Source organism: Nicotiana tomentosiformis, chromosome 6, assembly GCF_000390325.3.
Source record: "Nicotiana tomentosiformis chromosome 6, ASM39032v3, whole genome shotgun sequence".
Lineage (NCBI taxonomy): Eukaryota > Viridiplantae > Streptophyta > Magnoliopsida > Solanales > Solanaceae > Nicotiana > Nicotiana tomentosiformis.
In genome coordinates this window covers 72,625,334-72,697,422 of record NC_090817.1, presented here as the reverse complement: position 1 = coordinate 72,697,422, position 72,089 = coordinate 72,625,334, and the positions used below count along the sequence as shown (strand labels likewise).

The following is a 72,089-nucleotide window of genomic DNA, read 5'->3' as shown; positions in this document are numbered from 1 at the left end:
CCAATGGAGTTTTTTTGCTTTAAAAATGGGGGGACCACTGTTTAAAAGGAAGGGGGGGGGAGGGGGGGTCTAGTTTTATGGTCGGGGAAGATGGAGGCCCGCTTTTTTAAGTAAGTATAGCGCATATATAGGATGCGCTATACTATAGCGCGTCCTATATGTGCGCTATACCTCCAGCCCTTTTTGAGTTCAAATATAGCGCGATTATTTACTGCGTTATACCTTAACGGACAAACGTGCCGTTAAAGTACAGCGCGGTGAATAACTATATATAAAATGATACACAATTTTAATTTTTTTACCTATTTGTATCTTTTGAGTCCAAAAAAATTACACGTGGGTTCCGGTCTCTAAGAAGTGCATGCTGGTTAAAATATAATATAAACAAAACAAAATAATTGTACCTCTCGTACAATTGTACTGTTAAAATATGATGAACTTGTTAGTTCTCACCAAATCCAGATCTTTGTGTATCCTACTGTTGATAGCAAATCCTGGCCATTAATTTTATTTTATATTATACTACTATATATTGCAGAAGCTTGTATGTTGAGAGACTGAGACGGAGCCTACAGTCCTATCCATAGCTACTATACATGAGGTTGCAACTTATCACTTTATTTTACCTTCCACCACTCTCTTTACAGCTCAAAGAGATAGAGAAAAAGGAAAGGGACATCAAAAAGTCTACATCCCAATATGTAAATATTTATGTTAGCGTGACACAGTTTACAATTCAATTGCCTAGTCTATGACTATATGCTAGTATCATTTTCTCCCTATACTACTAATTAGTTACAAATTTGAAGTCGCAAAAGAGGATGCAATAAATTAACTCATGGCCTAAGAGCTTTATCTCTAGCTGATCATTTCCTTTTCTAGGACCTTCACTCAGCCTATTAGGTTACCTACTCCTAAATTCGCACTTAATATCATGCCTGCATGTTCTATCCTCTTTTACATGTATTTCACAAGTGTCGTAGGTTGTTTTAAATGTCATAGGAACTCTAGCACCAAAGAGGCTCTGATTCCTATAGCAAAAAGGAATCTCCTACATACTCAACAATCATGCAAGCATTTCCAAATTATTTTTTTCGTTTTAGTTTACTTAACATAGTTTAACTTAGTACGGAATTTAAAAAGAAAGTAAGATTTTTAAACCTTGTTGCATTAAATGTATTAGATGTTTGTCCTAATTTCTTACTATATTTGGTGTTTCAATTTTTTGAAAAAAGGACAACATATTTATCATAATTGATTTTACCTTTTACGAAAAGAAAATATAATTCTTTCATGTGTTGCTAGTCTTTTTCCTTGGAGGAAAAGATTTTTAACTTCTATAAACTAAGAATTCTTCCTTCTCATTCAGTAGCATTCGCAATATAGCCGTAAGGGATACTTTGAGAGTCTTGTTTAGGGGGGAAATTTTTGGGACAAGTGTTAGCCTGCCACTTGTATGTGCCTCTTTGTAAGGTTGTTCTTTCGATATTATGTACTCTCTTTTATATAGTGGATTGCTCATCTCCGCCTGTGAACATAGGTCAATTCACAGAACCACGTTAAATATTTGTGTTTCTTTTGGTATATTTCTCTTCTGTTGTTTGATATATCGTCGTTCAAGGTATGCTTTGTTAGATTTTGCATAACACCTGATTATTTTAATCATAATAAGTGGTATCAAAGTGAGGTTCAAGACAAGTTCATCTAGGTGGGTTTAGTTCTAGCTACAACCTATTTGGCGGTAATCATGATTTTTGTCTGAAAATTTTGACCGGAATGCTATTCACGTTGAGACAAACTTTGTAGTAGAGATTTGGAGATGCGACTTACAGAAGATTATGTGAATAAGTTGGATAAAGTTTATTTTGTCAGAAAATTCAGGCCAAGGAGGAGAATTTTTAGGTATTTGTCCTAATTTTCTTACCATATTTGGTGTCTCAATTCTTCGAAGAAAGGACAACATATTTACCATAGTTGATTTTACAATTTACGAAAAGAAAAATATAATTCTTTCATATGTTGTTAGTCCCTTTTTTTTGGAGGAAAAGATTTTTTACTTTTATAAATTAAGGATCATTCCTTCTCATTCAATAGCATTCACAATGTAGCCATAAGGGGTTTGAGAGTCTTGTTTAGGGGGAGAGTTTTTGGGACAAGTGTTAGCTTGCCACTTGTGTGTGCCTCTTTGTGAGGTTGTTCTTTCGATATTATATATTCTCTTTTATATAGTGGATTGCTCATCTCAGCATGTGGACGTAGGTCAATTTATAGAACCACGTTAAATATTTGTGTTTCTTTTGGTATATTTCTCTTCTACTGTCTGATTTATCGTCGTTCAAGGTATGCTTTGTTAGATTTTGCATAACACCATATTATTTCAATCATAACAAGTGGTATCAGAGCGAGGTGCAAGACAGGTTCATCAAGGCAGGTTTAGTTCTAGCTGCAACCTATTTGGTGGTAATCATGATTTTTGTCTGAAAATCTTGACCAGAGTGTTATTCACGTTGAGACAAACTTTGTAGTTGAGATTTGGAGATGTGACTTGCTGAAGATTATGGGAAGAAGTTGGATAAAATTTATTTTGTCAGAAAATTCAGGCCAAAGGGGAGAATTGTTAGGTATTTGTCCTAATTTTCTTACCATATTTGGTGTCTCAATTCTTCAAAGAAAGGATAACATATTTATCATAGTTGATTTTACCTCTTATAAAAAGAAAAATATAATTCTTTCATATGTTGCTAGTCCGTTTTTTTGGAGGAAAAGATTTTTAACTTTTATAAATTAAGGATCCTTCCTTTTCATTCAATAGTGTCACGGCCCAAAATCTGACCAGTCATGATGGCACCTAACATAACCCGTTAGGTAAGCCAATTAACTACCATCCAATTTAATTAGGTTTATCGAGAAAAATAAATTATAAAATAACTGAATCTTTCTACTTTTTCCAAGCACTGATAGTACAAATCATGAGCTTCTAAGATTTAGAATTTGCAAAACTGATATGAAATAAAATACATCATCTGTTTGAAATATATATGAACAGATTAATGATTCTAAAACTACCAAGAACAAGAGGCAGATATGACCGGATTGCGAAAACATCTTCAATACCAGCTCCCGCCATACACCGTAACATCAGCATCCAAAATCTACACACAAGGTGCAGAAGTGTAGTATGAGTACAACCGACCTCATGTACTCAGTAAGTATTTTGTCTAACCTCGTCGAAGTAGTGATGAGGATTTTTAGTGAAAGATACACATTGTTATAACCTGTGCAGTATACTAACAATAGAAACGATTATAGAACATAACAAATAAGGGTACAATGAAACAACTATGCGAGGCAGAAAAAGATTATTAGGAGAAATCACAATAGCAAATTCATAACTTTCCTGGTGTGAGAAATATATTCAAGATATCACATCAAATGGCACGGTAACACCTTCGTGCATTTATCTCATTAAATTCATGACTTTCCTGGTGTGAGGAATATATTCAAGATATCACATCGAATGACACGGTACCACCTTCGTGCATATATATATATATATATATATATATATATATATATATATATATATATATATATATATATATATCAAATCAATTGGCACGGCAATACCCTTCGTGCATTTATCTCTTTCTTACTGAGCATACATATAACAGTACCAACTAGGTGGGAGAAATGCCAATAACAATAAAAGAAATAAAGTGGGAGGTACACAGGAAGCAACAACGAACAAGGCAGTACATATGGACCACGGAAACATACTGGGGAAAAGGCATAGAAATTATGACAACAATTAGGAAGGAAGAATATAAATTTCACTAATTAGCATGGTAGAAGGCTCGTATACAAATATAACAAACAAGAAGAAAATCATAATATTTGCAAGTTAAACAGATAGAAGGCATGCATACACAACAACACTTGGGGTAGAGGACACAGAAAGAACAACGACTACAAGTCACATAGAAAAATAATATAGGTGCATAATAACAGCTCAAGGTAAAGGCATGAATGTATACACAATGAAAAGATATCACAGTATAATGTATGTCTCTTGTCCTCGCCTGCACGAAAATACCCTTCGTGCCATGAACATATGATAATATAAAAATAATGGTACGGCATCACCATTTGTGCTCTTACTCTCATCCTCACATGATAATGTAAATGAAATGGCACGGTATTATCCTTCGTGCATAATAATATATATGAATGGCACGGCATCACCATTCATGCTTTATACTTTTCCTCACATGATAATATATACGAAATGGCACGGCATCACCCTTCATGCTTTACACTCTCCCTCACATGATAATGTATATGAAATGGCACGGCATAACCCTTCGTGCTTTAAACTTTTTCTCACATGATAATATTATGAAATGGCACGGCATCACCCTTCTTGCCTTGCACTCTTTCTTACCAGGCACATGTATATCATTAACAAGCAAGGTAGGAAGCATAAATAACATTAAGGAGAGTGTTTGAACGAATGTTCCAAATTGAACACCAATCACGACTTTCAAGCCAATAACAATTCAATAAATCTTAAGTACTTTATTATTCAAGTATTTCAACAAGTCTCAAAAATGATCTTCCACTCAAGTATAGGATTCAAAATCTCAAGAATAACGGTCGTAGCGTCGTATTTGTGATCAAGTATAATAACGACCGAATTTAGTACATCAATTATTTCAGAAAAGTGCGTCAAGTTTTAATCAAATTATAATAAGCCAAATCATGGTTTCTAGCATTTAATATCATATTCATATAAATCTAGAAGTCAAAGAAGACATGAACCAAGAGTGTCACATAATTCTACGAAGCACAATAAGTCATATAATTTACCCCCGAGCATAGTTAATTCTGGCACATGCATATATGCTCGTCATCTCATATATGTATCACCCCCGCATGTAACAAATAATGACAATTAGTAGAAAAAATTTTCTCAACAAAGTTAGGCAAAACACTTACTTCAAACAAGCCAGTTCCAATGCCGAGTAAGATAAACAATACTCCGGAAATTTTATTCTGCACGTATCAACCTCCAAACGCCTTCTTATCTCCTCAATTCAAGCCAAACAATCCGTAACTATTCAAACAACGTGCAAATTAATCACAATGTACTCCAATGCTTACAATTTAACAATTTATAAAAAATTTCAACTCCGCTCGGAAAGTCGACAGTGGGGCCCATATCTCAAAATCCAATGAAACTCACAAAATCCAATAACCCATTCAATTATGAGTCCAACCATACTAATTTTACTTAAATCCGACTCCGAATCGATGTTCAAAACTCGAAAATTCATTTTATGGAATTGTAGAAAATTCTTCCGATTTTTCTTAAAAAATCAATAATCTAATGCCGAAAATGAAGATTAATTCATGGAATACAATCATAAGGGAGTCAAGAACACTTACCCCAAGTTGTGTGGTGAAATTTGCCTCGGAAAATCGCCCAAACCGAGCTCCCCAACTATGTTTTATCAAAAATGGCGAAATCCCCTGTTTATAGGGATTTAATGCTTGTAGCGCCACAGGTGGCATGGGGCGTTGCATGTGGCGTCGTTTCCAGAACCTCAAAATCCCAGCGCCAGGGCTAGCGCCTCACGCTACCCTGGGTATTGGTGACGAGATTGTTTTTCCATTTCGCCTAGGTCAAGGTTATTTCGGTAACTACTACTTTCACACAAGATTTATTCAAGAATTTACCCGAGGTACCAAACCTAAAAATCACGAATCATGCACTGATTCAAGCCTAAGAAACTTATGAACTTCCGAATTCCAAATTCTACATTCGATGCCGAAACCTATCAAATCAGGTCTGATTGACCTCAAATTTGGCACACAAGTCATAAATGACATAACACACCTATTAAAATTTTCAGAACTGGATTCCGACCCCGATATCAATAAAGTCAACCCCCAGTCATACTTCCAAACCTTTAATTTCCAACTTTCGCCATTTCAAGACAAAATCAACTACGAACTTTCAAATAATTATCCGGACACGCTCCTAAGTCCAAAATCACCATACAGAGCTAACGGGACCTTTAAAACTCCGATCCGAGGTCAAATACGCAAAAGTCCAACTTGGTCAACTATTCCAACTTAAAGCTTAAATCGTGAAGCTCATTCTTCCAAACAAATTCCGAAACACCTGAAAATCAAACCAACGATTCAAACGGTCACAATGCAGTATACGAAGCTACTCAACACTTCAAATAACTGTTCGGAGCGCAATTGCTCAAAACGACCAATCGGGTCGTTACAAATAGCATTCACAATGTAGCCATAAGGGGTTTGAGAGTCTTGTTTAGGGGGAGAGTTTTTGGGACAAGTGTTAGCTTGCCACTTGTGTGTGCCTCTTTGTGAGTTTGTTCTTTCGATATTACGTACTCTCTTTTATATCGTGGATTGCTTATCTCTCCCCCCGTGGACGTAAGTCAATTTACATAACCACGTTAAATATTTGTGTCTCTTTTGGTATATTTCTCTTTTGTTGGCTGATTTATTGTCGTTCAAGGTATGTTTTGTTAGCTTCCACATGACACTTGATTATTTCAATCCTAACGAAATGTGTCATAACATTTTGCGTTGTTATAAAAACTTCTCGTTAATGATAAAATGAGATGTTTAAAGTTAAATTATTTTCAAATATAAAAAGGTGTGATTCCTTTCAGAATGGAATAATAAAGAAATAATATTGCATAACTTGAAACTTAGAGAATATTATTTTTACTCATCAATAGTTAAATCATGCGTCATCTTAATTCTTAAATAGAAGAAATAACCAATTAGTATTAACAATTAAGAGTATGTCACAAAGAATGGAGTAAATTATCGACGTAGAACTAGAGAGCAACTAACACAAGATGTTAAAAGTAGTACGTAGATGTTGAATTCAAGATCTCTCATCGAATGACCCTAACAGATCACTAATCTTTTCTGCCTTTATCTTTTATTACATGACGAGCTGAATTGTACAGTGCTAATTTGTCACTCAATTTGATCATCTCAATTCTCACCTGAGCTACTAATCTTTATGCCGGACATTAAAGCGGAGGTTTCTCCTTTCCATATGTTTATTTAATTATTTCAGATCCATCCAACGGACTATGATCAGACTCTAAAAGACTAAAAGTACATAGCTCTATTGTTTTCGCGTTTTCACCGTATGAAATACGTAGATTTCGAAAACAAAATATTAAGAAAATATGACGAATTAGAGTTTCAAATCCTTTGTTATACGAAAGGGAAATCTTCTTTACCTTAATTTGGTGGAAGTAGTAAAATAATGACGATGACAGGCCTTTTCACTTCATTATGAGTGGGGGAAAAGGATAAAACTTGATTGTAGCATGACACTGTTAAAAACTTCTAGGGGAGCGGCTGTAACGCAGGCCTAATATTGTTTAGTCCGAATTTGGGCCTGAGTGGTGAATGAGGACGGGCTCAAGCATGTAAAAATTGCATGGGACGCCCTATTTGGTTGCCCATTTTTAACTTATACCTGTTTTATTTTTCCGTTTGCATTTATACCTATTTTTTTGTTAAAAGTATTTTAAAAAGATGATTTTGCCCTTCATTAATAAAAGACTATTGACAAACTACAGGACAAAAACTTAAGCATGTTTAAGCTGAAGTTTTAGCAAATAAACTAAAAAACTTCAGCTTGTTTAGATTGAAGTTTCGGATAAAACTCAGGACAAAACTGTAGACTGCGTTACAAAGTTTTAGCATATTTTGGTATGAAATTTTAGCAAATGAACTAAATAACTTCAGCATGCATTGGCAAAAACTCTTTAGAAAATTACATACTGCAAGCCAAAAACTTAAGCATGTTTAGTCTGAAGTTTTAGCAAATGAACTAAAAATCTTCAGCATGTTTAGTCTGAAATTTTAGCAAATGAACTAAACAACTTCAGCATGTTTTGTCTGAAATTTTAGCAAATGAACTAAATAACTTCAGCATGCATTAGCAAAAACTCATTAGAAAATTACATACTACAAGACAAAAACTTAAGCATGTTTAGTCTAAAGTTTTAGCAAATAAACTAAAAAATTTAAGCATGTTTAGTCTGAAATTTTAGCAAATGAACTAAATAACTTAAGCATGTTTACTCTGAAGTTTTAGCAAATAAATTAAATAACTTAAGCATGTTTATTCTGAAACTTTAGCAAATGAACTAAATAACTTAAGCATGTTTAGTCTGAAGTTTTAGCAAATGAACTAAATAACTTCAGCATATTTAGTCTGAAATTTTAGCAAATGAACTAAATAACTTCAGCATGTTTAGACTGAAATTTCGGATAAAATTCATGACAAAACTGTAGACTGCAGGATAAATAACTTCAGCATGCATTATCATGAAGTTTTAGCTTCAATGTGAAACAACTTTATGCTATATTAGCATGAAGTTTTAGCTTCAATATGACATAACTTCATGCTACATTAGCATGAAATTTAGCTTCAAGGTGAAACAATTTCATGCAAGTATGATTCTGAAGATGAATCTAGACAAGTTTCTCATTTTTTTTTATAAAGTTGCTGAGAGGAGATGATGAGATCGTTTTATATCTTTTTTTAGGGATGTAATTGTCATATTATTATGAATTTTTTGTGAGATGACTTCCAAATCAATAATTTAAAAAAAAATGATACATGTTAAAAGGTGCCACAAATATAGGGTACGGGTGCAAATCCCCCCTCAAGCATCCCCTAGGGCCCAGCCCGCTAATTAAAGAGGGGGTATAGGCCCTCCTTTAGTCTGAGCAACACCAACCACTACATCAACGCCAGGTCATGGCAATTTGTAGGAATAAGTAGGGGTGTCAATGGTTCGGTTTGACAGGTTATCTTATAAAATTTATACCATATCAATTTTTCTGTTATTCTATTATATATAACTAAAATTAGACTTTTCAAAAGCGTCTCAATATCATATCGGTATCTCTTCTGTATTAGTACAATTCGATTATTTTTTAATATTTTTTGAATATCATGTAAAAGTTACTAGTAAAATTAGGATGCAATAACATTCGTACTTTTATAAGACTTAGCAAAACTCTCTAGATATTTTTATTGTTTAAAGGGTGATGGATTGAGAAAACATGAAAGATGGTCAGAATATGGATCCATCAACTATTCTATAGTAGCGTAAAAGAAACTAAGCAAAGATAAAAAAATATATAAATCACACGAGTGAAAAGATATTAACCAAGTTGGGACTCGAGAATAAAGTTTATAGAAGATTAAATATTCAAAAAGATAAACCCAAATCATACGAAACGAAACATATTCAATACATTATAGTTTGTTACTCATAATCACTAGCTAGAATACTTTGTGTCTTGCAAGTAAATATGCTGGAAATAATTTAGTTTCAGTAGGAGTAGCATAATAGGTTTGAGAATTAGGATTTGAGTTTAATTACTTGTTGGCTTGTATCCGTTTTCATAATTCCAAGGCCCAAGAAAAATTTTAATACTTTATTATTTTTAAAATTAATATATAAATATATTTTTCACATATAAATTTATTCGGTACGGTTTGATATTTTTCGGTTTATTTTTATAAAATAAAAAACCTACTCTAATTATCGGTACGGTTATAGATTTATATAAAATCTACAGTTTTATTAAAAAAAACTTAAAATCGATTCGATGCAGTATGATTCGATCGATTTAATCGATTTTTGGATATCAATTGACACACCTAAGAAAAAGGCATAAAAACACACGTAAACTATCGAAATTGTCCATTAAACACTTATGCTTTGCGGGAGTACTATGACTCCCCGAACTATTTTAAGTATGAATTATTAACTCCCGCAAAGTATAAGTGTGTAACTAACAATTTCGATATAGTTGAGGTATGTTCTATGCCTTTTACCTAATTTGCACCTTAACGAATATATATTTCCTCCTCAAGGCTTGGTCAGAAATTAGAAGTTACAATTTAGATTGTTTTATCAGTATTTAACCTTTACCAAAGTTCATAATGATCAAGAACTGCTATATTTGATTCCTCCAAATTCTAGAATTTTTGTCCAACCGTGCAAGAGTAGAATTATTCTTCTCCTAGCCCTGGAAGAATATCCTTTGCTGCTTCTGATTCCCCTTGGATTAATTCTATTTTTGTCTTCCCCTTTTAATGGGTCTTCAATTATTTTTTCATATTAAGTAATTCTTCACCTTTGTTTTTTATGTGATTTTTTTTTTTTTTTTTTTTTTTTTGCATATTTGCTGGATTCTCATGTTTAGGCATTTGCCTTTACTTCGAGGTGAAAGTAAATCAATTGTAAAGACGAGATACAGTGAGGGAGCAGAGGAGACTTCATATCTCAGAAATGTATATGTCTTCAAATTGCGATGTAATTGTAGTGCAGGTATCCCCGAGGTTATTGTTTACTGGTTTTATTATGTTTATGTCTTGCGATAAACACTGGTGTTAGGATGTTTGGAGTTGCCCTTTAATGCAACATTCATTTAATTTAACAATTTTTATACCTTAATAAATTATAAATGCAATGAATTTTCATATTTTAATGCACAATTTTTATCCATTATGATGGAATATAATGGTTGTGCCATTTTGAGTGCATCCACGGGTTTTTGAAAGCGAAAGTTGCTCAAGAGGGGGAAAAGGAGCACTACTTTGACTGTAGCAGGTAGTTTTCTCACTTTGTTTCAGCATTATTAAACTATAAATGACTTCCCTTGCTATGTGTTTCTACGAATCATCATATGCTATGAAAAAAAAGTTAGAAAAATCCTACAATGTTAAACTAAAAATTATGAAGTATTGGAGATTTTGGGTGTTTGCCCCAGTTATCAACAATTTCGGGAATGAATGTGGGAGATTTGATGGATATTTAACAAGGAGAGTCTGAAGTAGTGCATTTAAGCCCACAAGATTGTCTTGAATTGTGATTTAAGCCCATAGTATCATCCTGCGTTGTGACATGGATTTTTCTGAAGGACTCCGACTGAACTCAAGATAGGTTCCTTATCTTTGCTGTTATACCAAATCCTTTTTTCTTTTTAAGTATTAATTAAGGTTATCTTTTTTTCCAAAAATAAAAGCAAGTGTAAAGAAACCATATAAATAAATTGAGAAAGAGAAGTAGTAATTTGAAGAGGAAATATTAACAATGTCAAAAGAACATTAGGATCTATCCTTTTTAGTAAGCAATTGAATTTTCAAGGTGATAATAAGATATCCACTCCGTATGTAAGAGAGAACCATCTCATGTATGTACCATATAGTCCATTTTTTTCTCCACCTATTAGAGTATCTATTGCAATGTGATGTTCTATTTGTGCTAAAAGAAATGTATTCTTACATCTCAAACATGTTTTTTTTTTTATCATAGAGTTTCTTTGCTGTGTGACTTAGTCCTCGTAATTTTTTTGTTTTTCTAATGATGCTTGGTGATATATATAGGTGTGGATCAATATTTCTTGCTTCACATATTTGGCTTTCTTAATATAAGTAGGTGTTGATACTATTGCATCAGCATAGTGGGTTTATCATCATATCATCATTCATCAGCAGGACTGGACAAAACAATTTGCTATTATATGTAGTCTTTGATTTTCCTTTCTAGGGGTGGCTCTTTCATGTATATTGACAGGATACAAATAAAGAATCATAGATATATAAATTTTCTTAACTTCATTATTGCAACTACCAACATGTTGATGATAGTCGCTTTAATTTCTACCAATGACCTTTTCTTAATCGGGGCTTCCGGTATTAAAAACAATGGTATCAGTTCACTACATTTTCGAGCAAACATAAGGCACCTTAAGATTTAACTTTTGCTTGACAGGTAGTTCTTCTTCTAATAAGACATGGAGCAAATGTGGATGTTGATAACAAGGAAGGATGCAGGGGTGCTTGTACAAGCTTCAGATGAGCCCAGTATTAGTTGATGTTGGTAAGACAATGTCTGGATGTAAAATCACCTGGTGCCATTAGTGAATCAATATATTCAAGGCAAACTCTTTAAATAGTTGACATGAAGTGTGCTATAATTTGTGAAATAATATGCTCCTGATGCTTCTTTGGTTACCCGGTAAAAAATATTGTATTTGAATCTATGTTTTTAGGGGGGAAATCTATATTTTAATTGTACAAAATATATTCTACTAGGTTGGTTAGCGTTAAACTCACTTTGAGATGAATGCCATGGTTTCCCTTTATGGAGAAGAGTTAGGTAGCTCTTTAGCTACCAAGTTTAACTTAGAACTTGGATTGAAGAATTAACTCAACGATATGACCTCCTAAGTCTGGTTAAGATATTCTTTGATATATCGGCAAAGATGATTCTTACTTCCTTTATAGCGCACATGTCCATCATTGCTGTCGTAGAAACAAAGTTTTATTTTTAGTAAGGTTTCAATTCTCCATTCTTTATATTTTACTAATACTAAACAACACAAACAAACAATAATGTCGGGCACAAGCCCATGCTTTTGCACGGGCAGAGGCCATCTAGTATAGTATAATAGAAGAGCTTTGGTTTCGACGTGTGTGCTTCCCGTCAATAAATTTCAATCAAGAGCAAATTAGTCATTATATTTATAAGGAGATACGTGGCATTTATTTCTACAGCCACCGCCATAGTTCTGTAACTCGTCCTCTTCTTTCTTTTGATCTTCTTCAGCCTTCTCAATGACACTTTTCCAAGTTCACTGGTTTGCTCCTGTTCCAAAGTAACAAAATTTTGTTCTTTTCCTCTTGATTTGTATGTATGATATTTTTTTCCTCATTGTATAATATTGTTCCATCTATCTTAAAGTGTTTGTTTTTTTAACGGATAATACATAATTATCGTCCTTGTCTCACTTTATCAGTTGTACCTTTATATTTTGCGGGAGTCATATGACCCCCTTGTCTTTATTTGGACTGTAATAAATATCATCTTTTCAGGTCATGTGCTGCAGAGAGTGAATAACTCACTTGAAGGAGAGTGAAAAGCAAAAAAAAAAAAAACATATTAAAACTTTAATTTTGAAGTATTTTTCTTATTCTTTCCTTCTATTCTTCATTTCACATTGTTCTCCTTCTTTGCATAGTACTTGCCAGAAAAGCTGTGATTCCGATAACTGAAGCAAATGTAACTTTACAATTATGCTTTTCCATTTCTATTTTACTTTTTTTTATTTCTTCTTTATTTTTCTTCTTTCTTTTCCCATTTTTCTTTCCTTATTACCCGAAAAAATAACGATTCCGGCGAGGCAATCTTCGGCCAACTCTATTTCACCATTAAAATCTTCCGGGGAAAAAATAAATGGGTGGGGGAAGGATGGAACGAAATAAGAAGAAGAAAGACATAGGGGAAATTGGAAATTAAAAAAATAAGAAGAATGAATTAATGGGGGAAGGGACGACTGGAGAAGAAGACTTTGTTGGGGGGGGGGGGGGGGGTCGAAGAAAAAAAGGAAAAAAGAAAAATAATTAAATAATGAATAAAAAGAAAATTATGTAGTATTAAAAAGGAAAAACACGTGTTAAAATATGGTTGGTGTGTGATATACTATTTCAGTTGAAACTGAGGATGGCCTAAAAAGGTGGTATTTATTACCGTTCAAACAAAGACAAGTGGTCATAGGACTGCAAAGTATAAGGGTAAAACTGGTACAATGAGACAACTTCAGAGAGGTAATTATGTATTATCCCTTTTTTTAATTTGATCTAAACTTTTTGGGTTTAAGGCATGAAGGAGAAGAGTGTAGGGCAGCAAGAAAGAGACAACTTGGAGCTCTTCATCGGAAACAAAGGTGAACTTTCTCTCATCTCTTAGTTTCGTGCATGTTCTGTGCTACCTCTTTTTCATCTCAAGAGTTGTCCTTCTCTCTGTTTAATTTAGATTGTGGAATATAGATATCTATGTTGATTCAGCAGATTTAACTTGGTCGGAATCTTTTGGTTGACTGCGCTACGCCAATTTCATCAGAAAATTCTAAATATCCAAACGCTAATTTCAAAATTTGACGTAGCTCTATAAATTTTTAGAAAATATGATGGATTCTGTACTTAGATAGAGCTATGATTTATTGATACAGATAATATTCTCACTATTAGATTTGGGTATTGTTCTCTCTTGTGTATGTTGGTTTCATTCAGTGTTATCAAAGGCGTGCTTAAAGCGCCTTAAGCCCTGAAACAAAGCTCAAAACATGTTGAGCGCCTCGCCCGCATACCAGGCGCTTCAGTATTGTCATCAAGGCTCTAAGGCATACTTTTCTTTGCCGATGAGTGTAATCCTGAAAACGCGACACTAAACAATTGATATTTTGATATTTCACTTTGTCATAAATTATCTTCAGTTTTTTTGTCGATATATTTGGTACTCATGCTTATAAATATTAGTCTTGGACTACACATACATATTTGTCGTTTTTCTCTGTTTGCACTTTTCTTTATTAAAGCTCATGCTTTATTTGCACTTTGCGCTTAAAGCCCCAACAGACCTTAGAGCATTTTTGCGCTTTTCGCCTTTAATAACACTGGTTCATAGCCGTAAGTAACAAGAACAGGAGTGTGCAGAACTTTCAGCACAACCTTTGGTAGTTCACTTTTCTACAAAATATTTGCTCTCGACATGGATGAACGGTGTTAATAAAGAAAAACTTAGATGTATAGCAAATGTGTGACTTTAAATACATGTAATTGATTCGTCGCTTGTGTGTCTATATACTTGCAGTTCAGTTTCGCTTTTCCAGTCTCCTAGTGGGTATATATCAAAAATCATAACGATTTACATTCTTACAAGTAAGTTTTCATATATTGTAACACTTTTAAGTCATACAATAACCTCTCTTGATTACTATTTTCTTATCATACCCACTTCTGTTAAGCCTTTATATACCTCCTTCTTTAGTCCTATGTAATTGAAATGCTATTTTTGGTATCTTTTTTATCGTTGTTTACAGAAAAATCGTTATTTAGATCATTAGTGAACAATTGATGTGGAAGTAAGAATTATTGGTAAAGTTACTTTTAAATTTCTGTTTTTACCTGGTGTTTTTATATTTTCTCGTGTCTACTGATTTATGCTTTTCTATACACTCCTTTCAGCCATAATATCATGGTGGTCAGAATTCCATATTATAATACTGAAAAGTTTCTCTGGAATTGCCTCTTATCCCCTACTGCTTTATGGGAAAATTGGAGTAAAAAGAAATAGTGTGAAGGAGGAAAAAGAGCTGAAAGCATCCTTTTTCAAAGTTTTCTTAAGTTATATTTCCTAGATATATCAGTTATAAAAGTAGTCAACAACCTTACTTGAGCAGGATCAGTCACACAATCATGACTGACAACAACTATTTTTTTATACAATTTTTGCCTGCTAAAGAGGCTTGTGTGTGAATAACCTTCAAAAGAAGGCCTAGCTCAAAGGGGGTGGATTTGTGTCTTAGGTCACAGGTTCAAGCCCCCACACCATGCAAAGCAAAGCCTGGTATTTAAGTGGAGAAGGGTAGAGGGGCGGGCCCATTATCCACCGAGTTTCGAAGGCTGCGGTTGGTCCAAAGGATCAGTCCCAGACGGATTTCTCGGTCATCAAAAAAAAAAGAAAGGTACCCAACATTGCAGCAAAGGGCCTCTCTGTAGAGATCATCACAAAGGTACTTAACCACCTCTCTCTACCCTACAAAACACATCAATGCTTTGATGTTGTTTCTCAGCACCTGAAATTAGTTTTGGTCATATCTTAACAACTCTTGAATTTTTTTCATGGCTGATACCATATGGAGGTTTGCCTTCAGCTACCTCTTTTTCTGTGTTTGGCATCTTTATGAGGGAGGTTTCTGGTTCTGAAATATTTATTGTGTGTCGCTTATCATTGCTGAAACATGATATAACATGTATGAAAAGGGTAGGTATCGTATAACTTTCTATGTAAACTGAGTCATTAACAAACTTTTACTAGATATAATGGTTAATATAAAATATGGATTTAAGATTGCATTGTGACACATGATGTAGCTTCAACACCAAGTTAGTGCTAAAAGTAGGGATGGTACGCGGGACTTGATTAGTTCTGTTAACAGAATTTTGTATCGTAGAAAAATGATGAAAAATCTTAAGGGTGTGATTTTTTCCCTTTAAATCATGCTCGAGATTTTAACATCAAATTCGCTGTTTGTAGGCTTATAAAGACAAACTTTTAACACTTCCAATCCTATCTTCATATATGATCCTTGTAACTTCTTGGACCAACAAAAAACTAGAGAAGTTGAGGGGTCGAATTTATAACATAGCTTCTTGTTCTTTGTAATAGTTGCTGCTTTGTCTATTTGGAACATTGAAAACTTGATAAATTTTATTTTTTATAGAAGGTTTAGTTAGTAACTTAGTATTGACAAGTTTAATTTGCATTTCTTTTGCTGTATGTTGAAATATATTACCTTTTTTTTGTTGATTTATGTTGAAATATATACTTAGCAACCTTAGCAGGCACCGTATAGAGACTATCATTTTGCTCTGCTACTTTCAAGTTTCATGGGATGTGGATTTGCTCTACTTGCATATACTCATGTGTATCAGTATATGCAATATCAACCTACAAGACAAGGCAATCTAATAACAAACTATTGAGAAACAACAGAGTTCGACGGAACGCTTACCATGACAGCTTTCCATTTAGTAGCAAGCTGAAAAAGACGTAGTAAATGAGGCTCTAGATTGGTTGTTGAAAGGCACCGTTCTTATGTCCTTTTTGCATATATTTTTGTACACATATGGTAAATAAATAAAAAATATGCTCATGTTGTATGGAAAACTTTTTTGATTATGATTATCTATTTCAATTTTAATGTGGGGCAACTGCGTTTGCTATCATCGCTGCAAATTGAAAAAGAATCTAATATATTGGACTTGTGCTGGCACGGGCTATCCCTACCTAGTAGGGCTGGCAAGTGGGCCGGTCCAAACGGTTCCGATCCCGGTCCTGGGCCGGTCCCAAATTAAACGGGTCAAACGGTCCTGGGCTAAACGGGCTTTTTGTAGGGACCGGTCTGGGACCGCGATCGTTTGGTCCCGGGCTAAACGGTCCCGGCCTGCTAGCTAAACGGGCTAAGTGGGCCCAACATATATATTTTTTTTTTAAAAAAATTAAATAGATATTAGAGACAAAAGGATGTTAAAAAAAATATCTAAGGCAATGCTTTGTAAATTTTATTATAGAATTGTGACCTAAATTTTATTTAACATCCTAAATTTTAATATTCAATATTTAATATCGAATATATATATATAAGATGTATTTAAAGTGTATATATATATATATATATATATATATATATATATATATATATATATATATATATATATAATAAGCTATATGTACATCTTATATAGCTTATATACTATACACTTAGTATATATATATACTTTTTAGTAGTAACATGAAATGACCAAAGTATGGTACTTCTTAGCTGGTATAAATATGGAATGATAGAAGATCAAGTTTTAGCTCAACTCAGATTACAGTTTCAACTAAAATTGAGTTGAGCTAAAACTTGATTTTCTATCATTCCATATTTATACTAGCTAAAAAGTACCATATATATATATATATATATATATATATATATACATCTTATATAGCTTATATAAGTTGTATATATAGTATAGTATAGTATATATACTAAATGTATAATATATAAGCTTATATATTATACACTTAGTAACAATAAAGTAAACAATAGTAGCAATTATAGAAGAAAATTAGAGAGAGATTGTGATAGATTGATGATTTTGTAAGAAAAATGAAAGAATGATGGGGTATTTATAGTTGAAAATAGGGAAAAGTGTAATTATAAAAAGTTTGGGGTTTAAATGGCTATTTTATAAATAGCCAACAACTAATTTGACAGCCCAACAGTACCTAGTAATATTAATAAAAGCTCTTCTTTTCTAATGGCCAAAAAGAAAAGGCAAATCCTAGTAATTCTTATTAGGCAAACTACACAAGTTACCCCTAAACTATGAACCAAATTCCTGTTATACACTTTTTGCGGATGCAAATAACCTTACGTACTCAATCTTTCTAGAGTGTGCCTAATGCACACCACTTTTTTTTTTTACCAATTTTTCAAAATATGTATAATGTCATGCACCAATAAAGTCTTGACATGTGTCATTATTTTATATTAAAAAAGAAAACACTTAATCACAATTTTACCCCTCATCTTCCCCGTCTAAACCACCATGGCTGCCGATTTTTTCTCTTCACCATCAACCACCATAGCCTCTTCTCCCACCTTTCACTTAAAGATAAAGCTACCATTAACTAATAAAAATTACCAACAAAATATCCAAAAATTCATCTTTTCCACTTAAAGGGAATCAGAAATTTTGAACGCAGATCCGCCTAGTTTTTCATTTCTCTTTAGTAAGAGTCCAATCATCATTAAGTACCATTACCTTATTTCAATTTTCTATTTGTGCCATTCCGACTACCATAACTGAAGCAACGAGGTTGTAATAATAAGGAGGAAAGTATATTTCCTAGAGAAGAAAATTAAGAACTTCACGATTTACTTATTTGAAAATTCACTCATTAACAAAATTAAAGAATGTGCTTATGTGCAAAAGCTTGAGCTAAGCTTTAATGGTTGGATTTTTTTTTTTTTTGTTGAGAAGTTCACCCTTCCGATAAATTTGATTTCGCCACGGTAAAAACTCAAGCTAAGTTTCTCTACAAAAATATAATCTTCTATGCAAAAACTTGAGCCAAGCTTTAATGGTTTGGGGGAGCTAACAAAAGCTTTAATATCTGAATCTAATCACAATTTCTTAGACAAAATATATGCAAAAAGCTAAAAAATAATCAACGAGAAGAGATACGAAAAATCATAGTGGGTTTATTTGATAAGAAGGAGATGGGGTAGTGGAGAGAAGTGGGTATAAGTGTTAAGGAGCAACCATGACAGATTTGTGAATTTTTTAAACAAGGAAGAAGATGACCAAATTTAAAAAATTTTAAAAACTAAAAAATTGACATATACATAAAAATTCTCATGTTCACGTGCTTCACTTGTTGGGAAAAACACGCACTAGCCACGCGGGCAAACTGGTGTGTATTAGACACTCTGAAAAGGTTGAGTGTGTAAGGTAATTTTCATCTGCAAAAAGTGTGTAATAGAAATTTGATCAATAGTTTAAGGGGTAACTTATGTATTTTGCCTTCTTATAATGATTTGACAGTAACAACAACAAACCCAATTTAATCTGGCTTATAATAACTTGACAGAGAGGAAAAATTGAATCATGGCACTAAAGAAAAACTCGAGTACAGCATATTGAACAATAATGCAACTATAGTTTTAATTTCCTCATAGTCAATCAAACAAAAACAATATGCCTTGCAAAAGAATTTAGACTTATTATCCTCCATACTTCTTTCGAAAGGGAGCGACAAAATTATATTTGTGTGACCAATAGGTTACAGGTTTAAGTCGTAAAGTTAGCCACTAACGCTTGTATTAAAATAGGCTATTTAAATCATATTTTCTTGGGCTGCTATTTTTCCCGAACCTTGCATAAACGCGGAATACTCAATGCACCACGCCTATTTTTATCCACCATACTTCTTCCACATATCAACATAAAACCTCAAAGGCTTAGGCAAAGACATCCTCCATTTCTCCAAATCAGGCAATCCACCTGCAAGAGCAACTGTACTATCCTCCTGTTTTTTATTTCCAAGATTCAACACAAACACCTCTCCCGGAAAAACCTTGTTCATTGCCTCTAAAGTCTCTTCCATTATCACTTTCCCATCTTTTCTAATATCTTCTGGTTCTACACAACTCCCTCCAACATTCACCATTATCCTCCCTCCTTTCCTCAACTTCCCTTTCAATTTCTGCCACGTGTCTGCGTTCTGTAGCTCAGGAATCAAACACCCTTTACAGAACAAATCCACTATAAGCCCAGAATATCCATCTTTCACACTAGCATTAAGTGCATTGCTAATGTAAATGAAAAGTCTATCTGGGTATTGTTTTTCAACTTTGGAAAGCCCAAAATATTCTCTTCCAACAGAGACCACAGCTGGGTCAAGCTCATATCCGCGGATGACACCTTGTGGGTAGATTTCAAGAATCAATTTTGCAGCCGACCCGGCTCCGAACCCGAGTATTCCTAAAGGCCCAGGTGGTAAAATTGGAGGAAGAGTTGCAAGAACATCGTAATAGGCATTGGTGATTGACTTGAAAAGGAAAGATATGCTGTGGATGTTACCAGGAGCATCTAGAAGAAGAAGGCGAGACCCAGCTAATGGGTGGTCAGCTCTTCTAGAAACTTGTAGAACACGGATGTAGTTGTGCCTGGATTTGAATTTGACTAGGGTTTTGACATGTTCAATGGGGATGCCATCATCTTCTTCTTCTTCTTTTTCTTGACTTGTGGAAGTGATGTTTTTGTGGTTTGAAGCAGCTTGAATTGGGCAGAATTTTAGAGTTATGGGGTTTTGAGGTTTATGGTGGATTTTGAGGAATTTGGGTGGGGAAGAAGGAAGGAGGAAACATTGAAGTGAGGGTTGGATTTGGATGGAGATTTTGAAGTTTTGTGCTGCTAGTGAATTCATAGTGTTACAAGACGAAAACTTGTTCGTAGCAATTGATTTATAAGTAGACGATTCACTTTGCTAAAATAGGAGGTCCCTTAAATGTAACTGATTTTGGAGTTTTAGCGTTTTGTTCTTGACAATATAGGGAAAATTACATCTTTTTAGTAAAATACTTGTAAATCTAACCGCGAATTGCTAAACTATTTAATTTAAGACAGAAAAATACAAGTTTTCAAACAATAAAACTACCCACATGAACAATCAAGACGTATTGAAGAAGTTGCCAAGAGCCTCGATGGCTAAAATCAAGCATTAGTGAAGTTTCAAGATTTTTACCGAGTCCAAGAATATTAGATATAGTGGCCTGTGATACTACTAGCGGCCAATTGACAAGTAGGAGACTGATCAATTAATGATCAGCACCCTCTATTTGACATAAGAAATTAAATTATCATTGTCTGAAAATTACATGGATAAATCCACAGTACTACATGGATAACCCTCACAGGCAACAGATAATTGTATCTTATAAGTAGGGTGTGCAAACCGAACCGAAAAATCGCACCAAATCGAAAAGTCAAATCAAACCGATTAAAAAAGCTGACTTGGTTTAGTTTGATTTGGTTTGGTATTGAGTAAAAAAACTCGACCCGACCCGACCCGACAAATAAATATATAATTTTTATATATACTTTTAAGATTTTATATAGAATTTTCTTTAAAAAATATCGAGAAATATTTGGGATTCTCTTGCGAAATATAAATTTTAATAGAATATGAAGTGCTCAATATTTATTGACCTTAAATAACGGAAAATGGCCAAAAATACCCTTGGACTATCTGAAATAGCTCAAAAATGCCCTCTGTTTGTTTTTGGCACCAAAAATATCCTTGTCGTCTATTTTTTGGACCACAAATGCCCTTAAACTGTTAGTCATGTCATCGAAGGTGACATGGCAGTCCAACTAGGTTAGATTTGCTTACATGACCATCCACCTAAGCAATCCAACATGGCAAAATTATTTTTTCGGAAAAATTATTTTTTCGGATTTTTTTTAAAATACAAAAAATCAACACTTATTCCGAAAAAAGTAAAAAAAAAATCTGAAAAACTTATTTTCCGAAAAAATAATTGTCCGAAAAAAATATTTTTTCGGAATATTTTTTAAAATACAAAATCAATACTTATTCCGAAAAAAATAAAAAAAATAATGAAAAATATTTTTTCCGGAAATATTTTACTTTTTTCGTAATAAGTGTTGATTTTGTATTTTAATAAAAAATTTCGAAATAAGTAATTTTCCAAAAAGTGTTGATTTTGTGGTCCAAATGCCATTAAACCGTTATTTTTCTGGAAATAATTTTTCCGGAATTTTTTTTACTTTTTTCATAATAAGTGTTGATTTTGTATTTTTAAAAAAAAAAAAATCGGAAAATTATTTTTTCAGAAAATAATTTTTCGAGATTTTTTTTTATTTTTTTCGGAATGAGTGTTGATTTTGTATTTTAAAAAAATTTCCGAAAAAATAATTTTGCAATGTTGGACTACTTAGAGTGATGGTCATGTAAGCAAATCTAACTCAGCTGGACTGCCATGTCACCTTCAATGACAAGACAAACAGTTTAAGGGCATTTGTGGTCCAAAAAATAGACGGCAAGGATATTTTTGGTACCAAAAACAAACGAAGGGCATTTTGGAGCTATTTCAGATAGTTCAAGGGCATTTTTGGCCATTTTTCGCTTAAATAATGAATTGTATAATCATTTTCTTATCAAGTATGACTGAAATACGTTTGTCTCTTTATTCTTTCATATTCATATCATATGTTAAGATCTATTAAATTCCTTTATCTTTTTCGAATGTGAAGTGATTATTAATATTTAAATATCATATTGATTTTTATGTTTAATTACTAAATTTGGTTAACCTGAAAGTGTAAATCAACGAAAAATTATTGTCAGACGATTAAAAAACTAACTATTATGTGTTACTAATAGAATTCTCCCATAAGAATATTTTAATCGATAATATATTTGTCAATTTTTTATATTTTTACTAAATTATATTTACTTATCAAATATTTAACAAAGTAATATTGAAATAATATTTAAGTAATAAAAAATCCGAAAACCCGACAAAACCGAACCAATCCAAACCGATATAGTTGGTTTGATTTTGTTTTGATAAAAACCGAACCAACCCGGTTCATGTACACCCTACTTATCAGCACGGATATCGGTAGGAAGAAAGGACACTGTTTACTTTTGTGATGCAACTGTCCGTTTCCAAGGATAGCATCCGGCTCCCACTTTTCGCATGTAACCTCATAAATCTATAATCTAAAACCAACGGACTACAATCTACACAGTTAATCTGCAAACACAAAACTTGAGCTCAGCTATAATACTCCATTGCCACATTCAAGTGCAACTTTCCCATGTATAACAGCTCATATTTCTACTTCCATTTTTAGCACAGGAGACTGAGGAACAATTGATAAGTAGAGGGGAAGGTTTAAAGATCATGGCTTGTAATTTCAACCCAGAACAAATTATCAGTTATTGCACTTGGCAAGATGTAGAAGATAGCTTTGAACTAGTGATCGGCATCAACCATGTCGTCGTCTACTTTGGCTTGGTCATCGACATCCCTGCATCACAGGTCACATCAATTCAGCTTTTTATAGAAGGGAATGTTCATTTCGTAAAAGCACTAAATCTTGACAATAAAATTTCTTTGGGAGTCTTAATCAGAATCTTCTCCAAAGCAAAGGTTGATTAAGGCTGGTCTCATGACATTCGTTCAGACATTACAAGTCAAAGCTCAAACCAGTAAACATTCAACCAAATACCAGAACTTTATCAAGTAACGACTTTCCAAAAATGTGAAGACAGTAGAGGATAAACAAGCGTGCCTTGTTTTACAAAACACAAATATTCACAAATGTGCTTAATGCAACTTGAGGCCCTACCTCATGTCAGTTGTTTCGACTGGAGTAAGATTACTATCTGAACTTCGTTGTCTAGGATGCTCATCTTCATCAGCGTCAGACTCGTAATCCTCTCCATTCCATATACGTGGTTTTGGTCTTTGATCCATATCTTCCTCTTCCTGCAGTCAGAAGTCCTAGAATAAGGTTGTGCAGTATATGTAGAAATTAAATGATCAAGGCCTTTTACCGGCCACTAACCTCCTCTGGAACTTCCGTTGTAGAAGGAGTGGTTTGAAATGGCACACTAGGTGCATGAGGTAATTGTGAGAGTTGCTCAAGCAATATGTTCCTGCAGCCAGCAAGCATTCATGTCAAGTAACGTCTACAGGGTTGTGTATTCACTCTAAGAAAAAAGGAAAAGAGGGACAAATTTGTCTGAGTCACAAATTGCCCGAGGATGAAAATTAGGAACTTATGGATTGAAAGAAAATGTATTTGTCAGCATATTATATCAAATAATTGCATAGAGTATAGAGTTCACCATCATTAACAAAACAAAAGGCAGAATCTTTCCCTATTCTTGGGTGGATGAACCCGATATGTCCTATTCTTGGGTGGACGAACCCAAAGTGCCCTATTCTTGGGCAAAGGCAGAGCTAGAGTATCACTTACGAGTTCAGACGAACCCAGTAGCTTTTGCGTATACCCTCTCTTTGTATTACGTTTAATGTATAAATATTTAATTGTGAACCCAATAACTAAAAGGAGCTATGAGTTCGATGGTAAGTTCAGAACCCAAACTTCAAATCCTGGCTCCACCTATGTTCTTGGGTGGACGAACCCAGAATGCCCAATCCTTAGTTGGACGAACCCGAAATGTTCTGTTCATGGGTGGACAAACCCAAAATGCCTTATTCACGGGTGGACGAACCCGAAATTGTCCTATTCATGGGTGGACGAACCCAAAAATGTCCTGTTCGTGGATGAACCCGAAATGTCCTATACTAGTAAATTTAGTTACGGATAGAATAACAGAATTTATCACATGTACACCACTGAGGCATCAATTTGATGTACCAGTATTACCGATTATCTGTTATCAACTAATGTCACACGCCCAAAATTAAAAGAACTTCAACATAATTCTGTTCAGCACCAAAATAATGCATAAAAATGCATAGGAAACGAGTGTTTAACTAACACATCCAGAAAATCCGATAAGGTCACTATTTTCGACAGACGCTGATGGAAAAGCCCTCAAACTACAGGAAGTAGCACAATTGTCAAATTACCTGATCTTCTCCAGATCCCTGGGTGAATTCTTATTCTCCATGGGGTTTGGTTCAACATGAAGAGTATAATCTGGGCCAAAGTACTCATAATATTCATTGTATGGCAATTTATTTCCTGGTTCTACCCCAACTGCAACTGCTGTCTGCAACAAGCAGTTGAAACTCAGCACATATTCTGAAACACATAGTAGTAACAGTAGGGAATCCGAAAAGTAGACACAAAAGAGCAAGATGGAAAGGTAAGAGGACCTCATAACACCAGCACCTCGCAACATTTCTTATGGTATAACCTCCACCACCCAATACCATTAGAGGGACATTGAAAGATCTGAGGAATCTAAGGCAGTCTGCATGGCCCTTGACAGACAAGTTGAAGCAACCCAACCTGTCTCCAGCCAGTGAATCAGCCCCACATTGAAGAACGACAGCATCAGGTTGATAGACCTCCATGACTTTTTGAATTACGGGACGAAATAGACGACCAAAACTATCGTCGTCCATCCCATCATTCAATGGGACATTTAGGGCATAGTATTTCCCTTGACCAGCACCAATATCTTTGATATGCCCTGTACCGGGAAAGAAGTCCCCAAACTTATGGAAAGACACTGTCATGACTCTATCCGTTGTGAAAAAAGCCTCCTCAACACCATCACCATGGTGAATATCAATGTCTATATACAATACACGCTGCAGAAAACACTCAACATTTCAGAGGAACGGTAACCTCAGAAGAATCTCTATTCCATGCAAAAGAGTGGATCCAAGCAAAAGATGCTGTGAAGCCATAGCTTATTATTGTATGTAAAGACAAATATGCAACAATTATCCAGATCCCATAGTTAAGTTTTTATCAAGTAAGCAAATTTTCATAAATGAATGGGCCAAAACAAAAGCACCCGTATACAAGAGGTATACCAAAAAGTAGAGAACCTACAAAAAGCTATGGTTCTCTACGAAAGAGACCCAATCTTCTATACAACAAGGAGCTTCATGGCTGCACCAAAAGAAAACAAGGGAAAAGAGGCTACTTCTCAACTGAATAAAACTCATTTGTACCCCCTTCAAAAGCTCCTGTTTCTTTCTCTCCAAATAACCCACATGATAGCTAGTGGAGTAACAGTCCATGCCCTGCGCCTTATATTTGATAAGCAGAGAAATGACGAGCAATCAACTAAGTTCCATTCCCTAGAAATCTTACAGATTAGTACTTAACCTAGTAATTAGTAAGTTCTATTGAGACTCAATGTGATTAACCACTTGAGTGGAGTTTTAACAAATATATGTACGTAGTGGTGGAACTAGATTGCAACTTGAAATTGTAATGTGTCAATATTTCTTTTAACTTGTCTTTATGATATGTGAGATGTTTCCATAGAGATGGAACACATCTATCTTAGCTAACACAATGATAATAGGCAGATTTTTTCATATTCTCCAGCATAGATTTGACAGAATCAAATTCAAGTTATCTGCTTTACTGAACTTTAAACTAGGGACTTGCTAATGCTTTTGGTTTCTCCTTTTTCCATTTCCTCAGATAAGTAATTTAAGCTTCAATAATTCATAAAGACAGTAAATATGATTTATTCCCTGCACATAACACTTCTCTGAAGTTGCACCAAATGCTACAACCTGAATCAACCAATCCACAAGGATATAAACCATGGGCATCATGCATACCTTTTGTTTGCTTCATCCTCCTCAAAATGGTTTAAGAGAAACTTACACATAAGGGCAGGGCCACATAATGCGTTAGACACAGAAATTCCTTTTCACCCAATGTACAAAAACATGAGAAAGTACAACGCACCCCTACTAAATGATGGCATCATCACTTCTTTACATGAGTTGTAATTCTTTCTTTTTTTTAATAATACAAAATGGTTGTTACATTTTAGGCTGTTCACGGTTCAGTTTAACTCGATTTTTACCTAAAACTAAACCAAACAAACCATGTCGCTTTGCTAAATATATAAACCAAACCAACAGAATTGGTTTTATGGTTTCAGCTTTTCTCGTTTTTACGGCTTTATTAGTCACAGTAAATAGAAATTCATTGAATTAAATCTATTAGATCTACAAATAAAGAATTTCATATATCAATATATGTTAAGTAAAAATCGAACAAATTGATAAACATATGATCCAATGCAACATCCATACAAACATCCAAAGGTGATAAATTTTCACTATGAGATATGATTTTTGATTGTTACCTTTTGTAAATCTAACAACAATCTTACAATCAATTCTATTTTTAAAAAAAAAAAGTTACAATCATATATGCTTTCAACCTTAACCAAGTTTCATGATTTAAACAATAAACAATAGACTCCAAAAGAACTTCAACACTGAAGCATACAAAACTAAAATGAAACATAAAATGATATATACCATTGATGTTTATAAATTGTCGATAAAGCACTATGTCAAAACAAATAGATTATCAAGGGTAATACATCTTGACTTGTGAACATGAAAGAATAAGGAAATAGAAATACTTCAATAACATTGGATAAGAAACTAACTAAACACTAGGATCAAACACCTAAATAAAACTCTGAACTGATTTTCCTTAGTCCTAGTTCCCAAAGAAAACGAAATCGGTCATCTCACCCTTTTTTTAACTTAGCTAAAATTTTATCCAAATACGGAGTGAGTCTAAAATCTAAAATAGAGTATTCACAAGGAGATGAAGCTGTCAAGTTACCCCCTTGTCTACTGTTTTCTAGTTGGAGATATCAGAAATTTCTGGGAACCTTAAAGTTCATCCAACACAGTATGTATTCCCGGCAATTTTCAATATTCACTAATTGTTATCTGGGTGTGGTACATTATGCTCCCTCCTGTCGCAATTCATATGTCACTGTTTGAACTCTGTACTCAAATTTTTTAACGTTTGATCATGATAGTTATAAACATTTTGAAAAATCAATCATCAACTTAACTCTTGAAGTACTGTTTCAATTTTCACATTTTGCTGCCACTTTTTGAGTTAATCATTATAATTTTGACCTCAAATAGTCAAACAGGTCACATAAAACTAGACAAAGGGAGTAGTAATTTTATAAAGGAGGACACTAATAATCAAGATGACTTAATTGTCAAATGAAGAGTTAGCGATTCAAAAGCACTACAAAGTTAGCATTAAGGCAATGCTACCGAGATCATCCAAGGGTTTAAGTTAAAGCCTAAAGTTAATTGCTGTTGTTCTACACTGGTGCTAGGAATAACAGGAGTGGGAAACGAGAGAATATCGAAAAGAATGTTCACTTAATACAAAAATATTCCCCATACAACCATAAGTTAATGTGTGGGTAGTCATATAGGGGAACAATAGTGCTTCTATACACCAGTATTTGGCTCATTTTTTTGTTTTTTCTTTTTTTTTTTTTGTGTGACGGTGGTATCAAGGCCAACTTGTGCGCACCTCGACTATTCTATCACGTACCTACTACCTCCTACCAACATAGGTACACGGCATCCGCCCACCAAGGCTTAGGCACAAGTATTTGGCTCATTTTATTGAAAACAGAATGTAAAGACTAAAGTTACAACAATATCCTTCATTTGGTTTGTGCCTAGTGTGTTTTTGATTCATTATTGTAGCCAGACTATATTGTTGACACATGTTACCTGCTACAACAGGCAAAGGTAAACTGATGGTGTAAGAATTCTTTCTAATGACAATGTATATAGCTTAAACTCTATAATATATGTCAAAACAATGTACTTTAGTTATAACTTACACGCTATCAGGGAACATTTATTACAAAAACAAAAATGTAATATTAGCAAGTAAAAAATGTTTACCCTATGAACTTTGAGGAGCTCAAGAATACCGAGAACAATATCATTGACATAGCAAAATCCAGAAGCTTCACTTTTTTTTGCATGGTGGAGCCCACCGGCCCAGTTGATAGTTATATCAGCGTCTTGCCTATTAAGCTTAACAGCAGCACCAATAGATCCACCAGCAGAAGCCTGACAAAACCCGAAAAGCCCATCAAAAACAGGGCAGTCCTCACCAACATTGAAGCGTTTGAGATGACGCGCGTGGGTATGGTCATGAAGAGTCTCCGGCGAAACGGAGGAAAGGAAGTCGACGTAGTCCGGCGAGTGGAACCGGCGAATGTCCTCAGGTCCCGCCGGAAAAGGGCGACTGATTTCCATACGACGGTGTAGGTAGTAGTGTACGATGAGATTGTGGGCCATACGTATACGGTGAGGCTTCATTGGGTGACCTTGCCCGTAGTAATAGTCGCCGATTGTGGGCTCGTAGAAGTATGAGACGCGGCGCTTCTTCGCGTCGGTTCCGGTGGATGGAAGCGACGCGCTGCCGTCAACGGTGGAAGAGTCCATGGGCCACTACTTTTGGGCTCGGACTGAGACTGAGGATGAAGTTGGGTTTAGTTGTCCTCCCTTTGATATCTATGACACTCTAGGCAGTCTATTGAGTCCTGGAGATATATATATATATATATATATATATATATATATATATATATATATGAAGAAAATAAAAAAATTATTATTACGGAAAAGGTCCAAATATGTCCTTGTATTATACGAAATTGAGCATATTTGCCCTTCGTTAATACTTTAACTCAAATATGCCTTTATCGTCACATAGTTGATCCATATATACCCTTAGAGTTACACAGTTGGCCCATATATACCCTTTTCGAAACAGAATCCATCCAAACTAATTAACTATTTCGTTAATTGTATTACAAACACTATTTCTTTTTTATTAGTACTTTTTTTTTTTGCCTATCTCTTTTCTTTCTTCTTTTTTCTTTTCTTCTCTTTTTTTTCTCTTTTTTCTTTCTCCCTTATCCGATTTCCTCCATTACTGATGTCTTCTCCATTTTCGTTACCAGTGAACAAAACTCATGAATTTCAATTACTAAGAAAATTCTCGCATAAGAATATTTTAATAGATCATATGTTTGTCAATTTTTAAATTTTTACTGAACATATATTTAGTTCTAAAAAATTTAACAAAGTAAGATTGAAATAATATTTATGTAGCAAAAAACCCGAAAAATCCAACAAAATCGAACAATCCAAACCGATATAATTAATTTGATTTGGTTTTGATAAAAACTAAACTAACTCGTTCCATGTACAACCCTAATTTACATAGTTAATAAAAAAATAGAAAATGTCCAGCTGAAAAAAGATGAAAAAAGACTAACAACTCAAATTTATAACACTACAACTTAAACTCTGGGCTTTTAATCATTAAATTATCTTTCTGGAAACAATTTAAATATTTTGGTCTTTTGAGTATTGTTAAAGGTTGAGATATTTTTATTATTTTAAAGTTTAAACCATAATTTTTGGAACAATTTAATTTCGTTTATTTAGAGGGCTAGTGAAGTTGGAACTTGATTATCTCATGGGAGAATTTTCTTAGTAATTAGAATTCATGAGTTTTGTCAAGTGAAATTGGTGACGAAAATGGAGAAAACATCAGTAATGGAGGAAACGGATAAGGGAGAAAGAAAAAGGGAAAAAAAAGAGAAGAAAAGAAAAAAGAAGAAAGAAAAGAGAAAGGTAAAGAAAAAAGTACTAATAAAAAGGAAATAATGTTTGTAATACACTTTAATACAATTAACGAAAGAGCTAATTAGTTTGGGTGAATTCCGTTTCGAAAAGGGCATATATGGGCTAACTGTTTAACTCTAAGGGCATATATGGACCAACTATGTGACGGTAAGGGCATATTTGAGCTAAAGTATTAACGAATGGCAAATGTGCTTAATTTCGTACAGTACAAGGGCATATTTGGACCTTTACCCTTATTATTGTCATCATTATCATTATCATTATTATTGCTATGACTACTTATTATAAGAGGTAGTCAAACAATTTTTCATTATAGTTTTAAAAAGTTTATAAATATATACATTTAATTTAAATTATTTAAGTAGGTAATATTAATTAAATTCGACTCAAAACTCAAATGAGTCGAGTTTTATTTTTCCAATTAGTTTATTCTTTTAAAGATAGAAAGCTACTTTTTATTTATTTTATGAAGTTAATAACTTAATTTATGAGTTCTTTTCTTTCGAATGATAAGCCCTGGACCACTAGATTGTACTTATTATCTATCGATTACATGAGTATATTAACGTTATTGACCAATCTAAAATAGATACAACAATACTAGAGTTTGAATTATAAGCTTTCACTAGACTGTATTTTTAATAAAGTGATAATAAAAAAGAAACGGAGAGAATAATAACTAATAATAATAATAATAAGGAAAAGCCACAAATCAACAACATATTATGTTTCAAGATACCAATTGAAAACTAGTTTTGGTTTGTATTGCTATTATTGTTTCAATTGTTTTCTATAATTTATTTATTTCTTTTAGATAAATCAAGATTTACGCTAGAGTTCGATTTATAATTTTTTGACCATTTTGATTGAGTTTGAATCATTAGGCCTTGACAACTAGACTGTATGTCGATTAGACTGACATACTAATGTTGTTTTTTTGGTAAGAGGGGAAACGCCGCCGCTACAACCTCTGCCACTACACAGAGGATGTAAAACGCACTAGGAAAATCCTGTGCGACAGGCTCAACCCAAAAGGCATTGAGGGAAAAATCGATCTCAGATCATCCGTATGGATAACCACCCTCCAAACCAACTGGGGGTTGACATAATAATTTTAACGGCCAAAAAGTACTTATTTGTTTAGAATAATCTGATTCAATTCGAAGGTAATGTTTACATCAAACATAAGAAAACAAACACTATTCACTTCAACTGAATTTTGTTCTTATTAGTTAGAAATTTCTTTTCAGATACAACAAAATAATGCAATTTCAGAGCTAAAAATTGTGGTTCTCGAACGAGCAGTCGAAAGATTGTGGAGCGTACGAATTGACAATTAATTCTTTTATCATTGCTAGTTGTGCAGTGAGCGATAACTAATAATTTTAGGGGAAAGACACGAGCCAACAACATATAATGTTTCATGATATATACCAAGTAAAAACTTATTTTTGGTTGATATTGTTATTATTGCTTCCTAAATTTTATTCAGTTCTTTTTGAAAAATTATAATTATAAAACAATGACATGTAGAGATCTCTTCTTAGTTGTATCTTCTGTATGAAAACATACAAGCCATTCAAAGTACATTGATTTGATTGATGATATATTTTCAAGGTATTGTAGTATGATGAAGTTTCCACATTTATTCATAGTATACATACATATGAGGAGAGTATCTTTTTGGCCCTCAAATATTATTATTTTTGGAGCCTAAAACAAGGGTTTTAAAGCCTAAAACAAGACTTCTAAAAGTATTAAATAAACGCTCTATGCAACCAATGAACGTATACTAATAAGTAATACTAATAACTAATGCTTGTTGCAAGCTAATTCAGAAGTCAAAGAAGCCATCAATATACGAAGCTACATATAAAAAGAGTTTGATCCCTCCTAGTTGCTTCCCCAACCCAGGGCCCGACTCAATGCACAAGCCATTAAGACAGGTGCTTTAGGCCCCGCCAGTTTTAGGGGGGCATTTTCAGGGGCGGAGGTAGAGTGCGGGATGTGAGTTTGGCTGAACCCAGTAATTTTTGTTCAATTCATATATTTGTCTTAAGAAATTCATTGAATATGTAGAACTTGTTAATATAGAACCCAGTAACTTAAAATGATTATAATTTCGAACTCATAAGATTCAAATCCTAACTCCACCTCTGGGCATTTTCCAATAGTTACTATAGTAGGAAATTAAAATAGGAAATACAAAATTTTAATAAAAAAGGAAGATAATTTTTGAATTTATAAACTTTTGAAAGAAAGAAGGTAAGAATTCAAGACCTTATCTTACTCATGAATGTAGATCTTTTTTTGGTCATTTATATTTTACATATACCGCATATTAACCAAAGTATGCGCGAGCTTCTCTTTTTTCCCCCTGATCACATGAATCACAATCTTTTACTTCTTTTTTTCATTTCTATCAAAATGCCGAAAGGGCATTAGAAAAAGTGAAATGCATATTCTTTTTTGAGATTTTGGCATGGTGTGACAATATACCCCCGTAATTAGCAGAAATAAATCTTAGTTATAGATAATTGCATCAGATAGCCAATAAATATATATCATTACAATATATATGTATATCAACATGTATATCACAACTTTTTTTTCCTTTCTTTGTGTATATTAACATGTATATCACAACTTTGTTTTCTTTCTTCGTGTATATTAAAAGTATATCATAACTTTTTTTTCCTTCTTGGTATATCTAAAATATAAAATTATAAATATAGTTGTCTATAATTTATTTTTGTCTCTATATTCAAGTGTATAACACAAAAATAATTTTATTTTTTATATATCACAGTGTATAACACATTAAAAAATGTGTATACTAAAATGTATATCATAATTTTATTTTCATTCTTTGTGTATATTAAAATGTATATAAAAAATTTATTTTCTTTTCTTGTATATCTCACTGTATAACACATAATTTCTTATGGATATATATAACATATATACTAAAAATATATTGATATACAAGATGAGAATTCCCTAGAATAAAATCAAATCTCAAAAGAATTGGGGTAGGATGGGGGACAGCGAACGCTAATGCGGGTCTAACTAAGAATCCCTATAAATTCTATTTTAATTGAAATACTTTTGAAGCACAAAAAATAAAATTTATTTGGAAGAAAAATTCCTAAATTGAAATGGGTTTGTTGTTAATGGCGTGGAAATGGGCTATTCAATGGAGAAATCTTCCACCACTGTCTCCTTTAATTTCTCTATGAGATAATCTAGTTTTTGGTTTACCCATCACGCTCACCACCGGGCAGACTCAGAATCGCCGAAAAAATTCATCACCGTAAAATTATCTATTATCGTCACCTAATCCCCAAAAAAAGTCTAACTAATGTTGGTTGATGGGTTACTGAGTGATTTGTTTGAGATAGATGAGTTGGTTGATGGGGTTTTTTGGTACGTCTACTAATGTTATTTTTCGTTTTACTTGATCCAGACTATAATGGTACAGTACAACTTTAAGAAGATTAGGGGGAAAGAGAAAAGAGATACGGGAGAGAGAAGAAGAGATACAAGGAGAGAGAATAAATAAGGAACTAGGATTTTTTAGGATTTTGTTATATAATTCTAATTTTTTGGGGCTGCCTTACCAAACCTAAAAGAAGGCTAAAAAATTGCCAATTCTCTTTATGCGTTGTCATGCCATGCCATTTTCCTTTTTTTTTTTTTGTTTATTCTTGAATTTTGAAGCAGTAAGTTATTAACATCTACATTCAGATTCCATTGTTTTAACTTTTAGTTATTTTTCATTCAAATTATTTTGATAATTTTACTTTATATATATATATATATATATATATATATATATATATATATATATATATATATATAGCCTTTTATTATTATTAGAACTAAAAATTTACAACTAAAAAATATGAATCATGTTACTCAAAACACACCAAAAAAAAATGAAAGTTTATACAACCTCAAGTAGGAGCTCTAAATAAAATTTTTGCAAACAATAAAAAATTAAGTCAGAAAATATAAATTACTATTCTAGTTGAGTTAGATGATAAAATTCAAAAAGTAGTTAGTGAAAAATCTAACATAGATACTCAAGAATTTACAAATGATTCAATCAATAGACTTCAAATAAAATTATATATGAATATATTTTAAAAACTATTTCTTATAATTAAGGCCCCTTATTACAGCTGGCTTTAGGCCACCAAATGTGTTAGAGCCGCCCATGCCCCAAACCACCTCTTTTTTTTTTTTCCTCTTCATCATTTTCCCAAACAATATGGTGCTTCGACAATGCCTTCCCATACTTTTTTTTTCTTCAAATCCCTCCCCCAATTTAGGAGAATTTATAGTGTTTTCATACTTTTTTCCGGCGTGACTCGAAACCAAGAACTAACGGTCGTGGGTGAAAATATTTTACCAACTAAGCAAGTCTCACTTGTCCTTCCTATGCTTTTGGTCCTCCATGTAAGAACTTGGATTTTGCTGGTGAATGTATGTGTATCTATATTTCCACGCACGTAAGAATTACACCAATAAATCCTCTGCCTATAGGCTATATATATTACAGCAATAATAGAAGTTCATAACAATCCATTATGTTACTCTTTAAATCTTAAAATGGAAATATTGGTACAATATGACGACTGAGATATCTCAAATTAATATACAGTGATAATATTACTTCACAAGTAGTCGATAATGAATTTGCTACGTAAATAATCAAATGAAGTTATTTTCTTTTTCGCCCTCCTCTATTCCTTTGTTGGTACTTGGTACTCAGTAGAGGTGGCAAGTGGGTCGGGCGGGTTCCTAAGTGGGCCGGTCCTATGCGGTCCGGTCCTAAATGGTTCCGGGCTTCGCGGGCTTATTGCTGGAACCGGCTCGGGACCGGGACCACGAACTAACGGTTCCGGGTTAAGTGGGCTGGTCCCGAGCCTAAGCGGGCCCAACACAAACTTTGTATTTTTAATTTTTTTTTTATAGAAGTTAGAGAAAAAAATAGTAATAAAGATATATAAGCTATATTCGATTTATATACTATATATACATATTAATATATATATATATACTATATTATATACATAGTATACATCTTAAAATATACTATATATACATCTTAAGATATACTCTATATATATATAGTATAGTATAGTAAATCTTAAGATATATATACATCTTAAGATATATAAGTTATATATATATATAGTAAGATGTATATATAGTATATCTTAAGATGTACACTATCGAATATGACTTATAAACTATGTATATATATATTATAGTATATATATAGTATATTATAGTATATATATACATCTTAAGATATATATATATATATAGACACACACACTATACTATATATACATAGTATATTCGATATACTATACTATATATACATCTTAAGATATATAAGCTATATTCGATTTATATACTATATATACATCTTAAGATATATATATATATATACACACACTATACTATATATACATAGTATATAAGTCATATTCGATAGTATACATCTTAAGATATACTATATATACATCTTAAGATATATATATATATATATATATATATATATATATATACACACACACACACACACACACTATACTATATGTACATCTTATATATACACACACTATACTATATATACATAGTATATAAGTCATATTCGATAGTATACATCTTAAGATATATATAATATATATAGTGAGATGTATATATATTATAGTATAGTATAGTATAGTATATACTATATATACAACTCAAGATATATAAGCTATATTCGATATATTCGATATACATATATATATATATATATATATATATATATATATATATATATATATATAAGCTTATATATATACTATACTATAATATAATATATATACATCTTACTATATATAAGCTATATTCGATTTATATACTATATATACATCTTAAGATATACTATATATACATGTATATCTACTATATATATATCTAGTATACTATGTATATATAGTATATCTTAAGATGTATATATAGTATAGTATATATAGTATATCTTAAGATGTATATATAGTATATCGAATATAGTTTATATATCTTAAGTTGTATATATAGTATATATATACTATACTATACTATACTATAGTATATAAGCCGTATTCGATAGTATATATATAGGCTTATATATATATGTATATCGAATATAGCTTATATATCTTATGAGATGTATATATAGTATAGACTATAGTATAGTATAAATATAAGCTTATATATATATATATATATACACACTATACTATACTATATTATACTATATGTATAGCTTAAGATATATAAAAAGACAAAAATATTGTAAAGAGATATTCAAATCAATGCGTTATATTTTTATTATAGCATTAAAAATCATGGCAATATCTTTCTTAGTCTTCCTCCCCCTATGGAATGAGCACAACAAGGTGCTAATACCACCATTGAGAAGAAAAAGAAACTAATCAAGATGTGCCAAAATACAAGTTACATATTAATTTACATGGTATCTCTTACAAATTTCATAAATCCTTCAAGGTCCGGAGAAATTTTCGTTGGTGGTGGCGAAAATGAAGCTTGCTCATCACCGCTTCCAGGCGAAGCATCATCCTCCGCAAGTTCAGCTAGCATTTCTTCGTAAGCTTCGTCTACCTCTGGTTGTGATTCAGCAAGTCCAAAATTTCTTCTTTCCGAACGGATCCAATCTCTGAAAAGTACTGATTTTTCCAAGCTCTCCCTCATAGACGCTCTATAATCACCGAGTTGAAGTCTTGCTTGACTGAAAGCGCTCTCTGATGCCACTGTTGAAGCTTGAATAGTTAAAATATCTCGGGCCATCCTTGAAAGAATCGGAAAGTGTTTTTCTTTGTCCTTCCACCATTCCAAAATATTAAAGGAGCCGTCGGGATTCACTTCCTCAATTCCCTGTGACAAATAAATTTCAAGCTCATTTAGTTGTGAAAAATCACTAGTACTAGAACCTTGAGAACCCCTGAACCCTGCCCAAGCACTAAGTGCTCTTACTCCCGCAGTTCTTTTAGATGATTGAGAACTAGAAGAAGAAGGAGTTGGAACATTTGGTCTAGCATGATCTAATGCAACTTGATAAGCATTATAAATAGTTTGAACATTTATTTTAATTGAGGCTATTGCGTTCGGAAGTTTAGACAACTCCTCATCTTCAAGTGCTAAACCATTATAAACAGTTTCATACCAAAATTGAGGACCTCCTAATTTCATAGTAGGATTTAACAATGCAGCAATACCATAAATAGGGGGAATAGGGAAAAAATATTTTTTAAACTTTTTTCTCATGGAATCAATAGCAAGTTGATAAATTTCCCCACCCTCTGAAAAATGATCAAACAAATTTGCAAGTTCTGCAATATAAACTAAACAGTTAGAAATAGTAGGATAATATTACCCAGAAAATTCATTTGTAGCAATATGGAATTTTTTTAAAAAATCTACAAGCATTTTAACATTAGCCCAATCCGCATTTGTAAGGTGCTCATCATCATCACTTACATGAGCATTAAACGTTGAGTTTATGGGGTTTCTATATTCATATGCAACAACTAAACTTTCATACATGTAATTCCATCTAGTTGGACAAGGTTTAGGAACCTTTCTTTCTCTTAGGCCAAATTCATCGCATCTTTTAAAATATTCTCTAAGTCTACTTCTACGGTTTGAATAAAAAAGCCAATTAAGAGCCATTTTAACCTTTTCAATTTCAACATTTAAAATTCGCATACCATCACCTACAATTAAATGGTAAATATGACAAATACATCTAACATGAAAAATATTACTAAATACAGGACTTAGTATAGTGGTAAGCAAGGCTACAACATTTGTGTTACTAGTAGCATTATCCATTGAAACTGACATTATTTTATCACTAATGCAAAAATATCTACAAATATCCGCAATCGTGCTAGAAATAAACTGCCCTGTGTGACGTGAATTAATTATTCTATAAGCAATAATGCGCTTTTGCATTATCCAATGCTCATCAATCCAATGACTGGTAACAGTAAGGTAATCACAGTCGTTACCACTTCTACCAATATCAGTTGTAATAGCAAGACGATAATTTATATGAGTAAATAAATAGCGCAAATATTGTTCATATTCATGTTTATATTTATAAATATCACTCTTTACGGTTGTGCGAGGAAAACTTTTATAAGTAGGATTATAAATTTTTCTAATATAATGCACAAAGTGGGGGTTAGAAGGAAAACTATAGGGTAAGTACATAACAGTGACCATTTTTGTCAATTCTTCCCGATCTTTTTTTGGATCATAATATAAAATACCACCGGTAACAGTGTTAATTCCCGGTTGAAATTGATTTGATCCGGTACTAAGGTCAGCCTGACTAGGTATACTTGTCCCCTCAGCCAAAGCTTTCATACGAAAATATCTAGCTTTATCTTGAGGGTGTAGCAATATGTGTCTAGTCAAACTTCCCGTCTTTCCCTCCTCCCCCCGACTTCCAACATATTGAAAAACTAACTCTTTGCCACAAGTTTTACACTTAGCCCTATTTTTTTCTCTTAGTTGAGTAAAAAATTGCCAAACAAGAGATGTTTCTGCCCGTTTAGGAGGTTGTCTAGAAAAAGTAGGGGCACTAATAGGAGGATCAGACGGGGGATCATCTAGATTATTATTAGTTGGGTTAACTTCAGGAGCATGACTAGTGGGTGTATCATCATCCGGTTGCGTTTCATCAAAATCTATTTTTTCATCATCATTTTCATCAATAGTTGGATTACCATAAAGAGCATTCATATATTCATGGTTTAATTGTTCACCGGGTGTAATATTATGGCAAAATTGACTCTCGGTAAATTATAATAAACTATTATCGCTATCAAGAATAGGAGGTGTAGGACGAGCAACATGTTTGGGTCGGGGAGCCGGGGGAAGTGGAGGAGGAACATATTGGCCACTAGATTCACCACTCTTCGATTTTTCCTTATTTTTACTAAATATATTTTTTAAGGAATAAGCCATCTTAATTAATCAAGCAGAGTAAATAAAACAAACAAAATTATAATATTAAAACTTAAGAGTTGGAACGAGTTTACCGAATTGACGAACAACTTGCTGGAAATTGATTATCGTTGAAGACTTCAATTCACTAATTTCACAATTGTTTCACAAATTGTAACAATAAAGTAAGCAATAGTAGCAATTATAGAAGTAAATTAGAGAGAGATTGTGATAGATTGATGATTTTGTAAGAAAAAATAAAATAATGATGGGGTATTTATAGTTGAAAATAGGAAAAACGTGTAATTATAAAAAGTTTGGGATTAAAACAAAGTTGAGGGGTTAAATAGCTATTTCATAAATAGCCAACGCCTATTTTTGACAGTCCAACGGCTATAAAAAAAAATAGCCGTTGGGCCCGCTAGGCCCGCTAAGGGACGGGGCCGGTCCCGGGCCCTGGCGGGCCCAAATCATAGGACCGGCCCACGAGACCGGACCAGGCCCGCTAAAATCGGACCAAACGGTTCTGGCCCGTTTAGTCGTTTGGCCCGCGGTCCCGGGCCTGGACCGGCCCACTTGCCAGCATTAGTACTCGGTGGTAACAAGTTATATTATTTTACTTTAAACTTTCTTGGAATTCCGAGGAAATTTCTAGTTCATCAATAAAAGGGTTATTTATTGTGAATTATGGATGGCAAATGGGGGGTCGAATTGAAAATGGGCGGGTCAAAAATAGGCAAGTCAAAAATAGATAAAATATTCGATCCGATCCGATCCATATTTAAACTGATAAAAAATAGATTGTCCGACGGATAATATGGATATCCATATTATCCATGGCTTCTTAAATATATGATCACTTTTGGGAGAATTCCTATAAACTCTCAAATTTGAGAAATCTCCAATTTGATTCTTTACAAATGTAAAAGTTAAACCCATTGGTTAAGTGAATAATATGGATCTTATCCATATTTGACATATTTTTAAAAATCTTATTATTTAACCCATTTTTTAGTGAATAATATGGATGGATAATTATTTTTTTATCCATTTTGTTACCACTAACGTGAATCAAGATATTATATATGTATGAATAGGCAACTCTAGAACTAATAAAACATCTGGTATTTTCCACATGCTAATTGAGTATAAATTTACTTGATTAAATTCTCGCAAAGCAAACTATATAATCATGACTATTGACTAATTTGGATCAAACATTTTAGTTGCTAGCAAACTACCCATTTTTCTTGAATAGAAACTGTGTGCATGAATGAAAAACACAAGTTTGAGTTTTCAAAAAACTAAAGGATTATTGTCTGCAGTAAGTAGTTGACATAATGATGCTTTCATCCGTTGGTTAGTACGATATGTCTTAGTCAAATAATTACATCTTAGCTTCAAACTAAGATTATTATTCTTATTACAATGGATTTAAGTTATATGCAATGACAGTATAAAATATTTTTTTATTATTAATTCACATTATCTTTTGTAGCAAGTAACTTATCTTATTTTTAATATTATGAATCTCATTTTTATGAAGGGTTACCGATATAAATATATTTTGATTGGCCTAATAGTGTAAAAATTTCTTGCATAGTTAATAAATAGCACTTAAACTCGAATTATAATATATGTTAGAGTTTCAAGATTCCATGGTCAATACCTTCCTAATTTTCAACCATTCCAACTTTTATAATCCACTTGCTTCAAGTTGAAAGATGTTATATAAGAGTGCCTTAAGAAGAAACCACCCCCACCCCCACCCCCATCTTGACTAATCATTCAATTTAGATGATTGCTTCTTTACTAAAGTTTCATCTTCTCCATCAACACCAATTGTTACGATTTGATACAACTTAATTTAATCTACAAATTAAATATAGGCCCACCTATCCCCTAATTACTTTATACTATTAGATCTACCCTTCTCTCCATTGTTGAGGATTCAAGTCCATGTAGCTTTACAAAAAGTTTCATGGGAGTGAGAGTTATAATTACTATAAAAATCTACTTTAACTTCTAATACAACATAGAGAAGAGAAAATAATTTTCACCTAATGCCGAGATGAGGAGTAGAGAGGGGAAGAAAACAGTCAATCACATGAAGAATTACATTTTTTCATGTTACACCCTACGTTTTCATACGTGAGAGTATATCGTAAGTCAATTGATGTAAGCTCAGAAATGATATCATCTTTGAAAGTACATAAAGTAAGTTAATCATATTATTGTGGAGGTTACAAATATTTAAGATCATGAATAACAAGTACCAAGAGGGTTGGAAGGCTTAGAAGCTAAACGAATTGAAGAAAATAAATTTCGTTGAAAGTCGACAAGTTGAGAATGTTATAACATGTAATTTTGGGGTAATACTAAGGTGCTTAACATGATAAGGATGTTATGTTATGAGTTATTTTAGTAGTATGATAGTCGTGCGTTATGTTTTGAAGTCAAGCGAGTTGTGGAAAAAAGTTGGCAAAGGTCATTACAAGTTACATTCATAATGTGCTAAAAATTAGGTCAAATGTAGCTGAGATTTTCTCCCAATATATTTGGAATTACAGAATGATCTACCCATTAAATTGAAGATCTACGAGTATAGTTTCCAATGCATTAAACTGTTTGTCAATACGACATTAAAGTAGAGAGATATTTGTGTTTTTGCGAGATTGCGCAGACTTAATAGGTGACAAGTAAGTGTGTCACCTACTTGCTTAAAAGAAAAGACCAAATATGTCCAAAACGGAGCTACTTGGAGTCGGCGAAAGAGCCCTTTTAAGGGCTAATTTACTTCATATATTTCACTCATTATAGAGCCAAAAATCAGAGATAAACCCCTGCAAACTTCTCCCAAAAATTAAACACAAACCTCTAAATTATTTTCTCTTCTTTTCAAATTCTAGTTGGAGGAAAACCTAAGGGTTGAAGAACCAAGTTAGGAGTTGGGATCTTCACCAAATAAGGTAAGTATACTGACCTTTTTTATCTTTTTTGTTTTTGCTGAAAAAGTAGATAAATTCGTTTTATAATTGTAAGAACTCACGGGACGGTAATCGGAAGCCGTGAGTTCGAGTTATTCAACTTGTACTGGATTGTTTTGGGGGATGTTTCGTGTTGTTGTTGGGTTGTCTGTTTTGCTAAAGTTTTATGGAGTTTTGGAGGAGAAAGGGTGTGAAGAAACACCATATAATGACGGAATGGTGGACTGGTCATTTGTCGTTATATTTTCGGGTTATTTGGCACTACTATGGTTGTCATTTTTTGTATAAAGTGATTAGGGTGTGTGGGCTGTTTTGTGATATTTTGTGATGGATATAAGGTTGGAAAATAATGTATACATTTTGTTATTGTTATATTCTTGTTTTTGTTGGTGTTATGTCGAATTGGAAGAAAGTAAAGACTATAGGGGAGATGTTGTCCGTTTTATTATAAAAGAAGTGTGTTGTTCGTTGTGCGATAGTTGTACCTTCCGTAACTTAATGATAGTATTATTATCATTGTTGTAGATTAAGGTGCGTCGAGACGCGTTCAACGTGGTTATTGGACAGATTGCGATAAGGTATGTTAAGGCTAAACCCTTCCTTCATTTTGGCATGATGTCATAACTACATGCGTTTGATAACGAGACATAAAGAGAAGTTCGTACTCCTAAATTTATGTACATTATCCTCGTCTCATAAGTTACAATATTCTCCCTTATCGAGACTTTATATTCAGTTAAGTATTGTCTTCTTCTAGTCAAGAGAGTAGAGGATCTCTCTCTCTCTCTCTCTCTCTCTCTCTATATATATATATATATATATATATATATATATATATACACACAATATTTTCACTGCCATCGAGCTATAATCGGTGGGCAGGCCCCTATTAGGCAGTATTACAGTATTTTCACCACCATCAAGCTGTAATCGGTGGGCATTCTCTTATTGGGAAACCTATGATCAGATGGTAAGTTATATACCAAGCCTACTGTGGCCGAGCCTATAAGAGAGCCCAGAATGGCCGAGTTACAGAGCCTAGTATGGTCGAGCGCCTATGAGCGAGCATACTACAATAAAGCAGTTACACGTACCGATCCTTATAGGGTCGGACAACTATTTTATTTACTATATTGAGAGAGTTGAGTTAGTATGAGGAGGTAAGCATATCTTCAGATCATCTTTGATTCTTCAGCTTTCAGTTATTCTATTGCCTTACATACTCGGTACATTATTTCGTTCTGATGTCCCTTTTACCGGGGACGCTGCATTGCATGCCTGCAGGTCCTGATAGACATCTGGATAGACCTTCTCAACAGACAGAGTCAAACATTAGCTTGGTTGGTAAGCTCCACTTCCTCGAAGTTACCAGGTCTAGACCTTGGAGTCCATTTTATATATACAAGTTTGATGGGTAGGTCGAGGCCCTATCCCGACCATAATACAGTTCAATTATCTCTAGAGGCTTGTAGACGAGTCATGTATATTTTTTATATCAGGAGATGTTCATGGCGGCCTCGTCAGCCTGCACAGTTATGTATATGAGCTTTTTGGCATGTCTATCCTCAGATGAGAGAGACATTATTTTCAGATCATTCAAAATATGACCCCATCGGTCTCTATTAGTATTGTTAGCTTGCAGGTAGGCATCGTTGGATTATGTTGAGGGATACCCCTCCACAGTTCATAGTTACAAAGTGCTATGCTCGGGTCGAGTATGGCACCGGGTGCCGGCCACGCCTCCCCAATTTTGGGGCATGACAAACTTGGTATTAGAGCAGTTCTGTCCTAGGGAGTCTACAAGTCGTGTCTAGTAGAATCTTGTTTATAGATGTGTTGCACACCATGTTATATAAACAAGAAGCTATAAGGAATTTAGGAGTCTATTACCCTTCTTTCAAATCCAAATCGTGCTATAGAGCTGAGTTATAAGAGTTCGAGCCATGACTTATGTTTGCTATGATATAGAGATGCTTGTAATTAGAAAAATTACAGCTAGCCAGTGGGCTAATACAACAGAAAGTAGGGAGTGTTCTTGATGAGGTGGCCCAGTTTGAGGCCCTATCAAATCGTGCATACCCGGTGTGCAAATTTCCTGCTTAAGATCTTAGGATAAGAATATCTAACACACCCTGCAAATAAAAGGCCATGGAACTATCATAAGGTAAAAGTATAAGTTTCAACAGGTAACAGAAACAATGTGAAGAAGGGTATGAGGTACCAGTTAGTGAAGATTACCAGTATTTATAATTCAAGCAGAGAAATATAAGCATTCTGAGTTACCTTCAACAATAATAGAGGTATGTACAATTGGCCACACCCATATCAGTTATGCCCTATGGGAGCTAACATATATAGTTTAAGAGAAGGATGATATATCAGGATCCAGCTGGGGTTAGAGTAACCAAAAATAGTGGATGGATTGCTAGCATTAGCTGACATTTTCGAAGGATATTTCAAGTGTGGTAATAGTTCTCATACCAACTTAGCTGCCCGGTACTGCTATTGGCATAACAACCGGTACACCATGGTTGTTGACCAACAGAAAGCACGGGGGAAAGATTCACAAACTAAAAAGGGCTAAAAAAAAGGACGAAGTAATTTCATATATAAAAAGAGCGGTATACTGAACACGAACCCAATATCAAAGAACTGAAGAGGAAGCACGTTCTTAGATTGGCATGGGTGTCCCCCTTTGCTGGTTGAGGCTCGGCTTTTGGGAGTCATCAGCCTGTTATCCACGGCATACCTTTGATCCGTTGAGCGAGAGCCCTTCCACACGGGACTCCCCACATATGATTTCCCCTAAGGCATCGATGGACCAATGCCTTCGTATGTATATGTGATACACTGTCCACTACTTGAGGCTAGAAGGGCGGAATCGTTTCTACCTCTTTGCACAAAAAGAGACTGAGATGACGAAGTGGATGTGCCTTGATTTCCTCCAACTCCTTACTTAATGCCGCAATGGAGTCGTCACCCCGGCTACTGGATCACTCCAGTGCTTCGGGTACTACGGACCCTCTGCCATCCATTACAGCAGAGTCGTTTCATGAGGGAGGGGGGGACTAAGCGCAGTTCTTTGAATCAAACGTTGAATGAAATCGATTCGTTTTTAGATATCAAAATCTAAATCGGATAGGAAAAGACAGGCTTTGAAAATAGTTACTCTACCCTACGTCGAGGAAGAGTTTGCTTACTTTCCCTAGTAGGGTCAGAATTGACTTACATCTGTTCTTTGTTCGGGGGATCTTTTATCCTTTCCTTCTTCTTAGGACAGCGGGATCAGAAAAGGTTGTATTAAAGTTTCGATCGGTTTCCTTGTGAGACACCCAGGTGGTACACTTTAGACTAGTACAATCATATATGAATACTATAATGTTCTGGAATTTCAGAAGATATGAAGTGAAATCCTAAAAGGGATAAATATTTACCTTAGTATGGCTCTCGTCCCTAGTAAAGAGAGAATGTTAGGCAACCTGAAGAGCCAGTGGATGGAGAAAGGAGAGCTAAAAGCGAAAGAATGTTATGTTGAAGTTTTTAGAATAAGGTAATAGACAAAAATATTAGCAGGAGAATAAGAAGAGAGTAAATGAAACATTATGAGTAAGATGTGATAGATGCTTGATAACGGTAAATCAAAATATGACAAGATGATAGAGTCTATGGTCAAGTAAAGGAAAAGACAAGAGGAGACGGGCCTTGAGACTATAAAAGTGTATATCCATAAAGTCATATCCATATTTCGAGAAATGAGTTGGTGACTCCAACGTGAGTACCAAAAGGCTAAGTTAGAACCCCCAGAGTAATAGAAGTTAGTATGCGCTAGTAAACAAAAAAAAATCGAACATGATTTAGGGATCGAAGGATTTGATAATAGTTGGCATCGTGAGAATTTCAGAGATCGCGTTCCTACAATGATAGAATGGACAACGAAAAAATAACCTTTAAAGGTCATTCAGGAAGACGCTTCCCTAAAGCAAGCATTGTGAGCAGAGTTAAGTTTATGGGACTAAGTGTGCCAATTACACTAGGTGTCTCCCTCGTGCATAAGAAATTCAGTTATCCCTGGTACAAAAGGGTTACCGCAAGGAGAGTAAGAGTCGTTGAAGACGTGAAAAAACGCCGAAGATGAATAGGTAAAATATTTATAGGTAAATCTTCATAGCATTAAATGTTAGTACTCCCCTAAAAGGGGGAAGATGGTGTGATATGGTATTAAGTCGGGGTTAAGTGGTTCAGGTAACTATGGAATAGTAAAGGAAGAATGCGGTAAAAAGGCGAAAGGAATGAGATTGCATTTATTCAGATCCTACAGATATGTTACGACTCCAGAACATTATGCAAGCACAATGAGGGGGAGAGGAAGTAAGGGTTTCCGGCCAGGATGTTATTGATAAATAAGTGTGAATGGACACTTGATACATAAAGATCCAGTACGAGGGGTAAGTTAAGACAAAGGGACATAATCCAAGAGAGATTATGCGGAATATAAATATGAGAATGGACCAACGAGTAATTAGTAGTTGATTTAGGAAGAGCCTAATTATGGCTAGACAAGAGGATACAGATAAATCAGCAGATCGTGCAAGGTAAACGTAGTGAACCCCAACGTAGGAAAAAAATATGACATCATAATCCTTGAGAAATATTCAGATAGGAGTTGTGGTAGTTAAAGGTACCGTATAAGTGTTACGAAATAAAAAAGAGAGTGCCACTGGGGAGACAAATCAAAATTTTAGTTCAAAAGCAACCCTACGAGCACAAGGGCGTGGAGGTAAGTAACGAATGATAATTATATGCGAGTAAGAACATCAAGAATTTCTTCGGGTATACGATGTAATAAGCTCGCAGCTTTACAAGAGTCACAGGGTCTCTCCCAAATACTACAATGAAAAACTAGTTGAGGAAATAAGGAAGAAGGATTCAACCTAAGCATAGTAACTTGAAGAAGAAATGGTCTTGTAACAACAGTCTCACCACAACATTGTATGCACTCCATAGTAAAGTGGCACCTATCATGACCAATGAACTGGAAGTAAAATCAAAAGTAACATTCGAGATCATAGGGGTTGCACGAAATTTCAATATATGTGGGCACTAAGATAAGCCAAGTATTCATGAGACAAAAGGCAGAACGACCAAGAAAAGTAATTTTTTACTTTTAAATAAAGCTGAGAAGGCACGAAAGGAATTATTCGATCAATGACCCAGAGTTAGTTACGTTATGAACACACTTAATTTTTCAGAGTGTTATCCATGCAACGTATATGTTGACATTCATACAGCTATAGGAGACTCCAATATAAGTTAAAAGAAAGAATTGAGTCCACGTCTCACAAACAAAGGCTTGAATTGTTAGAAGGTTATATCATGGATGCTCCATAGTATCCATGAAAGACTAAAGTAATAACTAATACCCTAAGCCGCATATCGGAAGATAACTTACGCCTACTTAAAGGCTTAGAGAGAAGAGGAAACTAAAGAGTTACATTAGCTAAGTGAATCAGGAGCCTGATTATTAAACCGAGATAATTGTAGAAATCGTGATTCAGAATATTGTAGAATCACTCTTAATATCAGAGGTACAAGAGAGATAGTACAATGACCATATTCTATAACGACTCTACTATAAAGTCAGTTAGAAGAGTACCAGCCTCATAAGAAATTAGTATGAAGCTCCCGCCGGATTGTGTATGCATCAGAGGTGTAAGTATTATAGCAAAACTTTAAGGTGTGGAGGTGAATTCCACCTATGTGGAAGGGAAGTTATGAAAGAGACAAAAGATACAATGCAAGATTTACAGGTAAGAAAGGTAAATGTAAAGAAGGTACGAGATACTCAAGTGCAGAAGGTTGTGAATAGTCCAGACTTCAGATAGACGGCTATAAGCACTGTGATTCAGTATCTAAAAATGATAGTGGTATCTTCAGTGGCATATCTTCTAGCCTATGATTTACAGGTACTGAGAGGTCTAGTTAAGAGAGTGAAGAAGAGTTAGAGACGAGGTGATGTCTCGCTTGAGGTTCCAGAATATCATAAGAAAATCTATGGTGCTAGCAATATAAAGGAATGTTGAGAGTAGTATAAATAGATATAGGTCGCAAGTTAAAGTATGGTAGAGCAACAAGGTTTTAGGTAGACATGAGTAAGGATAAGAAAATGTGAGTAAAAATGTGACGAGAATAGGTAATTCCTCGGGATTAAAACCATCAAAATAAGAGAGCTGATGGTTTCCGTAAGTTATAAAAATCTCAGTATAGCCTAAATGAACTCAGAGGAGTTTAAGACTAGGGGCATTTAGAAAAGATGGAATACTGTCCTGGTAGTAGAATGGGAGTGTAATTGTGATAAATGATAATAGAATGACATAGCCTTTGATTGAGTAATGATTTAAAGAAAAGGGATTTAATGAATTGCACGGAATTAGAATACCCCCATAAACTGAACCACGTTGGGATGCCATGAAATACGGTTATTGAAATATAATATCGCCTCTAGGTGGATCAGGAAAATCACTTCAGATGTTCCCGATGAGACATGAGCCTTAGTGACAATGTGTTACGTAAGAGGTTTCAAGTTATCAGTGGTAGATTATAGATCAATATTAAGGTGAATCAACAATAGATAGATAAAAGTTCTAAAGTATGAGATGAGATTAGGCTGTCATTCTTAAGATGAACAGTAATGAGGAAGCAATAAAGGACTTAGATTTATAGATATAGCATAAGCAGCGAGAGAGTAACCTGGAGTTGGGTAGTAGACCTCGGTAATAATAAAATCGAAGTAAGTGTTATAGTATAGCATGACCTACCTAGATGCAATAAATCCATAAGGATAAATAACCGAGTCTATCAAATAAAATATAGCATTAGTTGTAAGTTTGACAAAGTATCGAGCGAATAACTTTAGTACACATGCAGATGCCCAGAGGGACAACTTGTCATAGTACGGGATATGTTCACAAAGTGAGCCTAGATTGGCTAAAAACTGGAGGAAAAGGAGAGAAGAGTCGCATAGGTGCACACACAAGGACAAAGTCGTATAGACTTCATGACAGAAGGTAGCAACAATTACGAGATTAGAAGAATTTCGACCACAAGTCATGGTGTGAGAAAGAGGACTAAAGGGGGGAATACCCTAGCCTTTGGATTTATTCACAGAACAGTTACCTAGATGGCAAGGACAGTACTAAAGTATTCATAAGAGCTATAGGTTATGAGACTGATAAGCGCATCAGTCAACATTCAAGGACGGATGTTCCAAAGGGGAAGGATGTTACACTCCACATTTTCGTACGTAAGAGTACGTCGTAAGTCAATTGACGTAAGATCATAAATGAGATCATCTTTGAAAGTACATAAAGTAAGTTAATCATGTTACCGTGAGGTTACAAATATTTAAGATCATGAATAACAAGTACCAAGAGGGTTGGAAGGCTTAGAAGCTAAATGAATTGAAGAAAATAAGTTTTGTTGAAAGTCGACAAGTTGGAAATGTTATAACATGTATATTTGGGATGAGACTAGGGTGCTTAACATGATAAGAAGGTTATGTTATGAGTTATTTTAGTCGTATGATAGTCGTGTGCTATGTTTTGAAGTCAAGCAATTTGTGGAAGAAAAGTTGGCAAAAGGTCATCACAAGTTACATTCATAATGTGCTGAAAAATAGGTTAAATGTACATGAGATTTTCTCCCAATATACTTAGAATTACAGGGTGATCTATCCATCAAATTGAAGATATACGAGTATAGTTTCCAATGCATTAAACTGTTTGTCAATACGACATTAAAGTCGAGAGATATTTGTGTTTTTGCGAGATTGCGCAGACTGAATAGGTGACAAGTAAGTGTGTCACCTACTTGCTTAAAAGAAAAGACCAAATATGTCCAAAACGGGGCTAGTTGGAGTCGGCGAAAGAGCCCTTTTAAGGGCTAATTTACTTCATATATTTCACTCATTATAGAGCCAAAAATCAGAGATAAACCCCTGCAAACTTCTCCCAAAAATTAAACACAAACCCCTAAATTATTTTCTCTTCTTTTCAAATTCTAGTTGGAGGAAAACCTAAGGGTTGAAGAACCAAGTTAGGAGTTGGGATCTTCACCAAATAAGGTAAGTATACAGACCTTTTTCATCTTTTTTGTTTTTGCTGAAAAAGTAGATAAATTCGTTTTATAATTGTAAGAACTCACGGGACGGTAATCGAAAGCCGTGAGTTCGAGTTATTCAACTTGTATTGGACTGTTTTGGGGGATGTTTCGTGTTGTTGTTGGGTTGTCTGTTTTGCTAATGTTTTATGGAGTTTTGGAGGAGAAAGGGTGTGAAGAAACACTATATAATGGCGGAATGGTGGACTGGTCATTTGTCGTTATATTTTCGGGTTATTTGGCACTACTATGGTTGTCATTTTTTGTATAAAGTGATTAGGGTGTGTGGGCTGTTTTGTGGTATTTTGTGATGGATATAAGGTTGGAAAATAATGTATACATTTTGTTATTGTTATATTCTTGTTTTTGTTGGTGTTATGTCGAATTGGGAGGAAGTAAAGACTATAGGGGAGATGTTGTCCGTTTTATTATAAAAGAAGTGTGTCGTTCGTTGTGCGATAGTTATACCTTCCGTAACTTAATGATAGTATTATTATCATTGTTGTAGATTAAGGTGCGACGAGACGCGTTCAACGTGGTTATTGGACAGATTGCGATAAGGTATGTTAAGGCTAAACCCTTCCTTCATTTTGGCATGATCTCGTAACTACATGCGTTTGATAACGAGACATAAAGAGAAGTTCGTACTCCTGAATTTATGTACATTATCCTAGTCTCATAAGTTACAGTATTCTCCCTTATCGGGACTTTATATTCAGTTAAGTATTGCCTTCTTCCATTCAAGAGAGTAGAGGATATATATATATACATACACACACACACACACACACACAATATTACAGTATTTTCATCGCCATCGAGCTATAATCAGCGGGCAGGCCCCTATTGGGTAGTATTATTGTATTTTCACCACCATCGAGCTATAATCGGTGGGCAGACCCCTATTGGGCAACCTCTGATCAGATGGTAAGTTATATACCGAGCCTATTGTGGCCGAACACCTATGTGCGAGTCCAGAATGGCCGAGTTACATAGCCTAGTATGGCCGAGCGCCTATGAGCGAGCGTACTACGACAGAGCAGTTACACGTACCGAGCCTTATATGACTGGGCAACTATTTTACTTACTATATTGAGAGAGTTGAGTTAGTATCAGCAGGTAAACATATCTTCAGATCATCTTTGACTCTCAGTTACTTCCAGTTATTATATTATCAGTTCAGTTTCAGCTTTCAATTACTCCATTGCCTTATATACTCGGTACATTATTTCATACTAATGCCTATTTTGCTGGGGACACTACATTTCATGCCTGCAAGTCCTGATAGATAGCTGGATAGACCTTCCCAGTAGACAGAGTCAAACATCAGCTTGGTTGGTAAGTCCCACTTTCTCGGAGTTACCAGGTCTAGACCTTGGAGTCCATTTTATATATACAAGTTTGCTGGGTAGGTCGAGGCCCTATCCCGACCATAATACAGTTCAGTTATCTCTAGAGGATTGTAGACGAGTCTGATATATTTTATATATCAGGAGATGTTCATGGCGGCCTCGTCGGCCTGCACAGTTATGTATATGAGTTTTTGGGTATGTCTACCCGCAGATAAGAGACATCATTTTCAGATGATTCAAAATATGGCCCTATAGGTCTCGATTGGTATTGTCAGCTTGCAGGTAGGTCTCGACGGCCTAAGTTGAGGATACCCCTCCACAGTTCACAATTATAGAGTGGTACGCTCGGATCGAGTATGACACCGGATACCGGCCATGCCTCTCCAGGTTTGGGGCGTGACATTTCAGTCAAGGTTGGATGGTGTCAAGCTGTATATTTGGAACCTCTTGAATACCTTTTTTGAGCAAAAAAAAAAATGGAATAGCTAGGTAGGAAATCTTGAGTACTCAATAAGGATTAAAGTTATATACGCATATGACAAATAATAATACATGGGTCATCATGCATGGATTGCCTACTTTAAAGCTAGGTACTTTTTTCTAATTTGATACTTTTATCTAGGTATTACTAATCCGCGTATTAGAATTTTACATTTTGGCCGTATAAAATTGCAACCATCACATTATATGGTCGCTATCAAAATAATAGTCATTTTTTTTTTTTGTATATTTACATTTTGTATGTTATATATAAAAAATATTCAAATTTTATACACTTTTTCGACTACCGAATATAAATAGTTTATGGCACAAAATAAAAGTGAAAAAAATTCTGTACTTTATTTTCTAACAAAAATGGAAAAGTGAATACCGATATTTTCAGGGTGAAAAAAGCACACCAATGATTTCTAAGATCTTTCAAGTTTCAAAGGTAGTGCCCTTATGATAACAACTTAGTAGAAATGCCACGTAGCTACTTTTTAGAATTGTAATTTTGAAATTAGTCAATGTGTTTTGAATTTGAGTTTTTCTATTCAATTTTTTGGGGCACAAATATTTCGAATTGTCTTGAAATTAAGATTTTTAGTTCAAATTTTCAAGAATAAATATTGGTCAATCCCTAAATAGTAGCCCTAACATTAACTGTTTGTGTACTTCTCCCAACTATTACATCAGATAAGGTTAATTTTAAAAATGGTCCATAAAAAATATGTGGACGGAAGTAATTTTTCTTTAAATATAGTTACGGGAAAAACTAAAAATAAGTTAGTAATGATTTTGGACAAACTAGTTAAACTATGTATATTTCTCTTGTACATTGTCTCAACTCTTATTGACAAACTGGATAAACTTTTCAATTGAAAATGACATCAGTTGTCCGTATAACATGAGTTTGTTTCCAAGCTCTAATGATGAATCTTCAAAATAAAAGTCTCTTTTATTTTGATGAAGTTGCATGCAAGCAAAACACTTCGAATATTTCCAACTAAATTTCATATACGTATTTTTCAGTTCCTTCATTCCCCTCAGCCAGAAAGCAATTCCTTTCCGTTAATTCCAAGGAGTGTGGTGATATGGATGTGATCCTTTCATCCGTAATTAAAGGTTTCGAATTTGAATCTTAAGAATGAAAAAATTTATGGTGAAAATACTACTTCTTTAATAGATCCTAACAAGGCAGCATGAATCTGAATTAGTGAGGAAGTAAATTTTCGTACCTAATGATTAAAAAGAAAATTATGTGCATGGACCCAAGACTTCTTTGAAATCTTTGTGTCGGTCGATCTTCAAGTTGTTCTTTTTTAACCTCACCCACAAATATATGTACAAATATAAATGACAAGTCGTCCAAATGCACTAAATTTCGTCTTCTATCATCTTACGTCTTCTTTCGGGATTGAAAAACTTGTTCTTTTACTGTCTAAAAAAAGGTCCTGGAAGGTGGAAACCTCATGCAGAAAATAGTTAAAGCTCTTTCTTTTTATTCAAACTTTTTTAATTCTTTTGACATTAAAGAATAACTCTGAATCTTTAGAAGAAATGACTATCAAACAAAAAAAGAAGTGGTCCAATCTCACATGACCACAGTGCTGAATTTGAGGTTGCAAGAAAGGTGCGATTAAAATAAACTGTTGATGAAAGGTCCCCTATATATCCTCGTATCAAATAGCGAAACCTGTCCAATACTCCTGTTTGTGAAGGAAACTGATCCTAAACGACTAACACTCACAAAACTCATCATAAATGTATAATACTGTCCTAATTAAGTCTCGAGGGATAAAGTTACTCAATATTTGTGCTGGTGAGTAATAATATATACCCGATATATAGAATAGCCAAAGAATGATTATAAAGACAAATTACTACTCTTAGCTACAAGTTTAAGGAGTAATTCTCATTTATCTTATGCTTTAGCAATTCTTCTTCCTCCTTTTCCTTTGAAAGCTAGAATAATTATATAGAGCCCAGAGATATCTTAAGATCCAATCAAAAAATTTGCGTAAAAACCACTTAATTGCCTCACCTAGCTTCTTCCTTCTCTCTAGCTCTTGGACATCAAATTCTAAATATGATATCTCTGTGTACTTCTTGAGATTATATATTAGCCTTGATATTTAGTTCTCAAACATTGGTTATGAAGATTATTAATCCCATCTCCATACATTCTGAACAATAGTCTCAGCTATAAGGTGACAAGTGGTTACTGGTAAAACTTGTGGAAAACCTTAGGCTGCATAATCAATGGGACGCCATTCTGTTTTTGTTAAGGAGAAGCTAAGGAAAGGATTGTGGTCACCAGAAGAAGATGAAAAATTGTGCAATTATATCACCAAATTTGGCGTTGGCTGCTGGAGTTCAGTCCCTAAGCTGGCTGGTATTATATTTTCCATTTCATTCCTTTAAACTGTTGAATTTCCTTTTCCTTTTCCTTTTCTTGGCATAGAATGGAAGTGAAAAAGAAACTTTACTCGTGTGGAGAAATTCTTGCAGGTCTGCAAAGATGCGGAAAGAGTTGCAGATTGAGATGGATAAATTACTTGAGGCCTGATCTTAAAAGAGGAATGTTCTCACAGGAAGAAGAGGATATCATCCTTAATCTCCATGAACTTCTTGGAAACAGGTATTTCATGTTATTTAAACTCAAAAAGAACTAGAGCACGAGTGTTTTGCTGTTTCTTTTTTTTACCCCTTTTGTGTATTCGATTCAATTTTTTTTTTTTTTTTTTTTTGTAAATTCCAGATGGGCACAGATTGCAGCACAATTACCAGGGAGAACAGATAATGAGATAAAGAATTTCTGGAATTCATATTTAAAGAAGAAGCTAATAAAGCAAGGGATTGATCCAAACACCCACAAGCCACTAAGTGAAAATCAAGTAAGAAATGAGACAGACTGTACAGATAAGGCCTCAATGTTGCTGATACCACAGCTCCCAAATATGTCAATTTCAGCTAAAATGGAGCAACCTTTTCACCTTAGTGAAACAAGTGTCGACTGTGAAGCAAATAGACAATTAACAGATGCTTCAAGAAACCAACTTGTGAGCAAACAAGTGTTTGATCCTCTGTTTCTGTATGAATTCCAAGCAAATGATGATCCAAGTGAGTACAATTCAGAACTGTTAGGTCAATGCCAACAAAATCTGAGACCTTATGATCATCAGAACCAAATTGAGGGGAATCCAAATTTTGGCTTTTGCTCAATGCCAAGTTTAACAAATTTTGAACATGGACACATGACAGAAACTGAATTTTCCGACAGCTCAAGTTCAATAATGAGTTTATTATATACAAGTGAAGCCAAAGAGAGCTCAAGCAATAGTTCAAATATGAATAACCATCATAATGCTGCTGAAATTCAGATGAATGAAATGGTGGGAAATCCTCAAGACCTGTCATGGGGTTCTGAGAACAAAATAGATTCTCTGTTTCAGTATCCTTATGGTGGGATCAAGAATGAAGAAGATTTCAGTAATAATCCATTGAGTTCCTTATCAGAAGATACATGTGGGGAAAATCTTGTCTTCCACCATATCTAAGATGTAAATTCGATCTTCTCTTTTTATTTTTCGAATCTACTTCTTCTTATATACGTACAATTATACAAAACTGTACTCAAGAGAACTTTGAGGTGAGTATCTTCTCTTCTCCCTTTCTTTTCTATTTCTTTGAAAAGTTCTGGTCAAATTTCAATTCTTTACTATCGTATTATCTCAAGAGTTTAGAAGAATAATGGCTTTTTGTTACATTCTTTTGTGGTTAGTATGTTTATCTGGTAAAATGTACTCCATGCTGTCAAACAGGAGATACTGTCCTTAACTATCCTTCTTTTTAACTAAGCTGTCATTAGACTAAATCTAAGACTAGATGACACAAAAGACGAGCTACTTGGCTCTTGAAATATATTTCAAGTTCAGATAGTTCGCATATAACGAAGTTAAAACACCCATAATTCAACCCCTCTTTTGAATTATATGAAGTGTATTAACAATACATATGAAAAAAGTTTTGTTGTGCATTTAAATTCGTACGTCCAAGACTCCAAGTTTTCTTTCCTTTTTTCAGAGGGATGAGGGGAGGGGGTAGGAGTAGTATCACCACACAGGGAATCAAGTTGAAGTGTGAGTAATCAATCAATCAATTAATGAATAATTATGAACAACTACAATGGAAATTACTTACAATGTACAATCAATAACAAATACATGTATAACCTTCTTACTATTAGCAAGAATTGAACCCAAAACTTCTAGAGCTTGAAGATATGAGTCTTGTTTGTAGTACTATGGATTAATTGTCAGAGAAGGTTTTAAATTGATATTTTGCATGAATTTTAGACCTCCGATGCAAATAGTGGTATTTGATAATCTTTTTCAAATATTCAAGTTTAAGATGGACCTGTGAAAGTGCTTATACCATACAAATAAAAATACAAAGAGAGTGAATGTTATTAGTTTTTCTATATAACGATGTTCAAGGTCAATAGAAAACAGGACATGCTTTGCATAAACACGTTATCTAAAGTATAACAACATCCATGTGGTAGCACCAACTAATTCAGGACAGTACCGAAAGAAACAGAAGATGGAAGTTTGCCTGTTGTGTGTCTGTGCAGATAATACGAGAGGACTATTTTCTGAATCACAAACCTTTCAAAGCTTGGCCATCAAACTACTGGGAGTGGGCTTTGCTACACCATTTTCTGAACCATCACTGTCTTTGATTTCCAAGTCACATCCCCGAGGAGGAGGTACATCTACAGCAGGAGAGCAGTTAAAGAATCCATGCGGCTGCACCAACAAGCAGAAATAATCGTTCTTTAAACTGAAGAGGTTATGGACAAACGGAACCATCCACCTTCTATTATGACTTATGAGTATAGAACTAAACCCTTTTCAACCGAATTTCCATGTTATATCGATCAATGAATCAACTATGTTTCAATACCAAATTAGTTAGGGAACTTATTGTTTTAGCCGTCAAGATATCACAACCCTCTTCTTTATCCGGATTGAAGATCGGCTATGCAAAATTTTACATAGGTGGAGTTAAGTTTTCCATGAATCTTCTTAACCAGTAGGCAGCCGGAAACTTAACAGTTTTCACAATGAATATTATCCAGCGGGTTTTTGGAGTTGGATAAAGTCATTGCTAAACTTGGACAATAAACTTAAACAGGTTCTGAGGAAGAGATATAATTCTCTAGTTTATCCAGCAATTTCGAAAAAAGATTACGAGATTTCAGTAATTAAAAAGGATGGAGAGTTTTATCACTAAACTTACTGTGGTTAACCTGATCCAGACTTAATGTCAAGATAACAACTTGAAAAAGAACCTTCTCATTTCTACTACCAGCTCCCAATTGCTTTGATTTTCAAGATCTCTGTGGATATTCACGATCCTTTCTACTCCACTGCCAATACTTCCAATGCTACACTCTAAGGTTATGTTTGGCTAGTTATTCTAACATACACATAGCGAATGTATGAATGAGTTGAGTTATTACAAAAAATTGATACAATACTTAATCAGCTCTTTAGTACCAAGTAAAAGGTAACACAATAGATAACGAGAAGTTAGATGATAACAAAGATAAGGAGAAAAACACCAGTTCATACAAAATAAACACATAACATCCATATTCCAGAATACCTGAAGCATAAAACCGATATGTTCAACTGGCATAACAGGCCAGTCCTCCAACCGAGGAACATGTGTGATTCCAAAAACATACCTGTAATAATCTGTGTAGATCAGAATTTCAAGGAATAGGTAACTTCTCAAACATGTATATAAAGGTTTCCAAGGAATTAGAAGTTCCACATCTAGCTCTTTATGAAAGTTAAAGTGTGTGTGTTTGGCAAAACAATCTGAAACCAGCAACTCCAATGTAATAGCATAATTGACAGCTGTCGAGAAACTAACCAGAGAACAACATCACTTTCTTCCAGAGAACGATCTTGCTTAACCCAAGAAGCTAATCCCTCACCAACACGTGGATTTTGATTAGGGAACTCTCCCCCTGGAAAATCTTCTCCGGGTGCATATTGTGTAACCCATAGATTGTGCTTCAAAAATGCAGCTCTTCTCAAAAACTTAGCCTCAGGACCAGCTAATGGCAAACAGCTAGGGCCAGGTACCAGCTTGTACCCTGTTAGCTGTCCTGTTCTATTGGATGTTCTTGTGTTCCTAACCTGCAAAATCAGATGTTCGCAGTCAAATCGATGGCTCTGCTACTACGGTTGGGGATGCTAGTATTCAATTTCTTCCACTTCTCCTTGATGTTTTGAGCTAGCAGATATTGGAATCTAAAAATTGACTCCACAATACCACATGCTGAAACAAAATAAAGTTCAACCATCCTATCTAAATGAATTTGCAATTGAAATTTTCATCTGCAATCTTACGGTAGAAGGTTAGTAGGTATAGTTGAGCGTATTTCTTTTCCATAGCAGTAGTATTAGTATTGCTCTTGCATTTCCTTATGTTTAGTTTTCTTTTACTACCTGTTGTTTCTATTTCTTATTCTTATCCCTATTCTTGTTTCTTCGCTTCTGTTAATCTATTATCGTGTTGTTGTTACTGCTTGATGCTATTGCTTCTTTTTCTATCTTTCCTTGAGCGAAGGGTCTATCGGGAACAACTTCTCTACCTTCACAAGGTAGGGGGTAAGGTCTGCATACACTCTACCCTCCCCAAACCTCACTTGTGGGACTAAACTGGGTTTGTTGTTTTCGTTGTTGTTGTAATCTTAAGATCACCAAACACATCTAACCAAAGAGCGCAAAACTCAACAAAAGTTCGTGATTTTCAGAAGAATGAAACATATAGTACTCTTATGCCAAACACATACAAGTCACAGAAAGTTCTTAACATCATTGTTTTGGAGAAATAAGGCGATCAATTTTTGTTCAAATGCTAAGAATGACACTTGTAAGGATTTCTCATATGAGAATACTAGCATTAAGGTGGAGGTTCTACACATTGTACTTAGCTCCCTCAAAAATCAGTGGCCATGTTTAAGGACCACAGTCTACTATTGAGTACATATCTCAGCAGATACTGTGCTAGGGAAGTAACCTGAAGAACAGTCCTGTAAAAAGAAAGGAGGATACAGTCAAGTAAGGCTTCTTACAATCCAATGACGAGCAGATAAAGTATCACAGTCCCGCATTGCTTGCAATTCAGACGTAAGCACTGTTTCCTTAGCATAGAACGCATTGTTGTGAACATTTTCTTTCCCAGGTTCTTCAACTCTTACATTAACTTCAACAACCTAGACAAAGGACTAACAACTCAGATTAGAAAGTTAAAAATTGGGAAACTGAAGGTATGAAATTACTTTAACTTCCGGATGGACACGGTAACTTGTTCCACTAAATACCTGATTGTGTGCTTCTCCTGGTTTACAATCAACTGCCATATTCATACGAGCAACAAAGAAGTGTTGATGAACAGGTGCATACAATCCTGGTGCTATTGTGGTGCCATATTTACGAGACTCTCCGGGGGGCAATGCTCCCAAACTGAGAATTCCTGTGAGTTTGACTTCTGCTTCAATTTTCCCATCCTGCAACCACAAAATTTACAGATCATTTCAAAATGGTAAGTGGAGCTAAACGTACTTACAATCAGCAAAGACATTTATGCAAAATAGATGAGCATAAATTCTGAATTTTTTTCTCGGGGATAGATGTAAACTTCTGATATTCACTTGTCTTTGGCTTAGCAAATCCCCCCTCGCCCACAAAAAAAAGGCATAAGCAAGTAGTAGAGCTATTATTGGTATCAACTCAATTATAACAGAATGATAACATTGGTTTTGTTTCAAGCATTTGGCCAAGAATAAGGATTTTTTTCTCCCCCAGGAATGAGTTTGTCTCTCAGAAAACATTAATCATAAACACGACCAAAGTTACAAGAAATTCTTTATCTTGCTTCTGCTTGCTTTCTTTTCCCTCAAGTGTTCTAAATAAACTGTGAACTTGTGATGATACTTCAATGTTACCTAATTTTTTTAGAACATGCAAACAGAGGATTTCCTGATAATGATTTTCTTATTCTTGCCTGGTATAAGTGCCAGTAGAATCCATATTCATAATTGGCCACAGTGCAAATAAAAGAAACTGTAAGTCGTCTAGACCGTCTAACTTCTGCAAGGCCAGTTCTCCAATCTTGATGCTTCCAGAGCATCCCGTGATCTTCTTCATGCAAACATACACAATTTTCAGTGGTTTCTACTCCTCCAGTAAAATTTGCAAAATTGGCATCAAAGTACTTTATGTATCCTAAACAATCGCATCCCTGCAAGGGTGATTTTGTTAGATTAGCACTTACATTCTCAAAAGTCATCCATAGTTGAACCGGAGAAATGTCAGTTACCCTCTTAAGTGAATGAGCATTCTTTCCGAGCCCATCTTCTCCTGCATCAAAAGCGTTCTTTCTGTAATGTGGGTCATTTGGATCCCCATAGGGGACAACCATCTCCACAAAACTCAACCTATGGGCTATGGGTCTCCGACCCCTGCTACCGTCAAGATATGCCACAGAGTGTATAACCAAACCCTCCCTAGGGGTGAAACCTACTCGGAAGTTCCACTGTCAAAACAAAGTGAAAGAATGACATGTTAGATGTATAAGCAAATAATCCTTCAATGCATATCAGACTGGAAAAAAGAATTTACCTTTTGCCATTCCACATAGTTCCCATTGACTCGAAAGCTTGGACCCTCTAGCTGAATAATCTGGAGGGGTTTTACATCACTTCGATCGACCCCTCCTCTTGTCTCACCAGCAGTGTAATTCCTCAGTGGATCAGCTGGAGGTAAAGGTACAAGTTTGCGGTCTTCAAACTCTATCACCTGCATGTTTTGCACATCAACAAGGACATATATTCCTTCAACCGGTCTTGCATATCCATTTTCCATTGGGCAGTCACTCTCTGTTCTGCAGAATACTAGCGGTTTGGCAAGCCTGCGGCTAGGAGCATCAGCCTCACTGTGATAACCAACGCACCTGTGCGGAAAGCATTTTCAGGTCGAAATGCAATGAAATAAGAAATCGGTTCTTAAGGGAGAAGAAAGAAAAATCAAGGGTATTTAACTAACCAGGGGTCCACCATCACAACATCCATGTCATCAATACCCCTTCTCTTCATTGCTTCCCTAAAAGGAGGATAATTTTTAACTACAGCTTCACAGTCAGCATACTCTTGTGCATCCTACAATCAGTAGAGTTAAGATAATATGTAAAATTTGAGAATTATTGAAATCTAAAGAGCTGACCTATACCACAACTCACTTAAGCCAAAAAACTTAAAAGTTGCAAACTTTAACATTTTTTGGGTTGACTTGAGACAGACTATACATGCAAAAATTACTTCTGATTTTGGTGTATAAATATGCTCTACTTTCCATATGATGAGAAAGAAAACACAGTTCATCAAGAAGAGAGCAATATAAGTAAACAAAAGTATATATAGCACGGAAAACACTTAATCGGCTTCTGGAATCAGAATGGATGTCCAATTTGGCTTGTGTCCTTTCTCCTCGTTGCCCCAAGACCGTATGCTAGTACAACAAAAATACAAATTCTTCTGACTCTTTTGTTTCATAGAGTGTTTAGAATCTCTAGAGCACCAGTTGTACAAGACCAGTTGATAGAAACAAAAGAACAACCAACTTACCGCTAGGAAAATTTACTAAATGTTCCATTAGGATGGAGGTATTCACAACTTCAAAAATGTTCATAACTTAATTAATCGGTGCATCTAGCCAAGTGAACATTCTAAAGGATACCAATAAATGAAACCGGTAATGTTTCAGAAAATGTAGTTAAAATTCATTTTTCATGAGCAATTATTAGAGTGAAGAGTGAATGCATTTGGTTTCAAATGTAATAAGAACTTTGGGTTGCTCTTACTTGGTGTTCTCACTTCAGTTCTTTGATAACCCAATTGCATCTATTGTTCATGTACTTCTAATCTCTTAAAGTTCTAAAGACGAGAAAGTGCTTACTATAGGTGGCTGAACATCTGGAACAACATTGGATGAAATCACTTTTCCCTTGTGATGTCCACCTCGAGCAGCAGCATGTACTTCAGCTAGCTCAACAATCCATATGCTTGTCTCATTTGTTTTCTTATTATATGCAATAAGTCTAGCTCGCCTTGGAGGAAGCTTAGTAGGAATGGGAAGCCCTCCTTTCCTTCTGGACATCAATGAAGATTGGAAAGGTGGGAAGAAATAGGCATCAGCCAGTGCAACGACACTTTTATCAGGTTCCAGAAGAACCACCTCAATAAAGCGCATGCCATCTCTGACCTAAAATGTGTTTGCAAAAAAATAAATAAATGAAAACAATTAGGGAAATTGAGAGCAAATGATGTCCTGTTGTTCAACTAATACTTGTTCCATTGTTCAACGCAAAAATGGATGACAAAAAGATAGTGATTAAGAACCTCGGGTGTTTCACCGGCAGCTCTGACGGTCGCCACAGCCACAGAGATTTCAGCAGCAGATAAAGGGTCCAAAGGATGGCATGTATGAGCTCTTGGCATGATTTGTTTCCCTGCATAAACATGGAATTGTCAAACAATGAACATCTTACCAACTACTCCAATAACAAGCTCCCTCCATTCATGTACACTTTGTTTTTATGTTTTCTTAATTTTTAAAGGAAAAAAATCGTTTCTTATTCTTTTCAAAAGGAACTTCATCTACTTAAGTTTCACTAAACAAGGAAGGACATGGTAGGTTGACAAACAACCTAAGAATAGTTTAACTATTACAGTATAAATCCTCTGGAGAAAAATACATGAGTATAAAGCGAAATGCTATGTTGCTCGGACTCTCCAAAAATGCTGCCGCACTCGTGTCGGATCCTCCGAAAATGCACTAAATTTGTAGGATCCGACACGCACCCAACAACATTTTCGAAGAGTCCGAGTAACATAGGCGAAATGGATATACAAAGATACAAATGATTTGATCTCACCTAATTTGAAATTAGGAATTAGTTAACTAGTTGATTGATTGTCAATTCAAATTCAGGACAAAGTGATCGAAATAATATATTATTTGATCTAAATAATTGCAGGAATTGTGCAACTACACTGGCAAAGTCCAAAAGTAAACCCCGATTGTTGAGACTAAACAAATGTTTAAGGACCGCAATTCTACTGTAGCTTATTCAATAGAATTTCCTTCTCGAATGTATACCAAAATTAAGACTACAGGTATAGAAATTAGGAGCATATAGAAATAATTTGCGAATGCAGATGAAGAAAATCATCGAAGCCGTCATTTATATTCGGTAAGCACACGAAAATCAAACATGCAGATGCTCAAATTACAGAAAGAGATAACAACTTGTGCAATTGCACACATACATATACTCCGAAGTCCGACGGCCGGCCAAAACACACACACACACACATTGTTTGAATAGAGCGTAGAAACTTAATTTTACGTATAGAGTCAAAAGGCATTTATATATACCTTTGCTAGAGGGATTGGAGGAAGGAGGTTGAGAGTTAAGCAATGACGTCAGAGCCGGCGTTTGTTTCTGCTGATCGTCCACCAGGACGGAGGCTGCGGCGGACTCACGACGGGCGATAGAAGCGGAGGCCGAAGCAGTAGTCGGAGTCACCTTGTGCAAAGTTGCGGCCATTGCGAATGGAATGAAAATGCCAAATTGTGTGATCACAGTCTACTGACATATGCAGCAAACACGTACACACACACACGCACACTCTTTCTCTCTCTCACACCTCCCTTCGCCACTCACTCTGCTCAATATATAGTTGTTGACTGTTGTTGTTTGTACGTATGTCCCGTGATTGTATATAGAATAGAAGAGAGCTGAAAATGGCACTTTGGAAATAACCAATATTTTTCTAATATTTCGCAATTCATGTGACACTTTTAAATTTAATTGATATTTCAAGTTAAATTAAATTAATAGTTTAGAATTAAAATTTAAATGTTCAAAAATTATAGTAAATTAAATTGCAATTTTCACATGTTTGTATTATGAAAAAATATATTTTAAAATATTGGATGAAAGTTCGGATAATTTGAATATCAAGAAGGAAAAAATATTATACAAATTAGAACAAAAACAATATGTCGATAAATAACAGTAGTTAGTGACTAGAAGGGCCAAATTGATAGTTTCAGTAGCTGTGATTGTTGAATCTTGTATAAGTTAGATTGTATATCAAATAGCAATTGATATTCTTTTTGTATATTGTATATGTTCCTAATGGTTGTTTTTAGATGTCTCTTCGAATCAAATATTTTGGGAAGTTTTTGGACCAAGCCCCCATTTTACATTTCACATGTTAGGCACAGCTTCTGTATTCTGTTGGCCATTTAATTATCTTCTTTTCGAGTTTATTGGATCATGTTCATTATGGAAAATTGGCTATTTTCTTAAAAAGATTTTAATACGCATTTACTATATCCAGTTACCTAAAAATGATATACTAGGAATCATTACCACAGATCTTGGTGGATGATAAATTGGGTGGTGGATTGGCCAAAAATATTGTATATTATCTCCAAAGCTAAGCAACCTGGTTCTTGTTAGCAATATTACAAATAAATTTCCCAAACTAAATGAGGAAGAGAAAAAACGGAAAATAAGAAGTATAAAAGTGTTAAGTAATTTAACTGGACTAACTCGCACTAATTGAAATTAAAGGGTATACATTTCAAATTAGATTTGGAAAAGTACTATATTAGATAATAAATACAAGTGTATTACATACATACATAGCATGTTAACACACTAAATTTGGGAAATAAAACTTTTTGGTAAAAAAAAAAAAGGGATACACGATGAACAGTGGACAAGTAAGGGAAGAGTCGCTGGATTTAATTGCCATCTGTTTTATTCTTTTTACTTTTTTGATCTTTGAATTCTATAATATTTTTATCTTTCTTGTAAAAGGCGGATTATCTTGTCTTGGTGAAAAAGATGAAAAATCTAGTAAACTTTGAACCTTATACTTTAGTGATTAAGAATGACATTAAGTTATTAATTTTGAAATTGCACAAATTCATTGTTTAGAACTTTGGAGCAACAATTATAAGATGTAATTAAAATTATTTAACTTTCGAAGTTAGTTTGACGCATATGAAACAGACATATATAATATTGAAAACGAGTAATTTCATGAAGATGATACACCTGTTGTGGATATATAATAAATGTACACACATTCATTGATTTAAACTTGAAATATTAATATAGTTAAATATACTTGTATTAATCACAAAAATATACTACTTTCAATCCTATATATAATAGTAGTTACGTTGTTTTGACGAGCTGGATATGCTTCAAAATGTTTACGTGTTAGAAAAATAAGAAGTTATTAATTATCAGATCTACTCTTAATGTTTTAGTAGATTAATCAAGTGAGGCGTCAAGGAGAAATGATGAAGAGTAATTTAGACATACTCGTATGATTAAAATGTCTTTCGTATGGCAAAACTTGAAAAGAAAATTACTCCTATTAAACGGTTAAAATAATTGCTTTGCTTGCGGTGATGCTTTACATCCACAGTATTCGCCTCATAGTAGATTAGTTGGTTTTTGGCTGATCTACTCGTATTTTCACGTGTGCTCCCTCTTAATTATTCCCCCATAATATTATCTACAGTACACTATTCTATCTTTTGTCGTCACGTGTTTAGTCATGTTTGTTTCACTTTATTCCATCTCTGCATATTCAAATACTTTATAGCATTTTTAATGTGTAATACTACTACTACAACATTCGTCAATTTTGACAGGTCACCAATATAGAAACAACCACCTGTTGCCAATAGTCCAGGACCCCCGAGATTCCTTTCTTTTTGCAAATTTAGATTATTTAACAATCTTGCCATTCTCTTGTTTAATAGTTTTGCAGTTTTTTAATTAAATCAATTTTCGGAGTACTTAGTACTCCACTCTCAATTGTTAAAAGAAATCACCTCAAAATCCAAGGGGGTTGCTCATTTGAGACTTATATATAGTTGCATCCTGCATCACGAAGTGGCCACCTATAGCATATGAAGCAAAATAATAATAATAATAATAATAAATAAATAAATAAATAATTACCCATTAACTTTAAAATGATTTCTTCAGTAAGTATTTTAATAGGAGCGTTAGTCATTCACAGTACCGTCGAGAAAATAATCTCCTATAATTAGTTACAATCATAATGACCTTACAAGTATCTTTTATGTTATTTATCAGTATCATATGAAGATGGTCATATAATTAAAACATCATTTATAATGGGTCATAAATGGACCTCCTAACTCCGGCTACGAATAAACTGTAAATTAGGCTTGATTAGCGGTAATTAAATATTGATCATTTTAAGACTAGTCCCAAAATAATTAGTGTGACCTAGTAGTCAATGAATTGAGCTGAGAATCATATAGAGAGATCAGTGTATCACGCAGTTACTCAATTGCCTAGATTGATAAGCTAAAGGTCAGGTTAAGAATGTACAAATTACAGTAGTTTAATTATTGAAACCTCTTGGACCATGTTCCTTTTATAATCACTTATCCTAATTTTATTTTTGACCATGGGTGTTGTCCTTCAAATCTTGATCTAGCTAGTTGAGTCACTTATCACTCACTTTAGGCACTGCACTAGAAAATCATGGGTTGCAAATTTATCAAACTGTATAGAGTCGTCGAGAGAATATTCAACTTCACGTTTGCTATGGAAAAAGAAAGGCGAATTCATAAGTTTAAACCAAGAAATACGGACGCTATCTTATGGATACATTACATTGTCATGCTCGGTGCGAAATTAGTACAAATATATCAGTTTTAGGCCGAAGGCATAGAGTGCATCTGCATTTACTATCAATTTGTTCATGCAAGTAAGATATCATGTTCCTCTTTTTCAGATGATAATTCAATTTAGTATATGTTGAAATCTAGCCCTAGGTTCCGTCATTAGTGAGCTCGAGCGAGAGAGAAGAGAAGAGACGATAGAGAGATGAGGAGCAACTTTTTTGTTAGCTGGCTTAGACTGAAGATGAACTGTACATCACTTATTTATCCTAACTAACACAACTGACTTTGTGAAAGAAAAAACTACTCCCTCCGTTCCAGTTTATGTGAACCTATTTTTTTTTTGGTCCGTTCCAAAAAGAATGACCCTTTTCTAAACTTGAAAATAATTTTGCTTAAACTTATAATTCTACCCTTAACGAGAAGCTTTTATAACCACACAAATACTCTGGGTCCCTTTTTGACTTGTTTAGGACCACAAATTTCAAAAGTCTTTATTTTTTCTTAAACTTTGTGCCCAGTCAAACAAGTTCATATAAATTGGAACGGAGGGAGTAACAACTAACTTCTTAACTAACCACCTTCTAAAAGTGTACTACATAAATATATAAATGTATAACCATTTACAACTGTAATCTCAACACTTCCCTCAAGTTGAGAATGAAAAAATATCTTTCATTCCCAACTTGGAGATTAATGCTGCATGTTGCTGATGTCCAAGTGCTTTAGTTAGCACATCTGATGGTTGTTCTTGACTGGCAATATATAATGTCTTGATCAGACCTTCTTGAATTTTTTCTCAGATGAAGTGGTAGTCTATTTCTATGTGTTTTGTCCTCTCATGATACATGGGATTTGCAACAATTTGTAATGCTACTTTATTATCACATAACAACTTCACGGGCAGCTTTAGATTCACATTCAGCTCTTCCAACAAATCTTTCAACCACACAAGTTCAGCTACTATGTGTGCCATACTTCTGTGCTCAACTTCAGCTGAGCTTCTAGATATAGTGTGCTGCTTCTTGGCTTTCCAGGATATAGTTGAACTTCCAAGCTTAATACAATATCCAGTGACAGACTTTCTCGACATGGGACATGAGGCCCAGTCTGAATCACAGAATGCTTCTATTTCTTCATTCTGTCACTTGACATCAACCACCCCATCCCTGGTTGCTTCTTGATGTACCTTACTACATGAAGTACTGCTTCATAGTGATATTTTTTAGGTACATGCATAAACTGACTTAGGGATTGCACTGCATATGGAATATCAGGCCTTGTTATTGTGAGATACAAAAGCTTCCTTATGAGCCTCTGAAAACTCCCCCTATCTTTTAGCAACTCATCTCCCTTACTTGTGTTTGTGCAAGTATCAAACTCAGTGCTTGTCAGCTTCAAGTTTTGCTCTATTGGTGTCTCTTTAGGTTTAGAACCTGCTAGGCCTGCATCAGTTATCATCTCTAATGCATATTTTCTTTGAGTCATAAGGATGCCCTCCTTTGATCTGGCAAACTCTATACCTAAAAAATATCTAACTTCTCCAAGTTCTTTCATCTTAAAATGTTGATGCAGAGATTCCCGTGCAAGTTTAATTTCCTGTAACAAGAAGATTATATACATAGACCAGTATCAAAATAAACTTGTTATCCATATTTTTAGTAAATTAAGAATAGTCATGCTTTCTTTGCTTAAAACCAGACAGAGACAAGGCTTGAGACAACTTCAAATTCCACTGCCTAGATGCCTGCTTAAGCCCATATAGGGATTTTAGTAGCCTACAAACCTTATGCTCCCCCTGGCTACTAAATCCTTGAGGCAAAGTCATGTAAACTTCCTCTTCAAGATCTCCATTCAAAAAGGTATTCTGAACATCCATCTGAAATATAGGCCAGTGCTTGAGAGCAGCAGTGGCAATAATAGCCCTCACAGTAGTCAGCTTGGCAAAATGAGAGAATATATCATGAAAATCCAATCCTTCCTATTGTGTAAAGCCTTTAGCAACCAGTCTGGCCTTGAATCTTTCTATAGTGACATCTGCATTGCACTTTATTTTATATACCCATTTGCATCCAATGGGTGTTTTACCAACAGGTAAGTCAACTACAGACCAAGTGTTATTCTGTTCTAATGCTTCAGTTTCAAGTTTCATAGCTTCAACTCATCTGTCATCCTTACTAGCTTGATGAAAATATGATGGTTCAACATCAACAGAAAAAGAAGTAAGGAATGTTCTAAAAGGAGGAGAGAGGTGAGTATAGGAAACAAAGTGTTGGATAGGATGACATGTAGAAGAAGTGGATGGTAGGGGTGGATGAACATAGTCAGTCAGCCAAATTGGTGGCTTACTAGTTCTCCCTGACTTCTTAGGTTGAGGTAAGTCAGGTAAGGCAGGACATCCAGGCTCCGCAAGAGTAGCAGGGTTCATGGGAGAAAGAAGAAAGTAAGGTGTCTGATTGAATTGACTCTGCAGAAGGAAATAAATTGGAAGTGCATAGAGGACTGTGAGGTTCTGAAGGTGAAGCTGGCAAGTTAGTGATTGGAGATGAAGGCAGTGAGGTAGGTGATTCTAGTATAGATGAGACTGGCACATGATCCAGTGTTCAAGAAGGAAAAGAAACATCAGAAATAGCGGCATGCATGGATATTAATGAGTCATGTTTTGATGAAAGAAATTTCCCTTTTGGACATCTAAAAGGAAAGATATTTTCCTTAAAGATAACATCTCGATTGACAAAGGTTTTTCCAGAGTCAAGGTCATATAGTTTATAGCCTTTCTGTGTAGAAGCATAACCTAGAAGGACAACAGGAATGGACTTTGGTTGAAATTTGTTAGGTCTTGTAGCATAACAAAGACATCCTATTGTTCTTAGGTAGTCCAGTTTAGGGGAACAACCATGAAAATGCCCATAAGGATTCTTTCCATGTAGGACAGTGCCGGGGAGTCTGTTAATGATATAGGTAGCTGCTACAATGCATTCACCCCACGGTTTTAAAGGTAATGCAGCTTGAAACCTCAAAACTCTGCATACTTCAAGTAGGTGTCTATGCTTCCTTTCTACAACTCTATTTTATTGGGGAGTATAGACATAACTACTTTGGTGAAAAATTCCTTTGGTTTGAAATAGATTAGAACAAAGAGAATTGAAGAATTCATAGCCATTATCAGACCTGAAAATTTTGACCGTAGAAGAAAATTGGTTTTCTACCAAATGAAGAAAATTTGATAGAATCACATACACATCACTCTTCAGTCTTAAGAGAAAGGTCCAAGTCATTCTTGAAAAATTATCAACAAGAGTTAGGAAATATCTATAACCATTGTAAGTGTTTACTTTATAAAGACCCCACACATTCATATGAACAAGTTCAAAAGAACATTTAGATCTTGAAATACTAGTAGGAAAAGGCAACCTAGTCTGTTTAGCTAATGGACAAACATGAAAGTTATAAGAACTAGAATCAGACAACAATGTCTTTATTGTAGGTATTTTCTTAAGAACTGAATGAAGAGCATGCCCAAGTCTTTGATGCCACAACATAGTTAAGGAGAAAATCTGGGTGGTGGTCATACATGTGGAAGTGAGTGGTGCAGCAGGCCTTGAAGGATTGAGGATGTAGAGTCCATCCTTGAGGCTACCAATACCCCTCACCTTGCCACTAAAAAGATCCTGAAATAGACAAAATCAGGATAAAAAGAGACTATACAATTCAACTCCTTGGTTTATCTGGACACAAATAACAAATTGTACTGAAACTTAGGCACATAAAGCACATCATGTAGATTTTGAGTGTTGGACAGGGCACATGATCCTGTATGTGTGATCTGAGTACTTTCTCCATTTGGTAAATGGACTGAATGGATTTCGAATAGGGAATAGGTTTAGGACAAGATAACATATCTAAGGATGAAACTATGTGATTTGAAGCACCAATATCAATGATCCGCTTAATTTGGTCAGTAATTGAATTACCTGCCATATTGGCCACATCTCGTGGTGGTTTTTTTCTTTTGCTGGTCCCTTTTCCTTGCTCAACATTCTGAGTATTTGTTAATACTGCTCAAGTGTGAAAATTGGAGCTGCTGCATTGATTATGCCATTTATCATACCAATTCCATCAGTTCCTGTGTGTTTAGTCTCCTCCATCACACTCACATTGTGTACCACAGGTGTGTAATTGTCATTAGCACCTCTCCTTTTGTTGTTGAACTTAAAACCTGGTGAATACCCTACCAACTTATAGCAAGTATCTCTTGTGTGTCCTTTCATCTTACAGTAATCACAAAACAGATTTGTGTTCTTTCTATACTTCACATTTGAGTTGTTTGCTGACACAAAAGAGCTGCTCTCAGTATTCACAGGTTCACTTTCTAGAATTCCACTTTTTATACCATATCCACTACTTAGCCTTTGACTTTCTTCCTGAACTATCATTGAGTATGCTTGATCAAGCGAAGGTGTTGACGGCATCATTAGTATTTGGCTCCTTTGAGGAGCATAAGTGTCATTTAATCCCATTAAAAACTTCATAAGTTTCTGTTGGCAAAGAAACTCAACAAATGTCTTGGACTTCTCACAGCCACATGGCTCAAGTATTATCGACTCAAACTCATCCCAGAGGTCATTGAGGTTAGAGAAATAAATTGATACACTTAAAATGCCCTATGTTAGGCAACTGATTTCCCTATTCATATGGTACACTTTAGTAGCATTAACTTTGTCAAAACGATTTTTAAGTGCCTTCCAAACCTTCTATGCATTTGAGGAGTACACAATTCCTTTCCTAAGTTCCTTAGCCATAGAACTTTGAATCCATGACTGCACTATGGCATTACAACGATCCCACTG

The 72,089-nt window shown here is 34.5% G+C and overlaps 4 protein-coding genes and 1 long non-coding RNA gene across 12 annotated transcripts; 2 read left to right on the top strand and 3 right to left on the bottom strand.

The window, feature by feature from the left end:
• Nucleotides 1-12,634: 12,634 nt before the first annotated feature.
• On the top strand, nt 12,635-16,854 carry LOC104102933 (uncharacterized). 4 transcript variants are annotated; one of them, XR_011408649.1, is made up of 4 exons: nt 12,635-13,151; nt 13,750-13,815; nt 14,742-14,809; nt 15,457-16,854. It is a non-coding gene; the product is annotated as an uncharacterized lncRNA (long non-coding RNA). The 4 variants fall into 4 exon arrangements; XR_011408650.1 differs by lacking the exon at nt 12,635-13,151 and having other exon boundaries at nt 13,484-13,815; nt 15,457-15,663; nt 16,484-16,854; XR_011408651.1 differs by lacking the exon at nt 12,635-13,151 and having other exon boundaries at nt 13,486-13,815; nt 15,457-15,663; nt 16,496-16,854.
• A 2,490-nt stretch (nt 16,855-19,344) lies between these two features.
• On the bottom strand, nt 19,345-21,013 carry LOC104088227 (uncharacterized). The gene has a single exon (XM_009592869.4). The coding sequence runs from the start codon at nt 20,631-20,633 to the stop codon at nt 19,620-19,622; it is 1,014 nt and encodes a 337-aa protein (XP_009591164.1). The 5' UTR covers nt 20,634-21,013; the 3' UTR covers nt 19,345-19,619.
• Nucleotides 21,014-22,711: 1,698 nt separating this feature from the next.
• LOC104088225 (histone deacetylase 6) lies at nt 22,712-29,307 on the bottom strand. The gene is made up of 6 exons (XM_009592868.4): nt 28,657-29,307; nt 25,090-25,530; nt 24,841-24,983; nt 23,807-23,897; nt 23,588-23,727; nt 22,712-23,266 (listed from the first exon to the last, which is right to left on the bottom strand). The coding sequence occupies exons 1-6, from the start codon at nt 29,203-29,205 to the stop codon at nt 23,212-23,214; spliced, it is 1,419 nt and encodes a 472-aa protein (XP_009591163.1). The 5' UTR covers nt 29,206-29,307; the 3' UTR covers nt 22,712-23,211.
• A 24,922-nt stretch (nt 29,308-54,229) lies between these two features.
• LOC104110988 (transcription factor MYB7-like) lies at nt 54,230-56,064 on the top strand. Its single transcript, XM_009620574.4, has 3 exons — nt 54,230-54,803; nt 54,920-55,049; nt 55,170-56,064. The coding sequence occupies exons 1-3, from the start codon at nt 54,671-54,673 to the stop codon at nt 55,966-55,968; spliced, it is 1,062 nt and encodes a 353-aa protein (XP_009618869.1). The 5' UTR covers nt 54,230-54,670; the 3' UTR covers nt 55,969-56,064.
• Nucleotides 55,212-64,239, bottom strand: LOC104110987 (diamine oxidase [copper-containing] 1, peroxisomal-like). 5 transcript variants are annotated; one of them, XM_009620569.4, is made up of 13 exons: nt 63,928-64,239; nt 62,889-62,998; nt 62,446-62,751; nt 61,537-61,649; nt 61,114-61,444; nt 60,812-61,027; nt 60,497-60,733; nt 59,814-59,999; nt 59,565-59,705; nt 58,355-58,623; nt 58,082-58,163; nt 57,079-57,219; nt 55,212-55,834 (listed from the first exon to the last, which is right to left on the bottom strand). In XM_009620569.4, the coding sequence occupies exons 1-12, from the start codon at nt 64,097-64,099 to the stop codon at nt 57,082-57,084; spliced, it is 2,301 nt and encodes a 766-aa protein (XP_009618864.1). In that variant the 5' UTR covers nt 64,100-64,239; the 3' UTR covers nt 55,212-55,834; nt 57,079-57,081. The 5 variants fall into 5 exon arrangements, with proteins under 5 accessions (XP_009618864.1, XP_009618865.1, XP_070033574.1 ...); XM_009620570.4 differs by having other exon boundaries at nt 55,212-55,500; XM_070177473.1 differs by having other exon boundaries at nt 55,212-57,219.
• Nucleotides 64,240-72,089: the final 7,850 nt, after the last annotated feature.

Excerpts from the sequence above, each read along its gene's own strand:
- LOC104088225 (XM_009592868.4), bottom strand. The coding sequence starts at position 29,205 with ATGGACTCTTCCACCGTTGACGGCAGCGCGTCGCTTCCATCCACCGGA. Across the intron at positions 24,984-25,089 it reads CGAGGTGCTGGTGTTATGAG|ACAGCAGTTGCAGTTGGGGT; the intron begins GTCCTCTTACCT and ends TGCTTGTTGCAG. Across the intron at positions 23,267-23,587 it reads GTCGAAACAACTGACATGAG|GGATGTCGATGACCAAGCCA; the intron begins GTAGGGCCTCAA and ends CCTGTGATGCAG.
- LOC104110988 (XM_009620574.4), top strand. The coding sequence starts at position 54,671 with ATGGGACGCCATTCTGTTTTTGTTAAGGAGAAGCTAAGGAAAGGATTG. Across the intron at positions 54,804-54,919 it reads TTCAGTCCCTAAGCTGGCTG|GTCTGCAAAGATGCGGAAAG; the intron begins GTATTATATTTT and ends AAATTCTTGCAG. Across the intron at positions 55,050-55,169 it reads CATGAACTTCTTGGAAACAG|ATGGGCACAGATTGCAGCAC; the intron begins GTATTTCATGTT and ends TGTAAATTCCAG.
- LOC104088227 (XM_009592869.4), bottom strand. The coding sequence starts at position 20,633 with ATGAATTCACTAGCAGCACAAAACTTCAAAATCTCCATCCAAATCCAA.
- LOC104110987 (XM_070177473.1), bottom strand. The coding sequence starts at position 64,099 with ATGGCCGCAACTTTGCACAAGGTGACTCCGACTACTGCTTCGGCCTCC. Across the intron at positions 60,000-60,496 it reads TCTACTGGCACTTATACCAG|GATGGGAAAATTGAAGCAGA; the intron begins GCAAGAATAAGA and ends TTGTGGTTGCAG. Across the intron at positions 59,706-59,813 it reads CAGGAGAAGCACACAATCAG|GTTGTTGAAGTTAATGTAAG; the intron begins GTATTTAGTGGA and ends TCCTTTGTCTAG.